This window comes from Budorcas taxicolor, chromosome 2 (assembly GCF_023091745.1).
Source record: "Budorcas taxicolor isolate Tak-1 chromosome 2, Takin1.1, whole genome shotgun sequence".
NCBI classification, from domain to species: Eukaryota; Metazoa; Chordata; class Mammalia; order Artiodactyla; family Bovidae; genus Budorcas; species Budorcas taxicolor.
This window is the reverse complement of record NC_068911.1, coordinates 122,292,938-122,365,026: the sequence shown is the minus strand read 5'-3', so window position 1 is coordinate 122,365,026 and position 72,089 is coordinate 122,292,938. Positions and strand designations below refer to the sequence as shown.

Sequence of the window (72,089 nt, the reverse complement as noted above, 5' to 3'; positions counted from 1 at the left end):
TAAAAGTGTAGTGAACTGGTAGGACCAATTCTATAATATTGATTAACATCAAAGCAATATTCAGTTGCTGACAATAAAGTTTATTTGCCCAGAATATTTGTTGCTTATTATAGCTGTTATAAAGCTAAATTTCTAATATCTATTCTCAGAAAGTTTCTGATGGCTAGACAGCTTTATGTGCCCACATATATATTTAAAGTTAAATTTGAATGAAAATGCCACAGCAGAAATAATTTCTGATTCCATACCTTTCTCTTTCCATTTGTAACCTGATATTTAAGTACAATTAAACCTAACGGAGTAAATATATATTACAGAAAATCCACAGGGGAACAAAATGGGTTTTTGTCAGACTGAGCATGGAGAATGGGGTTCTCCTCATAGTGGAACTCAAGTGAGTTTCCTGTATATATGGTGGCTGTTTAGCAGTAGCTTTGGAGCTAAAATAGTCACTCCTTTGGAATGGACAGCATATAGATTGTCCTTTTCTGAGAAGCCTACATTATAGGTCTTCTTTGCTGTTGGCAAAACATCAACAAGTAAGATCACAATATGAAAGCCTGTTCATATTTCAAAATATGAGAGCTTTCAGAATTCAGAGCAGTTTTCTCCTAGAGTCTCTGGAGTCTCCTATAAGTCTCTTGGAGCCCTCTCTCTCTCTCTCTCTCTCTCTCTCTCTCTATATATATATATATATATATATATATATATATATAACGTGTGTGTGTGTGTGTGTGAGTGTGCACTTGTGCACATGCTCAGTCACTTGGTCATGTCTAAGTCTTTGTGACCCCATGGACTATAATCTTCCAGGGTCCTCTGTTCATGGAATTTTTCAGGGAGGAATACTTGAGTGGGTTGATATTTCCTCCTCCAGGGGATCCCACCCAGGGATTGAACCTACTTCTTATCTCTTCTGCATTGGCAGGCAGAAACTTCACCACTGTACCACCTGGAAAGCCCTATTTATCTATCTATATCTATTTATCTTCTATATAGTTAGTTTTACTGGCTGTTTTGTAGCTTTCTTGTTCAATTTTTCCTCTCTTGCTGTCTTCCTTCCTTATTTATCATTGTTTCAAATTTACATGGTTTACATTTCCTCATCAAAAGACTATATATGTGTTTGTGTGTGTGTATATATATATATATATATATACACACACACAAACACACACAGAGGAAAAACAGAGAGAGAGTTTCTGCAGTTCTACAGTAGAGATAGTATTCTTGATAATAACTATTAAAAAGATTTTCTTCCTGGAGCTAAAAACTTGTTGATTTATGATGATATATTTGTTCATTCAGTGGCAGGTGTGGCTTCCTACACACATCCCTTTTTTGGCTTTAATTCACAGTATGAAGGTGGGGATAGAACTAGAGAGCAGTATAGCAGTTAAAAGATATATCAAAAATTATTTAATTCCCCTAAAGTTAGAAACTCAGATAATCCTTTTGTTTTATATTATAAATAATGTTGTGGTTAATATATCTGTATCTAAAGATAGCATCACTGACTTGATGGACGCGAGTCTGAGTGAACTCCAGGAGTGGGTGATGGACAGGGAGGCCTGGCGTGCTGCAGTTCATGGGGTCACAGAGTCGGACACGACTGAGCGACTGAACTGAACTGAACTGAACTGAAAGCTTGGCCCACATGTCTTGTTATAACCTAGAATAGTATTTAAAACTAGATGTTCATTTAAAAGTGAGCATCTAATCCAGAAGATCTTAACACATTTATGTCCAAATCACTTCCAGAAATCCATTTCAATTTGCACAGTCAACAGCACTGTGTAAAGCAGCAGTGTATTAATGTGTGTAATTCCCCAAATTTTTCTTAGTCTTCATGGCTAAAATGACTTAAAAACTCTAAAAAAATCAGATTTAATGGTGGACTTTTAAAAACATTATAGATTATCAGAGACCTCATATAACACTCATAGGAGTATCTTTCAAATGAAATTAAATGAAACTAATATTTTGATACTTTGTATATATTGTAGCAGGTGCTTCATAAAAGCTTTTTAATGTAATCTTCACAAAACTCCATCAGATTAGTGCCTTATCCCTGTTATTACATATTTAGAAACTATCTCAGAGAGGTTAATTAACTTGCCCTTGATCAAACAGCTTGGGTAATATGGGACTTCATACTAATACATGTCAAACACTAAAACAAAAGCAGACCACACCTCCTCTCAAATCATATGGTACAAAGGGACAGTAATTCAATTTATCTGACACTCTTCTCTGTGGTCCTTCATTTTATGTTTAATTAAAATGTGGAGAAACAAATCCCATTTCACCATATTCATTATTCATATAAAATCACATGAGTCACACAGGAATGACAGTACTATATTGAAAATTTATATAAAGCTATCTATCACCAACCTTTTTATGCATTTATTGTCATTTAATAAACAATAGATTACCATCTCTTGGCATGATAAGGAAAGCATACACAAAGAAAAAAAATAATTTAACAACATTTAATTAATGGCAAGGCTAGCTGTTATTTATGTGGGCTCATTTAAAGCTGCTGGTTTTAATAATCAATCTATATTTTTGAAATGATAGTAAATGGTACTATTGCAACTACAGTATAAATTTGGTTAAAAGATCACATTCACATATGGAAGCAGATGAAACTATCTCCCCCTAACAAATGAGAAACTGTACATCAACTGTTAGAAACAACTACTCCCATTATATGCAATCACTTCTTGTTACTGGCTTCATATCTTGGGTGACTTGAAGATGAGGGAATGCCTATTATATATAATTACTTTCCACAGCAAAGAACCACAGCTAAATAAAGTCAATTACTTCATGGAGGCAGCCTCTTACATGAGATATGGTCTATAGTAATTAATAGTTACTGAAACGACTATGTTGAAAAAAATACCTAGAGATTATCAGTATCTGTTTCTATCTAATCCTTTTGGCTTCTGTGTACATAAACTTGAAAACCTTCTTTAAGAAAATGATGATAGATTTATTAAGATATAATCCACATACCATACAATTCACTCATTATATAGTTATAAATATATAACTCAAAAGCCTTTAGTAATATAGAGTTGTGTAGACCTTACTATAATATTATAATTTTAAAACATTTTCACCCTCAGAAGAACCCCCACATACATTATCAATAACTGACATTTCTCCCTACTTACATTCCCCAGCCCTAAATATCCCCTGTATTGTTTTCAGGGTCACCACAGCACTTTATAACTTTCAAAATTCCCTCTAAACAACGAAAACTCAGACTTCTGATTATTGAACAGTTTGACAACCTGTGTCACAAATTAAACTTATTTTACTCCTATATCTTTTGTAATTCTTATTTACTTGCTTGACTGTATAGGGCTTCCTTCATAGCTCAGTTGGTAAAGAATTTGCCTGCAATGCAAGAGACCCTGGTTTGATTCCTGGGTCAGGAAAATCCACTGAAGAAGGGAAAGGCTACCCGCTGCAATATTCTGGCCTGGAAAATTTCATGGCCTATACAGTCCATGGAGTCGCAAAGAGTTGGACATGACTGAGCGGCCTTCACTTTCTTAACTGTATGCTTATTTTTCTTTTATTTTCTAGACTATTTCAAGGAATAAAGCCACATTTATAAAATAGTGATAATCTAGCTTAGTTAGCCAGTAAGAAAAAGGTGAAAGAAAATGCATTTTCTATGACTATTAGAGAAAACAATTCAGACTACAGAGAAAAGGGAGAAAACTTTCTTTAAATATTTGACCCAAACATGGTTGACAAAACTAGGGCACACTTTAAACAAGTTAAAATGCATTTTAATCCTTTAGCCTCCCTTGAACATTCCAGATCCCTGGCATCATTTTGAATTTACTAACACTCTTTCTTTTGACATTATTGGCCCACTATCAAATGTAACTTTTGCAGCTTTCTTCTTCAATAAAGACTCCTTTTTGGACAAAACTGTTTCTTATTCAGATGGGAATACGGAATGCTGGTGACCTACTTAATGAGAGAATATTAGCACCATGGAACCGGTTCTTCATCTCTACAAGAATGGGGTTGCTTTGATGGTCCCAAAGATTGCTTTCAACTTATCTCTAAATATGCAACTCTACATTGACTGTATTGCTCAGTTTTCATTATCACTAGCCCTGAAGAGAATGCTCTTGGGAACTTGGAATGCACTATCATTGCAGAATCAGGAGTAGAATTTTTCAGTGGTAAAACAAAAACACCACTAAGCTACTGAGAAGCTGCATTATTTACGTTTTAAACTAACATACAGATTTTGAAATCAGCAATTGTCAGATTAAAGAATTTATTTACCAAATGATATATGTCATTTCCATTAGATCAACTGGTGGAAAATCAATCATCTCCTGAGACAGGCTTTTCACCTTCAACTATCAGTGCCTTTCACTGACCATTCTCTCTCTCTCTTTCTCTGTAACATGCATGCACAAACACACACACACACGTCTCCACCTTTGAATTTCTGTTTAAACGGTCATATCCTATTATGCACTTAGACCATCCAGGACAGCGTTTTCCAAGATCAAGAACTGGCCAAGATGTTCACTATATATTAAAAATATCATGGCTTCCAGACAACTAACCTAAGACCAGACAGAGAGCAAGTTGAGGGGCAGAATGAGAAAGGCTTTAAAGCAGAGGGAGAAACAACTTATAAGATTTTATGCCTCAGAGGGTATATGTGGTTCTGAAAAAGTTTAGAGGTTCTGTGTGTTTATAAAGAGGAGGATTATGGTCAAACCATTACCTTTTACTAGAGAGGTAAATTGGTTTTTGGAGGGTCAGATTTTATTTTGTTTCTTTTTATAACTTTTTTTTTTTTTCTTTTAGATGGAAGTATAGTGTGGCTCAAACAGTAAAGAATCTACCTGCAATGTAGGAGACCTAGGTTTGATCCTTGGATCAGGAAGATCACACAGAGAAGGGAATGGCACCCTACTCCAGTATTCTTGCCTGGAGACGCCTATGGACTGAGGAGCACGAAAGGCCACAGTCCAGTTAAGTTCAGTCACTCACTCATGTCTGAACCTTTGCGACCCCGTGAACCGCAGCACACCAGGCCTCCCTGTCCATCACCAACTCCCAGAGTCCACACAAACCCATGTGCATTGAGTCATTGACGCCATCCAATCATCTCATTTTCTGTCATCCCCTTCTCCTCGTGCCCCCAATCCTTCCCAGTATCAGGGTATTTTCCAGTGAGTCAGCTCTTCACATCAGGTGGCCAAAGTACTGGAGTTTCAGATTCAACATCAGTCCTTCCAATGAACACCCAGGACTGATCTCCTTTAGGATGATCTCCTAAAGAGATCTCCTTGCAGTCCAAGGGATTCTCAAGAGTCTTCTCCAACACCACAGTTCAAAAGCATCAATTCTTCAGTGTTTATCTTTCTTCACAGTCCACTCTCACATTCATACATGACCACTGGTAAAACAATAACCTTGACTAGACAGACCTTTGTTGGCAAAGTAATGTCTCTGCTTTTGAATATGCTGTCTAGGTTGGTCATAACTTTTCTTCCAAGTGTCTTTTAATTTCATGGTTGCAATCACCATCTGCAGTGATTTTGGAGCCCAGAAAAATAAAGTCAGCCACTATTTCCACTGTTTCCCCATTTATTAGCCATGAAGTGATGGGACCAGATGCTATGATCGTAGTTTTCTGAATGTTGAGCTATAAGCCAACTTTTTTCACTCTCCTCTTTCACTGTCATCAAGAGGCTTTTCAGTTCCTCTTCACTTTCTGCCATAAGGGTGGTGTCATCTGCATATCTGACGTTATTGATATTTCTCCCAGCAATCTTGATTCCAGCTTGTACTTCCTCCAGCCCAGTGTTTCTCATGATGTACTCTGCATATAAGCTAAATAAGCAGGGTGACAATATGCAGCCTTGACATGCTACTTTTCCGGTTTGGAATCAGTCTGTTTTTCCATGTCCAGTTCTAACTGTTGCTTCCTGACCTGCATATACGTTTCTCAAGACACAGGTCAGGTGGTCTGGTACTCCTATCTCTTTCAGAATTGCCTACAGTTTATTGTGATACACACAGTCAAAAGCTTTGGCATAGTCAATAAAGCAGAAATAGATGTTTTTCTTGAACTCTCTTCCTTTTTCGATGATCCAGTGGATGTTGGCAATTTGACCTCTGGTTCCTCTGCCTTTTCTAAAACCAGCTTGAACATCTGGGAGTTCATGGTTCACGTATTGCTGAAGACTGTCTTGGAGAATTTTGAGCATTAATTTATTAGTGTGTGAGACGAGTGCAATTGTGCAGTATTTTGAGCATTCTTTGACATTGCCTTTCTTTGGGATTGGAATGAAATCTGACCTTTTCCAGTCCTGTGGCCACTGCTGAGTTTTCCAAATTTGCTGGCATATTGAGTGCAGCACTTTCACAGCATCATCTTTCAGGATTTGAAATAGCTCACCTGGAATTCCATCACCTCCGCTAGCTTTGTTCGTAGTGATGCTTTCTAAGGCCCACTTGACTTCACATTCCAGGATGTCTGGCTCTAGGTGAGTGATCATACCATTGTGACTATCTGGGTCATGAAGATCATTTTTGTACAGTTCTTCTGTGTATTCTTGCCACTTCTTCTTAATATCTTCTGCTACTGTTAGGTCCCTACCATTTCTGTCTTTTATTGAGCCCATATTTACATAAAATTTTCCCTTGGTATCTCTAATTTACTTGAAGAGATCTCTTCCCATTCTGTTGTTTTCCTCTATTTCTTTAAATTGATCACTGAGTAAGGTTTTCTTATCTCTCCTTGCTATTCCTTGGAACTCTGCATTCAAATGGGGATATCTTTCCTTTGTCCTTTGCTTTTTACTTTCCTTCTTTTCACAGCTACTTTTAAGGCCTCCTCAGACAGTCATTTTGCTTTTTTGCATTTCTTTTTCTTAGGCATGGTATTGATCCCTGTCTCCTGTATGATGTTTCACACCTCCGTCCACAGTTCATCAGGCACTGTGTCTGTCAGAACTAGTAACTTAAATCTATTTCTCAGTTCCACTGTATAGTCATAAGTGACTTGATTTAGATCATACCTGAATGGAATGATCAATATCAAAGTAATCCAAATCTATGCCCCAAGCAGTAATGCTGAAGAAGCTGAAGTTGAACGGTTCTATATAGACCTATAAGACCTTTTAGAACTAACACCCCCAAAAGATGTCCTTTTCATTATAGGGGACTGGAATGCAAAAGTAGAAATTCAAGAAACACCTGGAGTAACAGGCACATTTGGCCTTGGAATGTGGAATGAAGCAGGGCAAAGACTAATACAGTTTTGCTAAGAAAGTGTACTGGACATAGCAAACACCCTCTTCCAACAACACAAGAGAAGACTCTACACATGGACATCACCAGATGGTCAACACCAAAATCAGACTGATTATATTCTTTGCAGCCAAAGATGGAGAAGCTCTATACAGTCAACAAAAACAAGAACATGAGCTGACTCTGGCTCAGATCATGAACTCCTTATTACTAAATTCAGACTTAAATTGGAGAAAACCACTAGACCATTCAGGTATGACCTAAATAAAATCCCTTATGATTATACAGTGGAAGTGAGAAATAGATTTAAGGGACTAGATCTGATAGAGTGCGTGATGAACTATTTATGGAGGTTCGTGACATTGTACAGGAGACAGGGATGAAGACAATCCCCATGGGAAAAAATGCAAAAAAGCAAATGGCTGTCTGAGGAGACCTTACAAACAACTGTGAAAAAAGAGAAACAAAAAGCAAGGGAGAAAAGGAAAGATATAAGCATCTGAATGCAAAGTTCCAAAGAATAGCAAGAAGAGATAAGAAAGCCTTCCTCAGCGATCAATGCAAAGAAGTAGAGGGAAAGAGCAGAATGGGAAAGACTAGAGATCTCTTCAAGAAAATTCAAGATGCCAAGGAAACATTTGATGCAAAGATGGGCTCGATAAAGGACAGAAATGGTATGGACATAACAGAAGCAGAAGATATTAAGACGTGGCAAGAATACACAGAAGAACTATACAAAAAAGGTTTTCATGACCCACATAATCACAATGGTATGATCACTCACCTAGAGCCAGACATCCTGGAATGTGAAGTCAAGTGGGCCTTAGGAAGCATCACTACAAACAAAGCTAGAGGAGGTGATGGCATTCCAGTTGAGCTATTTCAAATCCTGAAAGATGATGCTGTGAAAGTGCTACAGTTAATATGCCAGCAAGTTTGGAAAACTCAGCAGTGGCCACAGGACTGGAAAAGGTCAGATTTCATTCCAATCCCAAAGAAAGGCAATGCCAAAAATGCTCAAACTACCACACAATTGCACTTATCTCACATGCTAGTAAAGTAATGCTCAAAATTCTCCAAGCCAGGCTTCAGCAATACGTGAACTGTTATCTCCCAGATGTTCAAGCAGACTTTAGAAAAGGCAGAGGAACCAGAGATCAAATTGCCAACATCTGCTGGATGATGGAAAAACCAAGAGAGTTCCAGAAAAACATCTATTTCTGCTTTATTGACTATGCCAAAGCCTTTGACTGTGTGGATCACAATAAACTGTGGAAAATTCTGAAAGAGATGGGAATACCAGACCACCTGACTTGCCTCTTGAGAAACGTATATGCAGGTCAGGAAACAACAGTTAGAACTGGACATAAAACAACAGACTGGTTCCAAATAGGAAAAGGAGTACGTCAAAGCTGTATATTGTCACTCTGCTTATTTAACTTATATGCAGAGTACATCATGAGAAACGTTGGGCTGGAAGAAGCACAAGATTGAATCAAGATTGCTGGGAGAAATATCAATAACCTCAGATATGCAGAAGACACCACCCTTATGTCAGAAAGTGAAGAGGAACTAAAAAGCCTCTTGATGACAGTGAAAGAGAGTGGAAAAGTTGGCTTGAAGCTCAACATTCTGAAAATGAAGATCATGGCATCTGGTCCCATCACTTCATGGGAAATAGATGGGGAAACAAAGGAACCATTGCCAGACCTTTTTTTTTTTTTTTTTTTTTTTTTTTAGGGCTCCGAAATCACTGCAGATGGTGACTGCAGCCATGAAATTAAAAGACGCTTACTCCTTGGAAGAAAAGTTATGACCAACCTAGATAGCATATTGAAAAGCAGAGACATTACTTTGCCAACAGAGTTCTGTCTGGTCAAGGCTATGGTTTTTTCTGTAGTCATGTATGGATGTGAGAGTTGGACTGTGAGGAAAGCTGAGCGCCAAAGAATTGATGCTTTTTAACTGTGGTGTTGGAGAAGACACTTGAGAGTCCCTTGGACTGCAGGAGATCCAACCAGTCCATTCTGAAGGAGATCAGCCCTGGCATTTCTTTGGAAGGAATGATGGTAAAGCTGAAACTCCAGTACTTTGGCCACCTCATGCGTAGAGCTGACTCATTGGAAAAACTCTGATGCTGGGAGGGATTGGGGGCAGGAGGAGAAGGGGACGACAGAGGATGGGATGGCTGGATGGCATCACTGACTCGATGGACGTGAATCTGAGTGAATCCGGGTGTTGTTGATGGACAATGAGGGTGGTGTGCTGAGATTCATGGGGTTGCAAAGAGTCGGACATGTCTGAGCAATTGAACTGAACTGAACTGAACTGAATGGTCTAGTGGTTTTCTCCACTTTCTTCAATTTCAGTCTGAATTTGGCAATAAGAAGTTAATGATCTGAGCCACAGTCAGCTCCCATTCTTGTTTTTGCTGACTGGATAGAGCTTCTCTATCTTTGGCTGCAAAGAATATAATAAGTCTGATTTCAGTGTTGACCATCTGGTGATGTCCATGTGTAGAGTCTTCTATTGTGCTGTTTGAAGAGTGTGTTTCGTATAAGCAGTGCCTTCTCTTGGCAGAACTCTATTAGCCTTTGCCCTGCTTCATTCTGTACCCCAAGGCCAAATGTGCCTGTTACTCCAGGTGTTTCTTGAATTCCTACTTTTGCATTCCAGTCCCCTATAGAGAAAAGAACATCTTTTTTGGGTGTTAGTTCTAGAAGGTCTTGTAGGTCTTCATAGCACCGCTAAAGTTCAGTTTCTTCAGTGTTACTGGTTGGGGCATAGACTTGGATTACTGTGATATTGAATGGTTTCCCTTGGAAAAGAACCGAGATCATTCTGTCTTTTTTGAGTCTGCATCCAAGTACTGCATTTTGGACTCTTTTATTGACTATGATGGCTACTCCATTTCTTCTAAGCAGCTCCTGCCCACGGTAATGTTCATCTGAGTTAAATGCACCCATTCCAGTTCATCTTAGTTTGATGATTCCTAGAATGTCGATGTTCACTCTTGCCATCTCCTGTTTGACCACTTCCAATTTACCTTGATCCATGGACCTAACATTCCAGGTTCCTATGGAATATTGCTCTTTACAGCATCGAACGTTACTTCTATCACAAGTCTCATCCAAAACTGGGTTTTGTTTTTGCCTTGGCTCCATCCCTACTGTCCATGGTGTTGCAAAGAATTCGACACAACTGAGGGACTAACACTTTCACTTTCACATAGTTAATTTACAATGTTATGTTAGTTTTAGGTGTACAGCAAAGTGATTTTTATAGCAACATGGATGGACCTAAAGATTATCATAGTAAGTGAAATAAGTCAGCAGAGAAAGACAAATACCCTATGATATCACTTTTATGTGGAATCTAAAACATGATACAGATGAACTTATTTACAAAGTGAAAAGAAACTCACAAGCATAGAAAACAAACTTATGACTACCAAAGGGGAAGAGAGAGAAGGATAAATTAGGAGTTTTGGGTTAATAGATACAAACTGTTTAATAAAGTAGATAGCTAACAAGGAAGGACCTACTCTATACCACAGGGAGTAATACTCAATATTTTATTATAACCTGTAAGTGAAAAATCTGAAAAAGTATACACACACACACACACACACATAAGGCTTCCCAGATGTTGCAGTGGTAAAGAATCCCCCTGCTAGTGCAGGAGACGCAGGAGAAGTGGGTTTAATTTCTAGGTTGGGAAGATCCCCTCGAGCAGGAAATGGCAACCCACTCTTGTGAGCACATATGTGTGTGTGTGTGTGTGTGTGTGTGTATCTGGAGATCAGATTTTATATTTACTGGATTCTAGATCCCCAAGTTGCTTTACACACAACTCTTCTCTTTTAATCCTCACAACCATAATACCTGAGGACAGGACAAGTCAATCTACCTAAGGGTAAGGAGGAGTTTCTGATTGCTTCAAGAAAGGTAATCTATTCTCAGATCTAAATTTAAAAGAAATCATAAAGGGGCAATGAGTCTCAAAGAAGATTAAGCACAATTATTCATATGTAAAGCACAAGAGTGTCTGAAATATTAAAAGCAAAAGTAAAATAAAAGGTAACTATTCTACTGCCGATTATTTCAACAATGACAATATGATAATTAGCTAGTAAGCATCAAAGAAGTGGGGTCACATCGGAAAAGTTATGACCCACACAACGTAAAATATCTACCAGGGTTTTTGACCTCATTGTTCTGGTTCTCTAAGGCAGTGTTCCTCAGTCCTGAGTGTACCTTAGCATACCTTACAGATCTTTCAAAAATACTATACCAAAAGCAATTCAGTTAGAATGTTGAGTGTGAGGAATAGGCATTGGAATTTTTAGAAAGATCATAAAGGAATTTTAATATGCAGGTAGGTTTGATAACTGCTTCCCAAGTTATAAACTTTTATTTCACCTTCATTTAGGGCATCTGTTGTAAATGTAGATTGCTGGGACTAACCTCGGATATGCTGAATCAGATTGCCTGGAGGATGTTGATAGTGAAAAATCTCCATGTTTCCAAAAACCTCAGTAGGATTTTTATGAGCATTAAAGCATAAATCACTGCTTTAGAGGTATGGGTAGCATATGAGTAATATTCTATCATCTTTTCTTACTTCCAGGAAAGGACCTCTGCCTTACTTGTTCTTGAATAAATTATCTATAGCTTTTATTATAATGATTGACACACAGGGCCATCAAATATTTGTCCATTGGTAGGTAATCTTGCAATGTGTTTAAAGTTTTTTATATTTAGTAGAACACAAAATATTCACATAGGTTCTAAAACTAAATATCACTACTGAGTGTTTTACCTAAAAACAGCAGATTTCTAGCTAATTTTGGTGTATTACTTTTTATTCAGTTTTTCCCTTCCTTCAGTGAAAGTGGAGAGGAGAAGGGTATTCAATTTACAGGGTGTCCAATACTTTCTAGGCACTGGTGCTCTGGTCATCACTGACGGTCTGCCTCATTGCCATCAAGTCATAATAAATTTGAAATGTAGTATTTCCCATGGTATAGCTAAGTATAAACATTTTAATGTTTCCTGATGATTGATTTACTGCCTTTTATGCATGCATGCAATGCTTGCATGCTTAGTCACTTCAGGCCTGTCTGACTCTTTGTAACCCTATAGAGTATAGCTTGCCAGTCTCCTCTGTCTGTGAGATTCTCCAGGCAAGGATATTAGAGTGGGTTGCCATTCCGTCCTCCAGGGGATCTTCTCAACAAAGGAATCAAAATCTGTCTCCAACAATAAGCTTTCTATTTATCTTTTCCATGCTATGTGGCTTCATTTATCTTTTCCACTTTGAAGTAGAAACTCTCAACAGCACACGAGCAGAAACCCATTGATTTGATAAAGGTTAACTTTTTTTGCAATCATGTTTACTTCATCTCTTTGCATAGAGGTGACGTTGCCCAGATCTAGCCACTTCTTTGTAGTACTATTTGGAGAGTGTTTGGATATTTTTTACCCCTCAACTGTGAGGTGAGATAATCAGACTTGTTGTTAAAATGTGTACATTTTTATTATCCCAAAAGTGGTTGATCAAAATAAATACTAGGTTTTTCTTCAGTTAAAGTTTATAGTTCTAGTAGTCCTATCAGTGATGTTAAAGAAAATAAATGATTTAACCAGTGAAAGGAAGGGACTGTCAGAAAACACAGAATGGTAATCCTGATATACTCAAGACAGATTCTTTTCAGACTGTGAATATATTTGTATAAATATATAAATTTTCAGTACTAAATCTGATAAACTCCTTTTTTATGTTTTACTTGATGGTGCTTTTTGGGAGTTTGATGATCCATTCTGTCATATTTTGCACAAAAATCAGGAAACCATAAACAATTTGGGACATAAAAGAAATGTTTTAAACAGCTTGATATATAACACTTCTTGAAAATTAACCACTTTTAAAAGCATGGAGTTTATGATACAGTTTTTCTTTAGAGCTTCTGCTCATATTTTGTCAGCATATTTAATGCCTGTGAAGAACAAATATTTTAAAATTTCATCACAGGATTTATGATGTCATCTTATAAAGCTTTATTCATACCTACAGTAGATAGAGAAACCAGAGAAAGAACTCGAATATTCTGCCTCTAAGTTAACTATTGCCACCATAAGAATAGGGCTTAGCGACCATGATCATGACTGCTCCAGGCAGGACAAAGGAGTGCAGGGCAGTGGCTCCAGTTAGCAAAACACTTCACTCAGCTGACAGGATCATTCTAACGTTCCCCCACAACCCCTGCCAGAGGCTGACCACAGAGCTCCAGATTATTCAAATCCCAGGGAAATGTGGATTTTAGAAGTTGACCTTTCTGTTGCAGTCTTTGCAGGGGTTGAGGGGGTAGATTCTTGGCTCTGCCTCTGGATCTCCATGTATTTCTTCCCCTTCACCCCTGCAAGGAAATTCACCTGCCTCTATTTGTCTCTCTTAATTCTACTATATATTCTGCTCATTCCATATCCCATAGAAATATTTCCTCCTCCTCATTTTCCACGTATATTATTCCAGTTGTCAAATGGTTATCCACTCTGCCTTACTTCAGCTTTTAAAATTGTTTGTTTCTCTCTGTGTTATGTCTCATCCATGCTTTTTGCCTCACTGCTGCCTTTTAACCATTCCAGTTGTGTCTATTACACTGTCAGAAAAACACCTGTGTAGGTAAGACTGCTTTCTCAATCAGTTTCCAAATCCCTGCTGTCCTTTCTTTTGTGCACTTTCTGAAAAACTTCTGTGTGTGAGGGCTGGGTACTAGCAGCTGAAGTGATGAACTCTGATCTTCAGGAGCTCAGAACTGAGCAGGAGAAAATTTCCTCTAGAGACAGGGTTAGCATAATGGATCCACAGAAGATCAGAAGGCCAAGGAAGACAAGGCTGTCAGAGACAATCACTCTGGAGTATTTAGCCAAGTGGTCCCAGTCTCCCCTGTGAATTTTATTCTTCTCAATAAAATTAGGAGTAAAAATTGATAGCCAAGATATGGAATCACCCTAAATGTCCATCAACAGATGATAGATTTTTAAAAATGGTATATTTGTATTCCCGCACAATGGAATGCTACTCAGCCACAAAATGTCATTTGCAGCAACATGAATGGGCCTTATCATACTAAATGAAGTCAGACAGAAAAAGATGAACATCACATAATATCACTTATATGTGGAATCGAAAAAAAAATATACAAATGATTTTATTTGTAAAACATAAACAGCTTCACAGGTAGAGAAAACAAGCTTATGGTTACCAAAGGGAAAAGGGAGTGGAGGGGATAAATAAGGAGTTTGGGATTAATATATGCATATTACTATGTATAAAACTGATGACCAAAAGGAACTACTGTATCAAGGAACTATATTCAGTATTTTGAAATAACCTATCAAGGAAATCTGAAATATATATATATATATATATGTACATATAACTGAATCACTTTACTGCACACTTGAATCTAATACAACATTGTAAACTATTTCAATTTTAGAAATTCAAAAGAAGTAAAAAAAATTGGACCCAGTATGAACATACTGAAAGCTTCTTGGTGCAGATTAAAAAGTATCCTCTTTCTCCTACAGTCTTTTTCTGATTCCTCTGCTCCAAGAGATCAGATTTCCATTCTGTTTCCCTACCATTTCACTCTTTCTTCTTCATTCCTACTTTTCTCACAGGAGAACCTCAGAGGCTTATGAAGACAGTTTCTCTCATAGCTCAGGCAATAAAGAATCTGCCTGACGTGCAGGAGACTCGAGTTCTATCCCTGGGTCGGGAAGATTTCCTGGAGAAGGAAATGGCAACACACTCCAACATCCTTGCCTGGAAAATCCCATGGACGGAGGAGCCTGGTGGGCTGAAGTCCATGGGGTTGCAAAGAGTCAGGCACGACTGAACAGCTAACATATTACTATGAAGACAGAGAATTCAAAAGTTGGCTGTGTTGACTTGTATCCCTCACCAAGCTCCCATGTCTCATCTGCTTCTCACTGATGCACATGTGGTACTCTAACCGTCTCTAGACTAGTTTTCCAATTAAGCAAAGTACCTTTTGAAGTTTTCTCATACTCTATATAGTCTCTACTTGACATGACTTCTTGGCTATGCTTATTATAATTTGAAACTCAGCTAAGACATCATGTCCTTTGTACAAGAATCTTCTGATTACCTCTCCTTTTCTCACAACCCTGTCTAACCAACTTCCCCACTCATCAGGAAAGTCTGTCTCTCCCCATGTCTCTGAACCCAGACTTCTCTGTTGCTGCTGCTGCTGCTGTCGCTTCAGTCATGTCCGACTCTGTGCGATCCCATAGACGGCAGCCCTTTGGGGGACAAGAACACTGAAGTGGGTTGGTATTTCCTTCTCCAATGCATGAAAGTGAAAAGTGAGAGTGAAGTCAGTCAGTTGTGTCCAACTCTTCGCAACCCCATGGACTGCAGCCTACCCGGCTCCTCCATCCATGGCATTTTCCAGGCAAGTGTACTAGAGTGGGTGGCCATTGCCTTCTCCAGACTTCTCTGTTTAGCTCCACCCAACTCTCCCAGGTGACTCCCATTGTTCCATAATTGCTTACCTGTACACCCCCTTCCTCAGGGCAGACTCCAGGCCTTCCACCTCTGCAGCTCCATAGCTCAGGCTGGCATCTCATACAGAGGAGCAGAAAAAAATCTGGTGACTTATAGTATGTATGTATGTATGTATGCGTTGAAGATTCTTTTTTTTTTTAAATTTTATTGGGGTTACTTTTATTGAAGTGCACTTGATTTACAATGTTGTGTTAGTTTTGTGGGTACAGTATATTGATTCATATATATATATATATATATATATATATATGCATACATGTATTTAGATTTTTTTCCATTATAGATTATTACAAGATATTGAGTATAATTTCCTGTGTTACACTGGAGGTCCTGGTTAGTTACCTATTTTATATATAGTAGAGTGTATATTAATCCCAAGCTCCTAATTTATCTCTCTTCCCCACCTTTTCCTCTTTGGTAACCATTAGCTTGTTTTCTGTGTCTGTGAGTCTGTTTCTGTTTTGTAAATGCGTTTCCTTGTATCATTTTTTTTTTTTAAGATTTCACAAATAAGTAATATTATATGATATTTGCTTTTCTTTGTCTGACTTACTTCACTTAGTGTGATAATCTCCAGCTCCATCCATGTTACTGCAAATGATACTATTTCATTCTTTTTGTGTATGAATAATATTCTACTATATATATGTACCACATCTTTTATCCATTCATCCATTGATGGACAATTAAGTTGTTTCAATGTCTTGGCCATTACATGAGAAGAAATATCCAAAGAGTGAATAGTGTCTCCAAAGAAGCAAAAGCACAAGAATACTAGTACTTAATGGGGTGAATCTAAGATAAAAGGGAGCCTCTACATGGACAGCAAATATGACATGCAACAAAAGCTGCATTTAGGCTTCGTTGTCTCAATATAATCCAGGAATTTTTAGAGGTAAAACAAAGCACTACAAAACAACAACAACAAAAACTGAATTTTTACTTGAAATAGTGATAATTGATCATTGTCCACAAGTTTCACAGATGTGTGTACCACATCTATTAAATTTCTCCCTAAAATCAAACTACATTTGCTTTGCATTCAAATTGAAGAATCTAAAACATAACTTCTCTACTTCATTGATAAGCAATATTTTCTGAGAACTTTATAGAAAAAAGAATGGATATTTTATTTACTCATTGGGAAGGATATTTGGTATTCATCACAGACACTTTTACATTAAAAGAATAGTCAATTCCACATTAAAAAAAAGCATGGTAGAGTATATCAGAATTACCTTCGAATTTTTTTTTGAAAAATGCAAATGTCCAGATATTGTTATTTTTATCCAAAGCTCCAGATGTGTTTCTTATGAGCATCCATGAATCGCTAATCTATGTCTGACGCAGGATACAGCATGCTTGGGGATGGTGCATGGGGATGACCCACAGAGATGTTATGGGGAGGGAGGTGGGAGGGGAGTTCATGTTTGGGAACACATGTAAGAATTAAAGATTTTAAAATTAAAAATAAATAAATAAATAAATAAAAATAAAAACAAATGAACTATATGAAGATATTTTACTTTTATCTGGTTTATTTCACTACTTTTATCTGGTTTGTTTCACTTTTTCTATTTCATATTCAGTGCTCCCATTTCATTTAGCTTATGTTCTGCAATTTCTCTGTCTCTTTTTTGTTGTTGTTGTTCTTTCTCAAGCCTTTATCAAGTGTAGTAGAAAAGCTTTTGTACACACAAACACATTTTATGTATATATATATATATATATAGTATGTGTAATATAAATATATATATAGTATGTGCAATATAATATACATATTTGAGAAAACTTACTAATTTTTGCATAGATAAAAAAAATGCATGACATTCTGATTCCACTTGATGACTTTTGGATTCTGCTTGTTTGATTTAGTTAGAATAGAATGCTAGATGGATTTCAAATTTATATTCATTCAAAACTTTGATATGGTTCCAAACTTTGATTAGTTTGGCATCTAATATTATGGCTAAAAGACTAGAATGTTTATTATCTTAGTGATTTAAAAAAAAATTTGATGTTTGAAACTTCTAATCCAATTCTGAGGATGTAAAGAAATACTATGTTGTATGAAAAACAAAACAGGAAATTAACATGTGATACAATATTATTAAATAAAATTTAGATTTTATTCAAATTTCAAAGAATTTTATGCTAGTGTCCATTATTTATTTTTATAACTTATTCAAGATTCCACATTACATTTATCTGCATTGAGCAGTTTCAGCTACATGCAACAAATTCTGGTAAGTTCCCTTTTCATTTTTTTTCTGTTAACAAATATTTCCTAATCTTCCTTGTTATGGCTTCTTAGATACATCCCTCATTTATTAATAAAAATGGACGTTTAATTTACAATGTATTTTTTAAGTATCTCTGATATTAATTTCTCATTAATAATTTCCATAATCACCCTCTGTGTTTTTTCAGTCTTCTAAGTTTATTGAGGCTTTCAATGGCTAAGTCAAATATCTTGCTTGGTAAATGTCACACTGCACTGGAAAATACATGTGTTACTTTCAAATATCTTTTGATATTCATTTCTAACATAATTCCACAGTGACAAGAGAACAGGCTCTGTATGATTTTAATATCTTTAGGCCATGAAATTTCTGCACCTGGTTTTATGCCCCTGGATATATTCTAGTGTCTCCTAGTTTATAATCTATTGGAGTGTGAATAGAATTTGTATCTTACTGTTGTGTGAATATTGTAAAATTCTTAATAATATTGAAGGTCTACTATATGCTTCTGCTTTTCTGTATATTCATTGCATTAATTCTTGAGAGTTTAATATTGAAATTCCAACTAAAAATCTTAATTTATCTACTTAAATATAATTATAATATATAGTAGAACTATGTTTAACTTTGTTTTGTATTTTCCAAGTCTCTTGGAAATATTATCATGCATTCATAATTTAAAAAATAAAACAGGAAGAGAAAAAATAGCCAAAATAACATGGTGGAATAATGAACTTCTCATAACAAAGTGGCGTATTTGTCAATCACAGATAAAACTAACACGCATAACCTACTGTTTAATCCAAATAAATCATAATTGCTTACCCATAAGTTTATATCCACAGAAGTGAGGTAAAATGATGTCCAGTATTAAATTTATTCACTGAGATATCAGCAAACGGAAATAGAAATATCACAAGGTAATGGAGAAGAAAGGGACTATGAAACTCATTTGTTTCTTTGAGAAAACATGCTACTAATAAGTCCCTAACACACCATTTGCCAAGAAATAATCAGCATAACAGTCACATTTGATGCCCTTTGTTCATTGCAGTTGGTTAGTTTCTTTTTCTTAATACAATTTATTTGTTTTAATTGGAGGTTAATTACTTTACAATATTGTATTGGTTTTGCTGTACATCAGCATGAATCCACCACATGTATACACGTGTTCCCCATCCTGAATACCCCTCCTTCCTCCCTCCCCATACAATCCCTCTGCGTCATCTCAGTGCACCAGCCCCAAGCATCTTAATTTTTGCTGAAAGAGGAAAAATCAGGATTAGAACACTACTATCATGAGTATTTGCAATTCTGTAGGACTCTAGGATTGCAGAATTTGGAAGAATTTTTTTTCATCATGGAGTTCAAATACTTATGCATTCTTATTTATCCTCAGATGTTACTGACTGTATTCCTACGCAGGCACTTCCCTATATTATGGAGACACAACAAAAGTGCATATCATGGTATATCTGTGGTGGAACTAGATATGCTTGGTGCTTTTACAGTGACTGACCAGAAGAGTAAAGGATTCTGTAAGTTAGTAGCAAAGAAAACAATAAAATAGAAAAGTTAAACTCTCAGTTTATTTATTTTTAAAATATATAACAAATACAGTATTAACATTTTAGGATTCATAAGAAAGAAGTATGAACAAGTGTTATGTACAGATAACATAATTCTAAAAGACACTACAGAACTCTGTTGTCTAAAGGTCACCAACATTAGTTCATAGTGATTGAATTCCAGATTTACTACTCAACTTCTGTCAATCTTCAAAAAAAGTTAAGCATCCAATAGCCGCTTTGTTTAGTGAAAAGAACTTTCTGTGACAGTCAAGAGCACGTGGTCTGGTTGCTAGGCCTATTAGCTATGTGGTCTTAGCTGTAGTCCTTACATTCTGAGACTTAAGTACTTAGACAACAGTAACGGTTCCACCTATCCCTAGAGCACTGGCCAGACCAACAAAAGATTGGGTATTCTTCGGCTTTCTATATGACTGCTAGAGGTTAGTATCCCAATCCCTTCACACCTCAGTGGGCTGGGTTCTGGTCAGGTTCAATTGATCCTTGCAACTCCTATCAATGTTTTTTCTCTTGTTACAAATGGGACTTTTACAATGCTTTAGTGAGGGATGAAAGTGTAGGAAAATTATAGAACAATCTGAAGAATGCAATGAACACATCTATCCTTAGCCCCAGGCAATAGGCCCTTCTGGGTTCTCCAAACCTCATCCACTTTGACATGTTCTACTCTTTTATTCATCATCCTCATTCCCACGTGATGTTGCTGTCCTCTAAGATTATATTTTGTCTTGTTCATTTTAGTGATCCCTATTCCTCTATCCAGAAACCTTCTCCTGTCCCCGACCCAAATACTCTTCCCGCCTGAATCCTACTCACCTCAAAATTGATCTACAGTTCTCCACTTTGGGGATCTCAAGACCATTCAACTTCCAAAGGCTCTCTCCTCTGATCACTCAGGTCACTTAAATTCTCTGTGGTTTTGCAAGATGCTTTTCCATCACTATGAAATCCAGGTTATCCATTATATGTATGTTTTACTCCTAGCTCAGCATTAATTATTTTCTTGAAGGAAGGAACTGTGCCTTAAATATTGTTTCCTCACTCATGGCACCTCATGCAGTGTCTTGATGATCGACTTATAGGAAACAGATATCATTCACTGACAGTGTACTAGGTACAAATCTCAGAAACTTGTGTGTGTGTGGTTTATCTTTCAAACTTACAGTTACAGATGAGACTATTTTTTGATCACAATGAGGAAAGTAAAATAATTATAAAATGGAATTTGTCAAAATGACTGTCCTTTCATTGAAATAGAATTATATTTATCCTACGCTGGCTGATTCCTCTTAGCAGTATGTGAAAGGCATATGTATTCCTTTTGTTAAAATATCACTATATAGGTTTTACTCAGCAAAGAAAACCACTGATACAATGAAAAGACAATCTACTGAATGGGTGAAATATTTGCATGTGTTATGGCTACTAAGTGGTTAATATCTAAAATATATAAACAACTTAGATAAATCAATGTAAGAAAAAACAAACAACCCAATTAAGACATGGGTGGAAGACCTGAATAGATATTTTTTTCCCACAGAAGACACATAGGCACATAAAAAGATGCTCGACATTACTAATTATCAAAGAAATGTAAATCAAAACTACAAGATATCACCTCACACCAGTCAGAATGGATTTCATTCAAAGGATCACGATCAACAGAGGTTGGTGAGGATGTGGATAACAGAAAATTCTTTATACACTGTGGAGATGTAAATTGGAGCAACTAATGTGAAAAACAGTATGGAGTTTCCTTAAAATACTAAAAATAGTACTACCAAGTGATCCTGCAATTTCACTCCTGAGTATGTATCTGAAAAGACAAAACAAAAAGAACAAAAGAACAAAAACACTTATTTGAAAAGATACATGTGTCCCAATGTTCACAGCAGCATTGTTTACAATAACCATGATATGGAAGTAATCTAAGTGTTCATAAACAGATGAATGGATAAAGATGTTGTACACACGCACACACACACACAGAGTATCACTCACCCATGGAAAAGAATGTCATTTTGTCATTTGCAATAACATGGATGGAGCTGGAGGGTGTTATGCTTAGTGAAATAAGTCCAACAGAGAAAGACAAATACTTAATGTTAACACTTACATGTGAAATCTAAAAAATAAAGCAAACTACTGAATAAAACAAAAAGAAACAAACTCACAGATGTAGAGAACAAACAAGTTGCTACCAGTGGGGAGAGGAAGACATGGAACAGTAAGATATAAATAGAAGATTAAGACATGCAAACTGTTATATATAAAATAAATAAACTGCAAGGCTATATTGTTCATCACAAGGAATATAGCCAATATTTTACAATACTATAAATGAATATAACCTTTAAAATTTGGTAATCACATTTTGCATACCTGAAATTTTTATAATATTATAGACTGACTGTATCTCAAAAATATTGCTTTCTAAAAACTCTATCAGCTCTTGAAGGTATATATTGTCTTCCTTTCAATTAAGAGATTAAAAAAGAAAATCTTATGTCTTTCTCATAGTTGTATTGTTTAAATTGGATGTGAAGCCAGTGTGTGGGTTTGCAGAGGCTTTTGAGACCTTTCAAAGTATAAAGCCACTGAGGAAGCTGCCTCATCAAACATAAATTTTTAGAATTGATGCTTCTTACAGGATTTTAAAGCTAGAGTGCTTCTTTTACACTTCCGAAACTGAAAATTACAAATGCTATGGAGAAAATGTTCTTCCTTTAAAAACTAATGAATTACTAATCATCATTTTGTTGTAATCTTCTTTCAGTTGTGCAATAATACATTGCTTCCTCTATTACTACCTGAGTAACATAATTAGCATCTGCAAATGGAATGACTGCCTTTGTTAGAAATAAATCAATTTCCATAAGGACCATTTTAAAGACCATTTTAATAATTTAATTTTGTAGATGAAATTAATTAGATAACTATATATAAAAACTATCTAGCTCATTGATTATTGTCACTTGTGTCACTAGTTACAAAATTTACATTCAAAAATATACAAAATGAAAAGAATCATACTAAGAAAAATATATACTGTATGATTTCACTTATGTAAATTAATCTATATCTTAGAAAACATGATTGGCCCTATGGATAGAGGCTGGGGTGAGGAATTACTAAGGAACATAGGAAAACTCTGGGAATTTACATGGATATGTTTATTAACTTAACAATGGTGATGATTTCACAGGTATTATACATATGTTAAAAGCATAAAGTTATATATTTTATGTGTGTACAAATATATTGTATTCCATTATATTTCAATGAAGTTGTTAAAATGATGTTCTTAAAGTACTTTCATTATACTAGGTAAAATTATCAGTTCGAGACCATCTACTTCACAGTCCCTAACCCTGTTGCCCTAGCAGTGCTTCTGGTCCAGCTTGAAAAGACATCAGCTTATACTCATTGCTCAAATTAATCTATGACCTGTTGTAGACAATAACGTCTCCTTCTCATTTTATACTTCAACGTCATCATAACCAAGCAGGACTTTATAAGAACTTCCCAGAATAGGCTACTACCCATGTTCTCTGCCTGCCTTTTTTCTGTAGAAAAACTTTAGTCAAAGAATAAATATAATTAGAGAAGTGATGAAATGCAGAAAGAAAGGAAAACAGTTGAGCAAGACAAAGTAATGAAACTTTATCCAATAAATAAGTCAAGGACATTTAGCTGTTCCTCAGGAACTATGGATAATATTCTGAGTCAAATCCTTTGAGCTGTTTTGCAGATACTGAAACAACTATGAGGTGGGAGAAGTTAAATGTATGCTGCCCGTAAGCATGTGGACCCCAGGTTGGAATCAGAAGGTTGATAATGCTGACTCTAAACTACCTCATCACCAACCAATCAGAAAAATGTCCATAAACTGAGCATGCCCTGCTCCTTGAGTACTATAAGACTCCTCAATACTCACTCCAGGATGAGACACACAGCTTTGAGGGCATTAGTGCACTGTACCTGGCAAAGAAATAAAGCTATTCTTTTCTCCTTCACCCAAAACTGTCTCTCTGTGTTTCTATTAGGCATTGGTGGACAGGGGCTGAGTTTTGGAAACATCTTCAGATTTTTTTCTACTCAATATGTTCTAAAAAGGCACCAACATTATATTCATCACAAAAAGTATTTAGAATCCCAAATACATTCATACACACACGTACACATTTCTTTGTTTCAGCAATTACCAAAATACTCAAACAAAAGGATAAAATTATCTTACTGAATTGGCAGGCAGCAGGATGAATGAAAAGCAGGTTCGGTTCAGTTCAGTTCCGTTCAGTTCAATCACTCAGTCATGTCCAACTCTTTGCCACCCCATGAATTGCCAGGCCTCCCTGTCCATCATCAACTCCCGGAGTTCACTCAAACTCACGTTCATCGAGTCGGTGATGCCATCAAGCCATCTCATCCTCTGTCGTCCCCTTCTCCTCCTGCCCCCAATCCCTCCCAGCATCAGAGTCTTTTCCAATGAGTCAACTCTTCGCATGAGGTGGCCAAAGTACTGGAGTTTCAGCTTTAGCATTAGTCCTTCCAAAGTACACTCAAGACTGATCTCCTTCAGAATGGACTGGTTGGATCTCCTTGCAGTCCAAGGGACTCTCAAGAGTCTTCTCCATCACCACAGTTCAAAAGCATCAATTCTTCAGTGCTCAGGTTTCTTCAAAGTCCAACTCTCACATCCATACATGACTACTGAAAAAACCATAGTCTTGACTAGATGGACCTTAGTCAGCAAAGTAATGTCTGCTTTTGAATATGCTATCTAGGTTGGTCAGAACTTTCCTTCCAAGGGGTAAGCGTCTTTTAATTTCATGGCTGCAATCCCAAACAGGTTAGAGTGAGATATATTACACTCAGGTTCAGCCTTGCTCAAATAATTGTCATGCGTTTATTCACACATTCAGTCACTCTCTTACTCAATCATGTGATAAATGTTTTTGAACACATACAATATGTGAGGCTTGGAGTTCAGTCTTGACAGTTCAGAGAAAAATATTATAATCTCCTTTTCCTTCTAATCTCATAAAAGAAAGGGAGTAACAAATGAATACATATTTACAGTATAATGTGAATTATTAACAAATATCTAGTAAAGGTCTTATTCTCATACAAATATGCTGCTTTCCTGTTTTTCTAAATATTATGTAAAATGCCTTATATTTTTAAAATTTATAGTCAAAGAATAATTTCTGGAAAAAGAAAATCAAGTACTCAGTTCTTCAGAGAAGTCATAAAGGCTTTCTGGAGAAGGTGATCTTGAATTTGAGTCTGGAATGTTGAATATTCAGTGTTAGTATTGTTAACCTGTATTTGTGATGGTATTAAAATTTCTTCCTCACAAGAGAAAGCTTCCTAAATAAATGTCTCCATATCACTCATAAAGATGCCCATATCACTAAATTATTTAGTATTGATTTACATTTTCTTACTCACAAACTGTAAGACTGCCAGAATACTCTACTGAGCTTTAATGAAATAGATACAAGAAACAAAACCAGCACTTTGCTTCCCACCCTGGGTGAGAACTTTAAGTCTGCATGGAGTTCAGATAATATGGAGAAATAAGAATCAGAAATAAGCATGCATAATCTTTAATTTAGGTTCTACCAGTCATTTTTCCATTTGACCAGAAAGTATTAAAACAATTTTCCTATAGCTTGGCTAACTAGGTGTAAAAAGCCCTTTTTTTTTTTTTTTTTTTGAACATGCATGGAGAAATATGATGATACTCCAAGCTTCTTCCTCAAGAATTTAAGTAACTGGGCTTTACTGTGAAGAAAATGAATCAAAAACAATCTTAAAAATCTAACCAAAAGTATAACATTGAATGCAAATATTAAAAAAAAGAAAAAAATTATCTAAAGAAAATAACCTAAGTTTCCACTTTAGGAAACTAGAAAAATTTCTAAAGTAAGAAGAAACATAATAAAAGGGATTAAAACACAAATGAATAAAATTGAAAAAATAAAACCAAAGAGATAACAAACAAAAGCAAAAGTTCCTTGAAAATATCTATAAAATCAATAAGCCTCTAGTTAGATTTAATAAGAAAAAATGATAACACAAATTGCTAGAAACAGAAACGAAAAAGGGATATTACTACATATCACATGATAATTAAAAGGAGAAGCAAGGAATAAGTGGACAAGATTTAATAACCTAGATAAAATAGACCAATTCCTTGAAAGGCAAAACTGCCAAAACACACACAAAAATGAAACAAACAATCTGAAAAGGCCTATGTCTATTATATAAATTGAATCAATAATTAACAATCTTTCATAACAGAACATTAAGCTCAGATGAGTACAATGGTGGATTTCTCCAAACATTTATGAATAAAATTATGCCAATTATCTACAACTTTTTCCAGAAGAAAGAAGCAAAGGAAATACTTTCTAGCTCATTTTACTGCTAAGCCGCTTTAGTCATGTCCCACTCTTTGAAACCCCAGGGACTGCAGCCCACCAGGCTCCTCTGTTCATGGGATTTTCCAGGCAAGAATACTGGAGTGTGTTGCCATGCCCTCTTCCAGGAGATTTTCCTCATGCAGGGATCGAATGGGCATCTTTTACATCTCCTATATTGACAAATGGGTTCTTTACCACTAGTGCCACCTGGGAAGCCAAAGTTATTCTAAGGCCAGCAATATTTTAACAACAAAACGAGACAAAGACATCCCAAAGGGGGGGTTGGGCGGGGGGACTACTAATACAAGTCAATATCTCTTATGAACATAGATGCAAAAATGTCAGCAAAATATTAGTAAACCATCCAAAAATGATAATAATGAATTGTATACCATCGTTAAGTGGAATTTATGCCAGGTATGCAAGTCTCATTCAATATTTGAAAATTAATTAAGGTAATTCATCACATCAGCAGTCTGAAAATTAAAAACCTCAGGATTATATCAATTAACACACACACACACAAAGCATTTGAAAAAATCCAATAGCTACTCATGAGAAAAACTCTCAGCAAACTATGAATAGAGAATTTTCTCAACTGGATAGACTATCTCTAAAAAGCTTCAGCTAATACCATACTTGGGCTTCCCAGTTGACTCAGTAATAAAGAATCTACCTGCTCAGCAGGAGGCATAAATTCAATCCCTGAGTCAAGAAGATCCCTGGAGAAGGAAATGGCAACTCACTACAGTATTCTTGGCTGGGAAATCCCAGGCAAGACAGGAATCTAGCAGGCTGCAGTCCATGGGGTCACAAAAGAGTCAAACATGTCTTAGTGACTAAGCAACAACAGCAACAACACCATGCTTATTGGTGACAAACTCAAAACTTTCAAATTCTGATAAGGTAGAAGGTAAGGATGTCTCCTCTTACATCACATCTTTTTAACATCATACTGAAAGTCCTTGCAAATACAAAAAGGCAAGAAAACAAAAGATATACAGACTGTGAAGAAACAACATAAAGTTGCCTTTTTTTCTTTTCTTTTTTTGGCAGATGATGCAATCATCTATGTAGAAAATCTGAAAGAATAAAGCAAAAAAAGTCCTGAGACAAATTATTATAGCAAGATCACAGAATACATGGTTAAAATACGAACGTCAATTTCTTTCCCATATAGCAGCAATAACCAAGAAGTATTTGAAATTAACATCACTGTATCATATTTATTAACACCCCCTACCCTGAAAAATGAAATGCTTAGGTGAATCTAACAAAATAAATATAAAATGTATATAAATCAAAAGCAGAATTGTTATAAATGAAATCAAAGAACTAAATAAATAGAGAGATATATCATGTTCATGGAAAAGATGACTCTATATTATCAAGGTGACAGTTCTTTCTAACTTAATTTATAGATTCAATGTAATCTTAATCATAATCCTAGCAAGGCATTTTAGAGAAGAAATTTGAGGACTGACAATACTTAACTTTAAGAATTAATTTGCTGTTGTTTAGTTGCTAAGTCATGTCCAACTCAAGACTTATTTTAAAGCTACAATAATTAATAATTTGATATTGAAACAAGTTTAGACTAACAGATCAATGGAACAAAGCAGACAGCACAGAAATAGACACATGTAAATATAGGCAATGGATCTTGACAAAGGAGCAAAAGCAATACAAAATTATAAAGATAGTCTTTTCAACAAATGATGCTGAAAAAACTGGACATCCATTTGCAAAAAGTGAATCTAGACACAGACTTTATACTCTTCACAAAAATTAACTCAAAATGGAGCACAGACCTAACTGTAAAATTCAAAATGGGTCACAGACCTAATTGCATTATTCTAGAGGATAATAACAGGAGAAGGCAATGGCAACCCACTCCAGTAATCTTGCCTGGAAAATCCCATGGATGGAGGAACCTGGGTGGCTGCAGTTCATGGGGTTGCACAGAGTCGGACATGACTGAAGTGACTTAGCAGTAGAGGATAATAGGAGAAAACCTACATGATCTTTAGAATCGTAATATCTTTTTAGATAGAACATCAAAAACATGATCTATGAAAGAAGTAATTTATAAGCTGAAGTCAGTTAACATTTTTAAAACTTCTCTTTGAACAACAATATCAGGAGAATTAGAAGATAAACAAATGTGAAAGTATAATTTCAAAAGACACATTCAGTATGAAAAGTGTTATCCAAAATACACAATGCTCAACATCAAAAACAACAAAACAATCCAATTAAATGATAGACATAAGACCTTAACCAACACTCTCGTAGATGTACAGATGGCAAAGAAGCATATGAAAAGGTGCTCAACATCATATGTTATTAGGGGAATTCAAATTAATCAACATGGAACTATTACTTATTAGTAATATCTCATTTATTATTTATTATCTAATAAATAACACTTAGTAGAATAATCTAAATTTGGCACACTGATAACACCAAATATCCATGAAGATGTGGAACAATAAGAACTCTCATACATTGCTGATGGGAATGTAGACTAGTACACATACTTTTGAAAATAGTTTGACATTTCTTACAAAACCAATTATCTTCTTACCATGTAATACAACAATTGTATTCTTTGGTGTTTACTCAAGGAGTTGAAATTTTATGTTTGTACAAAACTCAAGGCAAAAATGTTGATAACAGCTATACTTATAATTGCCAAAATTGGAAGCAACCAAGATGCCTTTCAGTAGTTGAATGGATAAATATATGTTGTGGTACAACTAGAAAATGAAGTAATCTTCAGGGCTAAAACAAAATGAGCTATTAAGCTCTGAAAAGACACTGAGAAATCTTACATGTGTATTTTAAAGTGAAATAAGCCAATCTGAAAAGGCTAACATACTGTTAACTTCAAGTATATGAAATTCTGGGAAAAGCAACACAATGGATACAGTAAAAAGGTCAATGACTGACAGGGAGAAGAAGGATGATAAATAAGCACAGCCCAGGGTATTTTTCCAGTTCAGTTCAGTTCAGTCATTCAGTCGTGTCCGATTCTTTGTGACCCTATGAACTGCAGCACGTCAGGTCTCCCTGTCCATTGCCAACTCCCAGATTTTACTCAAACTCATGTCCATTGAGTCAGGGATGTGATCCAACCACCTCGTCTTCTGTCATCCCCTTCTTCTGCCTTCAGTCTTTCCCAGCATCAAGGTATTTTCTAATGAGTCAGTTCTTTGCATTAGGTGGTCAAAGTATTGCAGTTTCAGGGTCAGCATCAGTCCTCCCAATGAATATTCAGGACTGATTTTGTCTAGGACAAACTGGTTGGATCCCCTTTCAGTCCAACGGACTCTCAAAAGTCTTCAGCACCACAATTCAAAAGCATCAATTCATATGTGCTCAGGTTTCTTTATCGTCCAACTCTCACATCCATACATGACTACTGGAAAAACCACAGATTTGACTGGATGGGACCTTACACAGGATATTTTTAGGGCAGGAAGTATACTGTATATGAGATTATATTGATGTATATATGTTATTGTACATTTGTCCTAACTCATATAATGTTCAACACTAACAGTGAACTTTAATATGAAGTCTGGACTTTGGATGATCATGATACATCAGTGTTGATAGACAATTGTAATAAATGCACCTCTCTAGTGTGGAATGTTAATAACATATTAGGGGAAGCTACGCATGTGTTGAAGTAGGGGCTATATGGGAAATCTCTGGATCTTCCTCTCAATTTTATTTTAAACCTAAACCTTGAGTTTTAAAAAAAGAAGGCAGCTGACTATTTCCTAGATCCTTCAGAATATCTGAAATGTTTAGCTGTGGCACATTTTATGTGTGTATATAGGCCTTTATTCATACTCTTTAGAGGGAATAAAGTTTGTTCTCATTGGCATTGCTGAAAGTCTTTTAAGGACACAATGTGAAACTCATTCCTTTTCCTCCTCCATGCTTCTGAGGCATATTTTCTTCTAATAAAGAGTGTTGTGAAGTATTTGTTGATTTTATTTTCTTCTCCTCTCATGACTGCTGTGGGCAAAAGTACTGACATTGATCTCATTTCAGAGATGCCTTGTCCTAAGGCTTCTAATCAGCACAAAGCTGTCAGTTTAAATTCCCCAAGAAACTCTCTTGTGTTAGGGCTTGATGTAAGAAATGGCAGCAGGAAATGGAGAGCACAGAAAAAGACATATCCTGTATTCCAGACTCATCAAGGATTCATTTTCCAACCAAAATCTCTCATCAGGTGGCCTGGTAATTTCTCATGGGGTTTTGCAGTGGCCTTTACTAAGTGACGTCTTATTTAAGTTTCAATTTCAATTTGCTTTTCTAGATAAAACAACAAAGAAAGTTGTGGTACAATCAGATTAAGTGTAAATACAGTCCTGAAGGGGCAAAATATGACTTTATATGTATTTTCCTTTCACTTTGCCTTAATATTTCATTTATTGCCTATCTATTTACAATGAAGTAGTTAAATAAGTACTTTTTGAGAGCTAACTGTAAACAGTGGGTAAAATTCAAACAGTTTCTGCTTTTCTCCTTTTGATGTGTTTAAGGTCTACTGAGGAGGATGTATAGAGACTGCTATAGGAAAGTCAAAGTTGTGAAAAGTCCTCAGCATTCTATTCAGTATAAAAACTTCTAATTAATTCAATGAAATGACCTCTTTTAGAATCTCCCATCTTCCACTTCAGTAATAAAAAGTCTAGAAAACACTAATGTTAACACCGCACATATTTTCAGTAATGTGGTTTTGGGGAAATACACGCTAGTATAAGTAATGTACTAGGTGTACAAATTAGCATGATCATTATAAAGGAAAATCTGGAAAGACATAAGAGAATGAAAGAAAAATTAGCTTCATTTTCATGTCTCTGAAGGTACACCATGAAAATTATAAATCTACATGCACACAAGATTATTTACTGCTTCACTTTCCCTCATAATAAAATATTGGAAATGATTTTAATACTCATTTAAAGAGATTGGCTAAATAAACTGGCCCATCCACCTGTTATGAAATAAAATTACAAAGAAAAACTGCAAATTAAAAATGTATGTTATTTGTGTAAGAAAATATTGTAAGTGAAATGTGTGGTGAACTTATTTTTGCTGAAAGAAACACTAAAAATAAATCACAATTTAATGAGATTGATGAATTATAAAGGGTGGATATGAATGGGGTAGAAATACTGAGATTGGAGGAAAGATATCTCTTTGATTATATATTTTTGTATAGTTTTAACTTAGGAAACTGGCTCAGTTCAGTTCAGTCGCTCAGTCTTGTCTGACTCTTTGTGACCCCATGAACCACAGCATGCCAGGCCTCCCTGTCCATCCCCAACTCCTGGAGTCCACCCAAACCCATGTTCATTGAGTCGGTGATGCCATCCAACCGTGTCATCCTCTGTCATCCCCTTCTCCTCCTGCCCTCAATCTTTCCCAGCATTGGGGTCATTTCAACTGAGTCAGCTCTTCGCATTAGGTGGCCAAAGTATTGGAGTTTCAGCTTCAACATCAGTCCTTCCAGTGAAGACCCAGGACTGATCTGCTTTAGAATGGACTGGTTGGATCTCCTTGCAGTCCAAGGGACTCTCAAGAGTCTTCTCCAACACCACAGTTCAAAAGCATCAGTTCTTCGGCACTCAGCTTTCTTTATAGTCCAACTCTCACATCCATACATGCGCTGGAATACCATAGCCTTGACTAGATGGACCTTTGTTGGCAAAGCACTGTCTCTGCTTTTTAATATGCTGTCTAGGTTGGTCATAATTTTCCTTCCAAAGAGTAAGCATCTTTTAATTTCATGGCTGCAGTCACCATCTGCAGTGATTTTGGAGTCCCCCAAAATAAAGTCTGCCACTGCTTCCACTGTTTCCCCATCTATTTCCCATGGAACCAGATGCCATGATCTTAGTTTCCTGAATGTTGAACTTTAAGCCAACTTTTTCACTCTCCTCTTTCACTTTCATCAAGAGGCTGTTCAGTTCCTCTTCACTTTCTGCCATAAGGGTGGTGTCATCTGCATATCTGAGGTTATTGATATTTCTCCCGCCAATCTTGATTCCAGCTTGTGCTTGTTCCAGCCCAGCATTTCTCATGATGTACTATGCATATAACTTAAAGCAGCAGGGTGACAATATACAGCCTTGATGTACTCATTTTCCTATTTGGAACCAGTCTCTTGTTTCATGTCCAGTTCTAACTGTTGCTTCCTGACCTGCATACAGGTTTCTCAGGAGGCAGGTCAGGTGGTCTGGTATTCCCATCTCTTTCAGAATTTTCCACAGTTTATTGTGATACACACAGTCAAAGCCTTTGGCATAGTTGTTAAAGCAGAAATAGATGTTTCTCTGGAACTCTCTTGCTTTTTTGATGATCCAGCAGATGTTGGCAATTTGATCTGTGGTTCCTCTGCCTTTTCTAAAACCAGCTTGAACATCTGGAATTTCATGGTTGACATATTGCTGAATGTTGGCTTGGAAAATGGGAAACTGGTTAAAATGTCTCATAATTTCAAATATAAGATGAAATTGACAAAGATGGGAAGACAAAAAACCTAAAATTTAACTCAAACAAAACTAAATGATATAACTATGTTTCAAGTAATCATTGTAACTACCCTGAAGGAAAGGAGTAGCACTTTCCTCACAATTAACTTCTGTGGTTACATTTTAATTTTCATTTATGATTATTTCTTACAGATTACTAAATGAAATCTCCAAACTATTTGAAAGGTGTTTTTTTTTTTCTTTTTAATGCACAATGCATAATGGTTTTCCAGAAAAGATTTACTCAATTTACTAGCTTTCTGTGTTCCACACCTACTATTGCATTCATTGTCCTGAGGCTAAATAAATTTAATGTTATAGAATTTCTTTATCTCTGAGGTCAGACTAAAAGGTGAAGACATTCAACTCCTCCTCTAATGGAAATATGCAAACAGATAGACACCAATACTTCTCCCCTCAAATGGATTCAGCCCTTGTTTTATATTTTCCAGGAAATAAAAGATATCTTGTCTTTAAGAAATTTTGGCTGTTTTTGCCTTAAAATATAAGCTCAGGATTTGGTATGCTGGAATCCTCCACGCCGCATGTTCTCCAATAATAAGAGAAGTATGTAGAAAATACTGTGTGTCCAGAAGTACACTAACATCTTTAACAAGCCTAGTAATAAAATAATGGTAAAGAGCATGCTCCATTATCTGTGACTCTCCAGGAGTCACCTAAAGGCAAGTGGGATTAGCATTTTCCCTGCAGTCCCCTGTCAGGTAAGCAGCAGAGAAGGAGAAAAGAAGAGTTTATGATCTCTTTCTTCCAGATCTTCACTCACTCTTTCCCTCAAAGCAGTTGCCCTAACATGCCCTTTCTTGTTACAATTATTGATCGGATACATAAAAAAATGTTTGAATGATGGCAGGCATTTCATACTGTTATTCAATACAGGGAAAGATTTCCTTCCTGAAACTAATTGGTTATGACCAAAGGAAGGGGATCTTATCAGAGTCAAGAAGATATAATACTAGCTTTCAGATGAGACACTTGAAGGACATATGTTTGGTTCATTAAATTGTGTATGACTGTCTTTAGGAATCACATTCTTCAAAAACACTACACAACAAAGTTCGAATTTGATTGGGCTATTATGCCCACTGGATCTCATCAAATAGTACAACTTTTCTCTCTTCCAATGTTCTTGGTAACATCTTTCAAAGGAGCATGAGGATACTTAGAGAAATACTTTTTGTCTAGTGGGATGTGAACTGGGAGGTTTTTTCATAGAATAACCTCCACAAGAGTTGTTTTTATTTTTCTCTGATCTTTGTCTATGACTGGAGAATTACACATGATTGACTAGCATTCTCCTGCCTAATTAAGGAAATATACATTTATAATCTCTATTTCTATTCATAATCATCAGAGAGGGAAATAGTCTGATTTTCCATATCAGGAATTATTTGTGTCAGACTCAACCATGAGCATCTACCCCTCTCTTCTTCCCTTTTCATATTGATTGCAACTTTTTGAAATGCATTTCTCTGAAATTTTGGCTTGGGTAACTTTTTCCTCCTTCTCATAACCAGGTATACCTTTCTGCTGGCCATCTATTTATTTAGGGATCCTTTTCTGCTTCGTGCAGTATCCAGATTGTGAGTCAATCAAAAGAGTTGTCAGGCTGTTTAAGCAGACCATGTCCTCTTCATTGATATATCTTAATCTACCCATAAACCTGGAATCTAAAAATCAATGTACATAAAATCACTTATTTAAAGACCATCAATCAATCAAAATAGATGATAGATGCCCACAGCGTAATCCTTGGGTAGTCAGAGTTTTACGCGTTGAATGAAACCCAAATAATCAAGTGTCTGTAATTTCTGAGGCATCACACAAAATGTGCTGAATGATCAAATTGGAACAATTTCAGGAGGCACATTACAGGTATAGGTGGAATAGTTGATAATGGCTGGTGAAGGTGAAGTCGTTCCATCATGTCAGACTCTTTGTGACACCATGGATTGTACCTACCAGGCTCTTCCATCCATGGGATTCTCCAGGCAAGAGTACTGGAGTGGGTTGCCATTTCCTTCTCCAGGGCATCTTCCTGACCCAGGGATTGAACCCGGTCTCCCGTATTGCAGACGCTTTTACCGACTGAGCCACCAGGGAAGTCTAAGTACAAAGTATGGTCCCAACCTGCGTATCATAAATACCAGTAGGATATTGAATTGGACATAACCTGAATCTGCCAAATAATTGTTTAAAACAGTGTTTGTAAAGCTTGTGCTTGTTAAACATGTAGCTGACTTAAGTGGAAATCTAACACACCCTGTGGGTTCATTGCTTAATGGTTTAATGTGTGGATTTTGCCATAAGAATGACTTCCCTGGTGGCTCAGACGGTAAAGCATCTGTTTACAATGTGGGACACCCAGGTTCAATCTCTCGTCAGGAAGATCTCCTGGAGAAGGAAATGGCAACTCACTCCAGTATTCTTGCCTGGAAAATCCCATGGGAGGAACATGGTGGTCTACAGTCCATGGGGTCACAAAGAGTTGATAGGACTGAGTGACTTCACTTTCACTTTTTGCCATAACAGTGGATAGCAGAGGCAGGAAAAATAATCTAAAGACAGAGAAAGAAAGAAAATAGGAATTTCAGCTTATTTTACCTATATATCTATGAATTTATTTATCCATGGACATATAAGATGATATTTCTGTTTCAACTGGTAGCAGTTATATGGCAGAAAATGATGGACCTAAACAGACATTTCTCCAAAGAAGACATGCAGATGGCCAAGAGGCACATAAAAAGATGCTCAACATTGCTGATTATTAGACAACTGCAAATCAAAACTACAATGACTTACTACTTTGCATGAGTTAGGCTGCTGCTGCTGCTGCTGCTAAGTCACTTCAGTCGTGTCTGACTCTGTGCAACCCCATAGACAGCAGCCCACCAGGCCCCGCTGTCCCTGGGATTCTCCAGGCAAGAACACTGGAGTGGGTTGCCATTTCCTTCTCCAATGCATGAAAGTGAAAAGTGAAAATGAAGTCACTCAGTCATATCCGACTCCTAGCGACCCCATGGACTGCAGCCTACCAGGCTCCTCTGTCCATGGGATTTTCCAGGCAAGAGTACTGGAATGGGTTGCCGTTGCCTTCTCCACACGAGTCAGGATAGTTATCAAAATTCTACAAACAATAAATGTTGGAGAGAGTGTGGAATAAAGGAAGCTCGCCTACACTTTCTGTGGGAATGTAAATTAGCACAGTCACTACAGAAAACTAGGTAGGTTCCTTAAGAAACTAAAAATAGAGCTACCTTATGATTCAACAATTTCACTTCTGGGCATATATCTGGAGAAAATGTTGGTTCCAAAGGATACATGTACCCCAGTGTTTGTTGTAGCACTGTTTACAAATACACAGGGAAATACATGCATAATGGTATTTTTTACAGATATTAAAGTAGAACCTAAAAAAATCATTGAAGAAATGTTAAATCCGAGTAATACAAAGGTAAGGTGTATAAAAAGCTATGTGGATATTGAGGAATCATCCTCCATTTCCAGCTTGCTAATTTGTGGTTTTTTGTTTGTTTGTTTGTTCATTGTTTGGGGATTTTATTTATTTATTGTGTTTGTTTCCCTAACCACTTGGTTATCTTCCAACCGAACTTAAAAAAGAAAGGCTGTGAAACAGGTTTGAAGAAACTGCAAGCACATTTTTCAGCTAATTTACTAAAATAGCAAATCCATAACTGAGAGAAAATGGTTAGAGGCAAAAAGGGAGCTGTATTTCCATTGACCTCTGAGCATTTAAGCCTGTGTGTAATCAGTTTACGTTCAAAAGAAATCAGTGTTGAGCTATTTAGGCGACACTCTATGTCTTGAAAATTTTGGTTATTTCGCATTTTTTTTTAAACATAGACTTCAGGCTGTCCTAATTAAATAAGAGAAGTTTTATTATCAGCAAAGATGGCACTAGAACCAAGGTAACTTTAGATACTAGAATTGTTTTCTTAGCTTGGGAAAAGTAAGAGTAGCGCTAGAAGGAAGGGGTTCACATTGTTTGTAATGACATCAAGGAGACTTAAAAAGCACTAAAACCACTAGGGCTCCCGAGAACAAAGTGAAGTGGTCGATTTCTGTGTTTACTTTGGCTTATCACCTAATTTCTCAAACGCCCTAAATTCACTTGTGTAGGAAATCAGCTCATCAACTACATTGCAATCAATGGTTGTCATGGTGAGGATATTTCTGGAATTATCCTCAGAACTTTTCTTGGTCACTACAGCAAAATTGCTCACAGACAACAGCTAACTCTATCAGTATTGGCAGACTTGTAGCACCTGTGATTCAAAAAATCTTAGATTTGGAGGGAATTTTAGAGATTAGCTAATTATCTCTCCATATAACCTGTTAAAGATAGGCAAATGGAGAGCAAGGGAGAGACTTATTTCGAGTCCCAGGAAGACTTGTCCCTAGTGACTCCATTATTGGAGTCAACATTAACAAGAGCCCAATATGTGGTAGGACTAGGACTATTCATATTTCCTAAACTTCACAGCCCCTGCTTTCAGAATGACTTAAAAGAGGAATACAAATGAGAATAGAAGAAGGAGCTTTCTGTCATTGAAGCTGTGCTCCTTGGAGGTAGATCACCTTTTAGATCTAAAAGATGATTACTTTCTTTTTGTATTTCACAGACCTGCAGCCAATCAGAAGTTCTGATCTGTGTGGTACACTGTTTTATCTCCTGATACACAGTTATCCCCTATTCCTTGAGGACTGGTTCTATACAGTAATATTTTGTATAATGCACTGAATTTTGACTTTTATAGAGGTCTGTCTTGAAGAAGAATGACAGACAGTATGAGGCATGATCAGATAAATAAATAAATATCTGAGAAGTGATTCTCAATCTCACTCCCAACATCTATTTAAACATTTTTGACTTATTTCTCTTTCATTGCGGACAGCAATGTGCACATTATCCTGTTTTCTCTCTACCACTTTCTCAAATATCATCCTAGTATGGTTCAGGATAAAGTGACAGAAAGATTTGGAATTGACTTATGAAAAACATCTTTTAGAAAATGTATTCCAAAAACTATATGACTTCTAGTCTCTACAACTATGAAAAAATAAAATTCTGTAATTTAAGCCACCCAGACTGCAGTATTCTGTTATAGAAGCCCTAGAAGATTAATATACTATCTATATGTGGAAGATACCCAAATGCATGTTTCTAAACCAGGTTCTTCTCTGAGCTCTTGATCTAGTTATACAAGATATCTCTCCTTGGGTGTTTCAAAACCACATCTGCAGAACCAAACTAATGCTCTCTTCCATTCACAATGGATTTCCCTGGTAGCTCAGTTGGTAAAGAATCCACCTGCAATGCAGGAGATCCCAGTTGGATTCTTGGGTTGGGAAGATCGCCTGGAGAAGGGAAAGGCTACCCACTCCAGTATTCTTGGGCTTCTTTTGTGGCTCAGCTAGAAGAGAATCTGCCTGCAATGCGGGAGACCTGGGTTTGATCACTGGGTTGGGAAGATCCCCTGGAGAAAGGAATAGTAACTCACTCCAGTATTCTGGCCTGGAGAATACCATGGACTGTAGAGTCCATGGGGTCACAAAGAGTTAGACACCACTGAGTGACTTTCACTTTCCATTCACATAAATTTATACTTCCACTGTTTTCTCTATTCATCCATCTAGCTACACCCAATGTAAATTTACATCTAGCTTTACACATCTGTGTTACTCTCACATCTCATACATGATTAACTCTGTCAATTTTGCCACCTAAATGTTTATTGAATCAATCCACTTCTCTCCATTTCTTCCAAGTTGGTGTAAACTAGCATTGTTTCTCATCCATGCTATTAATAATATTGGAAAATCAGTTTACCAAAAAGCCTTTTGCTGAATTATGAGCATTTCTTTTGTATTTTTTCCTTCACCCCAGCTCCTGTTCTTGTATCTGACCTTGGATCTGTCCCTACTTTATTTATTTATTTTTTTAATTGAAGGATAATTGCTTTACATAATTTTATTATTTTCTGTTAAACTTCAACATGAATCAGGCATAGGTATACATATATCTCCTCCCTTTTGAACTTCCCTCCCATCTCCCTCCCAACCCCATCTCTCTAGGTTGATACAGAGCCCCTTTGTAATGTTACTCTTTCAATACATCTCACCCTCTCTTCCCCTCTCCCCACATCCACAAATTTATTCTCCAAGTCTGTTTCTCCACTGCTGCCCTGTAAATAAATTTTTCAGTACTATTTTTCTAGATTCCATATATATTCATTAGGATATGATATTTCTATTTCTCTTTCTGACTTACTTCACTCTGTATAATAGGTTCTAGGTTCATCCACCTCATTAAAATTCACTCAAAGGTGTTCCTTTTTATGGCTGAATAATATTCCACTGTGTATATGTACCACACTTCTTTATCCATTCATCTGTTGATGGACATCTAGTTTGTTTCCATGTTCCAGCTATTGTAAATAGTGCTGCAATGAACAATGGGATACCTGTGTCTTTTTCAATTTTGGTTTCCTCAGGGTATATGCCTAGGGGTGAGATTGCTTGTGGTTCTATTCTTAGTGTTTTAAGAAATCTCCATATCATCTTCTATAATGGCTGTATCAATTTACATTCCCACGTGACTCAGCATATCTCCTTGCTTCCACGACCACCCGGCTTTTCCCCACAGGCACTTCTCACCATGATCTCCTCTCTCACATCCCCTCAATCTGTCTCTCTGCAGTCAAAAGCAGCCCTCATCCTGGGATTGATCCACAATCCCTAAATTCCAGCTTTTAGCTACTATGCCTTCCAGGGAACCTGCCTCCCTGTCTGGGGTATATATGGCTGTGGCAAGGACTGTCTGATTTTCATTTCACTTAGGCTACCACAGAATAGCTGCTTCACTCTCAGCCTTAAATCTTTCTCCTTTGACTCAGATAGTTGCTCTGATGTGGGGATTGGATTCCTGCTTCAGTTCCCCCACCTGCTGAGGACAGGTCCAGTCCTATGAACAGGCCCATTTCCCTCCCTAGTTCCTTCATCCCACCGAGTTTTGTATGGTTCTATATACTTTTGTCCTTTGGTCAGGTACTCCTGTCCACTCTGAACTTGCGTTCTGCATGCATTTCTGTGTCTGAAGGTGTATTCCTGATGTATCTGTGGTGAGAGATGTACTCCACATATACCTACTCCTCCTCCATCTTTGTCTCTACTTTTTTGTAAGCTGTTGTTTATAGCCACAAAATTAACTGTTTCACAGTTCTGCAGAACTGTTCTGTGGGAAAACCCACAGATGTAAAGACACAATGAAGGACAAACATAAAGATGGGGTGAGACTAAATATTCAAAAGATGAATGACCACTCAGCACATCGATTTGTGAGAATTCACTCTGGGAATCAATTTCTAGGGGTTGTTTTTTACCTCTTTCCCCCAGAGGTTGAAAGCTATGGCATTACCATGGTTTTCAAGCTCACTTGATATCAATGTCTACTCCACAGACCTGTCAATTGCATTTAAACAAAGGAGGCTTTTTAAATTACTATGGGGCTTTAGAGGGAGATGTTGAGCTGCCTTGAAGATGATTCTAAATGTGGAGGAGTATTTGGCTATCATGGTAGGTTTGAGCCTTGGATTCAGGCCTTTAGTGTATGAAGACCAGAAATGCCAAATATTGCTCATTGCAGGCAACAATTTTGCACAATAAAAGCTGTGTTGATAAACATTTGAAGTGCATGAGCCATATCACCACAGGCCTCCTATTTGGCGCTCCAATGTTGTTGCATTCTCTGTCTCTTTTTAACAAGGTAGTTTCTATTTAAACTTTAGACCTCAGATAAGTTGCTACTATACAGGAAACTCTTAATCTCTCTAAATACATCAGATTATACACATAGCCCTACGTGCTCACAATTCCATAGTTAAATATTTATTCATGTGACTATGAATAAATGTCTTTCTTCCCAAGAAGACCGCACAGGTACCAGTAGCCAAGAACTGCCTATGGTTTAGTGATAACTGCATCCCCGGCAACTGATAGAATATCAGGCATTGAGAACACTTTGCGAGTGTTTGTTGAATGCAAAATTGAATGAATGAATGGATGGCACAGACCCTGATCTTTAGGGACTTGCTTTATGTCAGGAAATAGTGAATAGAGCCTGTGATGAAACAACATGGAGTTGTCTGTGGGCAAAGAAAGGGCACCAAAACAGTTTTGGCACAGTGAATCCACTCTGTGCTGAGAAATGGCTATCATTAAGATTTCACACAGACATTTATTTTAGTCCCTGCAGTCTCCCTGGATGGAAATTTTGCATTGGAAAGGTAACACTTAAGGTGAACCACTTCAAAGAAGATGACTACTTCAACTCTCTCTGGAAGGGCTCCCAAGTCAGCTAAGTGTCAAGCACATGCACCTTCTCTCTGCAGGACTTGGAACAACTATGGACTATAGAATTTCATTTTTTATTTGCTTTCACTACAAAGGATCAGTGCTCTTACTGAACAAGAGAAGAAGAAAGCAACGAGTCAGATGGTCGTCAGAGTAGGCTGCAGAGCTGTGGAGTGAAAGAGCAGAGGATGAGGAAGAAGGAAAATGGAAGCTACTGGAGAGGAAGAAGAGCAGGGAATAAAAGCAAAAGCAGCATTGCAGTTATTCCCCATGGTTAAGAAGAAAAGCCTAATTCTCTCATTTGCAAAGAAATCTAGGGCAGACAGACATTTCAAGATATTCATTATTTCTTTAAAACTTTAATTGAGCACTTCAGAAGATCACAATTAAGCTTTTTAAAAATATAAAGTTTAAGTTGAAAGGAATCCATGGAGACCGATCCTATTGAATCTTTTGGTCCAAATCAATGGCCTTATTAAAAACCGGAGGGTGTGATGCTACAAAGACACATTCCTGAGTCATTGGTTAAAGGAAGCACTCAGACATTCTTCCCTCTGTCAATGGGCTAAGAATGAAGAAGAAATGCAGGGAGAGACAGGAGATTATTCTCTGTTCCACTGATTTTGACGGAGTGGCAAAATCAGTCTGAAGGCTTGTGAAAATAAAATTCGGGGAAACTATTGTCCAGGCCTTGAAATCTGCCTCTGTGTTTGCACCCTCTAGTCCTGTTACAAATTAAAACTCTGTGAATCAGTTCATTATTCTTACTTTCAAGTGTTAGATAACTCATACTTACTACTGGATGTGCCCTGCTGAGGCCTCAGCTCTCGATAGCATGTTCAGTGCTGCTCTGAATGGCAGCGTGTCTTGCTCCTGATGCTGTCCTTTTGGTCTCAGCTCTCTGCTCTCTAACTTATGATTGCCTTTATAATACCCATCCTTTTTTTCCCTGCCCTGGAGTCACACTCACTCTAACTACCAGGGTATTCATTGTCCTCGTTGGGTGCAAAGTTCTGCCCAGCTTCTGCAAGGCACAAAGGAAGGGAAAAAAGTCCAGCAACTTGGAATTTTACCACTGTCTTCCTTGCTATCCACTGGGTTTTCTTGTTCTTTTAACCTCATCTTTTTGTTTTGCTTTTGGTCCTTTTCAATGTAACCAAACCCCAAGAAGGGTATTTTAGAGCTCATCTTTCCACAAGTTCTTTGGGTCGGCTATGATAGAGGCTCTGGGTTGTTCTAGAAATTCTGTTTGTGGGTTTTTTAGGTTCAAAGTCTTCATTCTGAACTCCACACAAAAGAGCTGAAGAGTTATCACTTTATCAGAAAATTATTGAATCTTTGTTGGCACTTCTAATTTTTTATGGGTCAGAATGACCTGACACCAAGCTCCACATGGCCAGTCCATACTACCTGATGTTGAGGTCCCATTACACTGAATTACAGTTTTCCTGTATGTTCACTCTCAAGAGGCTCCATAGGCCTCTTCTACCTCCTGCTCACATATCTAGTGCTCCCATTGGGTGACTTTCAATGTGCCTGATGTAACTTGCACATCTTGCTGATTTCTGAAATTTGATAACTTGTGGCATTTCCTGGGTTTTTGATGGATATTTTTTGACTCTATCCCAGCATCATTTCTTCAGTTGTCAGCCTTCTTTATAGTCCAACTCTCATATCCATACATGACTACTGGAAAAGCCATAGCTTTGAATATATAGACCTTTGTAGGCAAAGCAATGTCTCTGCTTTTTAATAAGCTGTCTAGGTTTGTCATAGCTGTTCTTCCAAGGAGGAAGCATCTTTTAATTTCCTGGCTCCGGTCATCATCCAGTGATTTTGTAGCTGCAAAAAGTAGTCTATCACTGTTTCCATTGTTTCCCCATCTATATGCCATGAAGTGATGGGACCAGATGTCATGATCTTTGTTTTCTGAATGTTGAGTTTTAAGCCAGCATTTTCACTATCATTTTTCACTCCAATCAAAAGGCTCTTTATTTCCTTTTTATTTTCCACCCTTAGAATGTTACCATCTGCATATCTGAGGTTGTTGAAATTTCTCCCAGCAATCTTGATCCAAGCTTTGATTTCTCCAGCCCAGTTCAGCATTTCACATCCACCCTGGCATTAGTTAATGGGATCACATAAATCTATCCCTGAAAAGTATATCAAAGGTGAAAATAGTATGTGAAATCTTTATGATTTGGAGAAAGATGTTTAATTTCTGGGAATGTTAAGGGTCAGTTTTAAACATTATATATGACAATGTAATCTTGAAAGATCTTTGTTTAGTTCTTTTAAAGAGATTGTGTGAATTTTTCTTATATGGAGACAGTAGTAGTGGCACATTGTTGATTCATTTCAGTGTAGGGAATTATAAGAACTAATGCCAATCACACTCACTGTCTTTATACACAGGGAAAACTGCCATTCAGGGTGGAAGAACATCTTCCCATTTACTGCCAAATTTGTACACTCTATAAAATTAAGACAGACTGGCATCTGAAACCTGAGGCCATTGCTGAAGTGCTTGCACCTGGATAGATGACTCTATGAGCAACAAATGACAGGGGGAAAAAAAAAAAAAAACTAAAAGGGACTAAAAATGACTGCATGCATGTGCAGTTGGGACAAAGCGGTAGGCTGTGACTGGCGCGCTAAGCACCGCCGAGTGGAGCTACCCCACGTCCGAGGTTAGGGGCAGAAGCTGGGAGGACCTCATGCCCAAAGAGTGGCGGCCAAGAGGAGTTACCCCACAAGCGAGGGCAGGGGCAGTGGCCAAGAGTGCCAGGCTGTGACGACGTAGGAATGGCCGAGAGGAGCTACCCTGCATCCGAGGTCAGGAGCAGCGGCCGGGAGGAGCCACCCCATGTCCAAGGAGCAGTGACTGCACTGGCACAGGAGGGCTTAGAGGAGCTATCCCACGTTGAAGCTCAGGAAGGGCGGTGGTGAGGAGATACCCTTCCTCTAAGGTAAGGAGCAGCAGCTGAGCTTTGCTGGAGCAGCCATGAAGAGATACCCCACGCCCAAGGGAAGAGATACCCCACGCCCAAGGGAAGAGAAACCCAAGTAAGGTGGTAGGTGTTGCAAGAGGGCATCAGAGGGCAGACACATTGAAACCATACTCACAGAAAACTAGTCAATCTAATCGCACTAGTACCACAGCCTTGTCTAACTCAATGAAACCAAGCCATGCCCTTGGGGGCACCCAAGATGGGCGGGTCATGGTGGAGAGATCTGACAGAATGTGGTCCACTGGAGAAGGGAATGGCAAACCACTTCAGTATTCTTGCCTTGAGAAGCCCATGAACGGTATGAAAATGCAAAATGATAGGATAATGAAAGAGGAACTTTCCAGGTCAGTAGGTGCCCAACACGCTACCAGAGGTCAGTGGAGAAATAACTCCAGAAAGAATGAAGTAATGGAGCCAAAGCAAAAACAATACCCAGCTGTAGATGTGACGGGTGATAGAAGCAAGCTCTGATGCTGCAAGAGCAATATGGCATAGGGACCTGGAATGTCAGGTCCATGAATCAAGGCAAATTGGAAGTGGTCAAACAAGAGATGGCAAGAGTGAACATCGACATTCTAGGAATCACTGAACTGAAATGCACTGGAATGGGTGAATTTAACTCAGATGACCATTATATCTACTACTGCAGGCAGGAATCCCTCAGAGGAAATGGAGTAGCCATCATGGTCAACAAAAGAGTCTGAAGAGAAGTACTTGGATCCAATCTCAAAAACGACAGAATGATCTCTGTTCATCTCCAAGGCAAACCTCTCAATATCACAGTTATCCAAGTCTATGCCCCAATCAGTAACACTGAAGAAACTGAAGTTGAACAGTTCTATGAAGACCTACAAGACCTTTTAGAACTAACACCCAAAAAAGATGTCCTTTTCATTATAGGGGACTGGAATGCAAAACTAGGAAGTCAAGAAACACCTGGAGTAACAGGCAAATTTGGCCTTGGAATGCGGAATGAAGCAGGGCAAAGACTAATAGAGTTTTGCCAAGAAAATGCACTGGTCATAGCAAACACCCTCTTCCAACAACACAAGAGAAGACTCTACACATGGACATCACCAGATGGTCAACACCAAAATCAGATTGATTATATTCTTTGCAGCCAAAGATGGAGAAGCTCTATACAGTCAACAAAAACAAGACCAGGAGCTGACTGTGGCTCTGAATATGAACTACTTATTGCCAAATTCAGACTTAAATTGAAGAAAGCAGGGAAAACCACTAGACCATTCAGGTATGACCTAAATCAAATTCCTTATGATTATACAGTGGAAGTGAGAAATAGATTTCAGGGCGTAGATCTGGTAGATAGAGTGCCTGATGAACTACGGAATGAGGTTCGTTACATTGTGCAGGAAACAGGGATCAAGACCATCCCCATGGAAAAAAAAATGCAAAACAGCAAAATGGCTGGCTGAGGAGGCCTTACAAATAGCCATGAAAAGAACAGAAGTGAAAAGAAAGGGAGAAAAGGAAAGATAAGCATCTGAATGCAGAGTTCCAAAGAATAGCAAGTAGAGATAAGAAAGCCTTCTTCAGTGATCAATGCAAAGAAATAGAGGAAAACAACAGAACGGGAAAGACTAGAGATCTCTTCAAGAAAATTAGAGATAACAAGGGAACATTTCATGCAAAGATGGGCTCGATAAATGACAGAAATGGTATGGACCTAACAGAAGCAGAAGATATTAAGAAGAAGTGACAAGAATACACAGGAGAACTGTACAAAAAAGATCTTCATGACCCACATAATCACAATGGTGTGATCACTCATCTAGAACCAGACATCCTGGAATGTGAAGTCAAGTGGGCCTTAGAAAGCATCACTACGAACAAAGCTAGTGGAGGTGATGGAATTCCAGTTGAGCTATTTCAAATCCTGTAAAATGATGCTTTCAAAGTGCTTCACTCAATATGCCAGCAATTTTGGAAAACTCAGCAGTGACCACAGAACCTGAAAAGCTCAGTTTTCATTCCAATCCCAAAGAAAGGCAATGCCAAAGAATGCTCAAACTACCACACAATTGCACTCATCTCATATGCTAGTAAAGTAATGCTCAAAATTCTCCAGGCCAGGCTTCAGCAATATGTGAACCGTGAACTCCCAGATGGTCAAGCTGGTTTTAGAAAAGGCAGAGGAACCAGAGATCAAATTGCCAACATCCACTGGATCATGGAAAAAGCAAGAGAGTTCCAGAAATACATCTATTTCTGCTTTCTTGACTGTGCCAAAGCCTTTGACTGTGTGGATCACAATAAACTGTGGAAAATTCTGAAAGAGATGGGAATAACAGACCACCTGACCTGCCTCTTAAGAAATCTGTATGCAGGTCAGGAAGCAACAGTTAGAACTGGACATGGAACAAGAGACTGATTCCAAATAGGAAAAGGAGTATGTCAAGGCTGTATATTGTCACCCTGCTTCTTTAACTTATATGCAGAGTACATCATGAGAAACCCTGGACTGGAAGAAACCAAGCTGGAATCATGATTGGCAGGAGAAATATCAATAATCTCAGATATGCAGATGACGCCACCCTTATGGCAGGAAATGAAGAAGAACTAAAAAGCCTCTTGATGAAAGTGAAAGAGGAGAGTGAAAAATCTGGCTTAAAGCTCAACATTCTGAAAATGAAGATCATGGCATCCGGTCCCATCACTTCATGGGAAATAGATGGGGAAACAGTGGAAACAGTGTCAGATTTCATTTCTCTGGGTTCCCAAATCACTGCAGATGGTGACCGCAGCCATGAAATTAAAAGACACTCACTCCTTGGGAGAAAAGTTATGACCAACCTAGTTAGCATATTCAAAAGCAGAGACATTACTTTGCCGACTAATTTCTGTCTAGTCATGGCTATGGTTTTTCCTGTGGCCATGTATGGATGTGAGATTTGGATTGTGAAGAAGGCTGAGTGCCGAAGAATTGATGCTTTTGAACTGTGGTGTTGGAGAAGACTGTTGAGAGTCTCTTGGACTGCAAGGAGATCCAACCAATCCATTCTGAAGGAGATCAGCCCCGGGATTTCTTTGGAAGGAATGATCCTGAAGCTGAAACTCCAGTACTTTGGCCATCTCATGCGAAGAGTTGACTCATTGGAAAAGACTCATGCTGGGAGGAATTGGGGGCAGTAGGAGAAGGGGCCAACCGAGGATGAGATGGCTGGATGGCATCACGGACTCTATGGACGTGAGTGAATGTGAACTCCGGGAGTTGGTAATGGACAGGGAATCCTGGCATGCTGCGATTCATGGGGTCGCAGAGTCGAATACAACTGAGCGACTGAACTGAACTGAACTGATGGACAACAAAATATAAAGGGAATAAAAGTTCAACTGTCAATTCTGAGAAGCCAGGAACAAAAATAGTGCACTGTGCATGCATCCTGCTCTCAGCACCACCTAAGGGTGCAAATCACTTAAACAACCCCTTCAGCTTCACCCCTGAATCTGCCTCTGTGCTTATCCTATATAAGGAACTGGCTGTCCCCTCCAGCCGCCTAGTGAACAAGGGAAATTCTTACTTTTTTTTTGCTTTCTCCTACTGTAGCAGGGACCCCAGTAATGCCCTGACTGAATTTCTTGCCTGGCCTCTTACCAATTTCTAATGATTAAGAAGGTCAAGAACTCAGGTCAGTAATGGTCAGTAATGAATCTACAATGGGCCTGCAAAGACATGTAATTCATGTTACTCCTCTAGGGAAGAAGAAACCAAGGGCTATTGAGATCATGTCATATAAATATAACCTGGAGTCAGAACACGTAGGACATGATTCTGACCCTACAATTCACAATCTCTTTGATCATAGTCTTTATTTGTTATATTTGAGCCTCAATTTCCCTCTTATAAGAAGGGAAGTGTATATTAAACCTCAGACACCTTTTGTGAGAAGGAAATAAAATGATAAGAATGTGAATTATCTCTGGTAAGATTTCCAGCATATACAAGGTGCCTTTGTATCTACTTCATCCCAGGATGTGAAAGCTTATCCTTGAACTTTTCAGGAACCAGCTCATTTTTGTCAGACTTTCATAATGTCTAGTCCCACTGCTCACTGAAAAGGCATTAAATCAGGTCCATTACTTCCCACATTTACTTGTTCTGATTTCTAAACAGTGGTGTTTCATTTTACACTTGACCCCAGTATTAGTTCCCTGTGGCTGCCATAACAAAATGCCTCAAATTTGGCTTAACACATGGACTATTATTCTCTCACAGTTCATGAGGCCAGACATCTGGAATTGAGGTATCAGCAGGACTGCTCTGTCTTTAGTGTCCAGAAGAATATGCTCTCCAGTTCCTGATGTAATCTCATTAACTGCTACTTGATGATCAAGTGACAAAATTATCTAGAAGAGTATTTGAAATACAAGCTTGCATTCACTGTTATGAAGAACAAAGTGTGCTTTGGGTATATTTTGTGCCTGAAACAATTAGCAAATGATAATAGAAAGTAAAAATGACTGGCAAAATTTTAATATATGTGTTGTTAATTTAATATTTAGTTCAAATTTAAACCATTCTGATTTTATGTGTTTTATAATGCAGATAATATAACTTACTTGACAGTAGTACATATTTGGTGGAGATGCTTGCATTTGTCTTTCTAAGATGTACAGTCAAAAAGACTCAGTGATCATTTGTCTGCTTCCTGTGACTATAGTTCTGATTATTTACTCTACCTTTATATTTTCAATCTAACTTCAGTTCAATCCCTCTTAGATTTGCAACTTTGCTAACTTCAGTTACTTTGACTGTCTTTGTGTCTTTCCATTTTGATTTGAAATAGTCTAAAATTACCCAGACTAAACCCCTTCAGGACAGATTCAAACCTGTTCCTGAAATACACTGATAGAGAGTATTCAAACACAACATAATTGTAACAGAAATAAATGATTTAAATATTAAAACACTTAAGTCAAATAGAGAGTTATCATATGATTCAGCAATCTCACTCCTGAGCATATATCCAGAGAAAAACATGGATTAAAAGGATACATGGACCCCACTGTTAATTGCAGCACTGTTTACAATAGCCAGGACATGGAAATAACTTAAATGTCCATCAAGGGAGAAATGGATAAAGATGATATAATACATAGATTCAGTGGAATATTACTCAGCCATTTAAAAGAATGAGGTAATGCTATTTGGAGCAATGTAGATGGATTTGGAGATTATGGATTTCAAACTAAGTGGAGTAAGACATAGAAAGATATATATTATATGATATCACCTATATGTGGGATCTAAAAATAATGATACAAATGAACTTATTTACAAAGCAGAAACAGACTTAGAGAATGAACTTATGGTTACCAGGGGAAAGGGAAGGGGAGAGATAGATTGGGAGTTTGGGAATGCCATGTACACACTGTACAATAGATAACCAACTAAGACCTACTTCAAAAAAAGAAAAAATAAATAAAATTTATCTGTAGAATAAGAAGAAAAAAATGTAGGAAGGTGTCCCTATCTCCAAAAATAGAATATAAATTCTTTAATTATGATTAATAAGGCTTTCTGCTGTAAAAAAGTTTGAAAATTTATACACATCATCCACAGTCACCTACTAAAATGCTAGAGTTTCACTGTGAGAAAGCATGACTATGTGAGAATGGAAAGCCCATTGGACTCTACATGATATAGAGTGATGTATATAATTAGGTAGTCAAGAGATGAGAGACTTTACATATGATGTTAGGCTAATAAGAGCTTTCTGTTTGAGTCTTAGTTCAGTTTCTTACTATATGACTCACCTTTATATGAGTCTCAGTTTTAACATTTATAAAACTAAAACAAAATTTTATCAATTCAATGATAGCAGGAAATAATGAGGAAACCCCCAAGAAAAATGCCTATCCATGAGTTTCCCTTTTACTTTCATATCCACTTCCTTCTTATTAGATCTTCAAGTGTTAATGGTGAAGAATTGTTTTGAGTATGGTATATATTTTATTTAAGACTGTTTTCTCCAATATTTGAATCCATTCAACTTCGGGCTAAACTTCCTTGCATTTTTCATGAAACAGTTAACAAGAGTCTCTTGAGAACATTCTTGTATAACTGTATTTGAGGAAGTAATGATATTAATTAAAATAACAATTGTTTATTAAGACCTTACTATCTGCAAATATTGAGCTGCTTTACCTAATATCCTATTTAATTTTGATAATCTTGATGATTGACATCTAAAGCATTTAGTGTAATATTTTCAGTATGTTAAAATCTATGATATGTTGAGTAGCAATGTAAAATGTACAGTGCTTACTAAGAAATAAAATATTGGTGAAATAGAGAAAATAAATAAATAAAGCTATAGTTTTATTGATACTGATGTGAAACTGGCTTGACTAACTTCTTATATGAATACTGAGATGATTTTGTTGTAATATTAGTTAAATATATTTGTATTGAAAATATTGGATCGTTCAGAAGATTGTTTTCAGAATAAACATTTGTAAATTCTGGATGCCTTTATAAGAGGCAAGTTGCAAATTGCATTGGTTGATAAAATAACCAATGAAATGCAAATTATGATTTTAACATTGAATCAAGACTAGCGTGTCCTGAGCTTAAAATTAAAAAAAAATAAAATAAAAGAGGGAGAGAGAAGGTACTGAAAATGCTGGAAAGAAGAGGCATAATGGAATGAATAAACACCTAGTAATTGTCCAAGCTATAGAATTTGGTATACAGAAGACAGTAGAAGATGCATCTATCCTAGCTTGTTTAATTGTTTTGATCATACGTCAAAGGATTTAGAATTTGACATATGACATATGATGGAGATTCAGGTACATTTGAAGTACCTTGAAAATGTCTACTCATGGAAAATTCCATTCCATGTTTCACTCCTATACTGGGATAAAAGAGTAGAAATTGATAGAAGGCATTAACTCTTAACACACTAGTCCCAGTTACAAATTGAAGGAGAATTTCTCAACTGCTGATTTAGATACATGGAAAACAAAAGATTGAACATTTAACATTGAAATGTTAAAACATCTATAGTTGCTATCATCTATTTAATGAATAAATAGGATTTCTAGAAACCCTGGATTCAAAGAATTATCACTGATTTTTCTAAGCTTGGCAATATCTCAAAGGGTTGAAGACAGAGTGGGTCAACCTTTGAACCACTCCTGTCCCAGAGGTCAATTAGAGAAACTTCCTCTCAGTGCTGCTGGGTTAGACTATAAACTTGTGTTTGCTTATCATTTCCCTGCTCACCTCATCACATGACACTCCCCCATTTGTACTGCCTCTTCTAGCCACTAGGGTCTTTGGAAAGATCTTGAAATTTGTCAGGCTCTTTCCTGACTCAGAAGACTTGCATATGCTCTTGCTTTTTAAATGATTTTTTTTGAAGTATAGATGATATACAATGTTATGTTAATTTTATTGTACAACAAAGTGATCCTGTTTTATACATATGCATATATTTTTTTAGATTCTTATCCCATATAAATTATTACAAAATATTGAGCATAGCTTTCTGTCCTATACAGAGGACTTCCCTGGTGGCTCAGACGATAAAGCATCTGCCTACAATGCAGAAAACTTGGGTTTGATCCCTGGGTCAGGAAAATCCCCTGGAGAAGAAAATGGCAATCCACTCCAGTACTCTTACCTGAAAAATCCCATGGATGGAGGAGCCTGGTAGGCTACAGTCCATGCACAAAGAGTCAGACATGACTGAGCGACTTCACTTCACTTCTCTCCTATAGCAGTAGGTCCTTGTTGTGTATCTATTGTATTATATGGTAGTGTGTATAGTGATATTTTTAGTAACATGGATGGACCTAGAGAGTATCAGGCTAAGCGGAGTAAGACAGAGAAAGAAAAACATCATATGATACCCCTTATATGTGGAACCTAAAAAATTAACCTATACAAAACAGAAACAAATACACAGACATAGAAAACAAACGTTTGGTTACCAAAGGGGATAGATGCAGGGAGGAGGCATAATTTAGAAATTTTGGATAGCATCTGCATATGCTGTTTATTCTTTTCTGCTAAGTCTGAAGCTCCAGACTGATGCACACTGAGCTGCGGAGGTGCAAAGTCTGGCACTAGAAGCTGCAGCTCTTGGTGAAATTTGACATTGCCAGTCCCGCATCATTTCATTGATTATCAGTAGCAGATCATTTTGCCAAGTGCTGGGAGGAACAAAGGAATTGAGAAAGAGACAGTCAGCTCCTGGTCATCTTGCTCTGAGTGGCTTTTTCTGCCAGAGAATCTGGACTTGTAATCATCGCTGGATTGAAAAGAAGCAATTATGGTTGATTTTAGAAAAGAACACAGCAAGGGCAAAGAAATTGGGCAATAGCACCTTTGTATTATGTTTCCAAACCAACTGCTGCATTTGGAGATGGTAGAATAGAAGGATGTGCACTCATCTTTTCCTGAAAGAACTCCAAAATTACAACTCACTGCTGAATAACCTTCCATAGGAGAATGTTGTATCCCACCAAAAAGAGATACTCCATGTCCAAGGACAATGAGAAGTCACAGAAAGATGGGAAGGGGTGTGAAAGAATCAAACCCCATGCCCTCCAGAGATGCTTGGAGGGCTCAAACAAAACCTTGTGTGCACCAGGAGACCCCACAGAGACTGTGCCAGACCTACCCTTGAATGCTTCAGTGTCTCCTGCAGAGGTAAGGGTTGGCAGTGGCCTGCTGCAGGGGCAGGGGATCTGGGTGTGGTAGACCAGGTTGTGGCATTAGCCCTATTGGAGGAGGTCACCATTAACCCCAAAATACAGCTGCCAGAACTTACACAGGACTGGGGAAACAGACTCTTTGAGGGCACAAACAAAACCTTATGCACACCAGGACCCAGGAGAAAGGAGAAGTGACCCCACAAGAGACTGTCCCAGACTTAGCCATGAGTGTCCATGAGTCTCCGGCAACCTGCTGCAGGGTTGGGGGCATTGAGTGCAGCAGTGCCTGCATGTGACTTTTTGAAGGAGGTCACCATTATGTTCAGTAACTCCACCATAGTTTGGACTCAGGTCAAACAACAGAGAGGGAACACAGCCCTGCCCATCAACAAAAAATTAGACTAAAGTTTTACTAAGAATGGCCCCACCTATCAGAACAAGACTGAGTTTCCTCCTCAGTCAGTCTCTCCCATCAGGAAGCTTCCATAAGCCTTTTATCCTTATCCATCAGAGGGCAGATAGAATGAAAACCACAATCACAGAAAACTAACCATACTGATCACATGGACCATGCTGCTGCTAAGTCACTTCAGTCGTGTCTGACTCTGTGTGACCCCATAGACGGCAGCCCACCAGGCTCCCCAATCCCTGGGATTCTCTAGGCAAGAATACTGGAGTGAGTTGCCATTTTTTTCTCCAATGTATGAAAGGGAAAAGTCAAAGTGAAGCCACTCAGTCGTGTCCGACTCTTAGCGACCCCATGGACTGCAGCCTACCAGGCTCCTCCGTTCAATGGATTTTCCAGGCAAGAGTACTGGAGTGGGGTGTCATTGCCTTCTCCATAGCCTTGTCTAACTCAATGAAAATACGAGCCATGCCATGTAGGGCCACCAAAGACAGATGGGTTGTGGTGGAGAGTTCTGACAAAACATGGTCAACTGGAGAAGGGAATGGAAAACCACTTCAGTATTCTTGCCTTGAGAACCCCATGAACAGTATGAAAAGGCAAAAAGATAGGACACTGAAAGATGAACTCCCCAGGTTAGTAGGTGCCCAATATGGTAAAGGAGAAGAGTAGGGAAATAACTCCAGAAAGAATGAAGAGACAAAGCCAAAGAAAAAAACAATACCTAATTGTGGATGTGAATGGTGATGGAAATAAAGTCTGATGCTGTAAAGAACAATATTGCATAGGAACCTGGAATGTTAGGTCCATGAATCAAGGCAAATTGGAATGGGTTCAAAAGGAGATGGCAAGAGTGAACATCGACAGCTTAGGAATCAGTGAACTAAAATGGACTGGAATGGGTGAATTTATTTCAGATGACAATTATATATACTACTGTGGGCAAGAAGCCCTTAGAAGAAATAGAGTCATCCTTAAGTCAAAAAAAGAGTCGGAAATACAGTTCTTGGGTGCAATCTCAAAAAATGATCTCTGCTCATTTCCAAGCAAACCAGTCAATATCACAGTAATCCAAGTTTATGCACCAACCAAAAATGCTGAAGAAGCTGAAGTTGAATATTTCTATGAATATCTGCAAGACTTTCTAGAATTAACACCAAAAAAAAAAAACATGTCCTTTTCATTATAAGGGAATGAAATGCAAAAGTAGGAAGTTTTGGCCTTGGACTACAGAATGACTACAAAAGCTAACAGGGTTTTCCCAAGAGAAGGCACCAGTCATAACAAACAGCATCTTCCAACAACACAAGAGAAGACACTATACATGGACATCACCAGATGGTCAATATTGAAATCAGATTTATTATATTATTTGCAGCCAAAGATGGAGAAGCTCTGTACAGTCAGCAAAAACAAGGCCAGGAACTGACTCTGACTTAGATTGCGAACCCTTATTGCAAAATTCAGACTTAAATTGAAGAAAACAAAGAAATCCACTAGACCATTCAGGTAGGACCTAAATCAAATCCCATTCAAATATACAGTGGAAGTGACAAACAGATTCAAGGGACTAGATCTGATAGAGTTCCTAAAGGACTAGGGAGGGAGGATCATAACATTGCACAGGAGGCAGTGATTAAGACCATCCCCAAGAAAGAGAAATGCGAAAAGGCAAAATGGTTGTCTGAGGAGGTCTTACAAATAGTGGAGGGGAAAACAGAAGCTAAAGGCAAAGGAGAAAAGGAAAAATACACCCATTTCAATGCAGAGTTCCAAAGAATAGCAAGGAGAGATAAGAAAGCCTTCCTCATATCAATGCAAAGAAGTAGAGGAAAACAATAGAATGGGAAAGACTAGAGATAGTTTCAAGAAAATTAGAGTAACCAAGGAAATATTTCATGGAAAGATGGGCACAATAAAGGACAGAAATGTTATGGATCTAACAGAACCAGAAGATATTAAAAAGAGGTGGCAAGAATACACAGAACCACTATGCAGAAAAGACATTCATGACACAGACAACCACGATGGTGTGATCACTCACCTAGAGCCAGACATTATGTAATGCAAAGTCAAGTGAGCCTTAGGAAGCATCACTATGAGCAAGCTGGATTGGAGGTGATGGGATTCCAGTTGATCTATTTCAAATCCTAAAAGATGATGCTTTGAAAGGGCTACTCAGTATGCCAGCATATTTGGAAAACTCAGCAGTGGCCACAGGGCTGGAAAAGGTCAGTTTTCATTCCAATCCCAAAGAAAGGTAACATCAAAGAATGTTCAAACTACCACACAATTGCACTCCTCTCACATGCTAGCAAAGTAATGCTCAAAATTCTCCAAGCCAGGCTTCAACAGTATGTAAACTGCAAAATTCCAGATGTTCAAGCTGGACTTAGAAAAGGCAGAGGAACCAGAGATCAAATTGTCAACATCCATTGGATCATGGAAAAAGCAAGAGAGTTTCAGAAAACATCTACTTCTGCTTTATTGACTATGCCAAGCCCTTTGACTGTGTGGATCACAACTGTGGAAAATTCCTAACGCGATGGGAATACTAGACCACCTTAAATTCCTCCTGAGAAATCTATATGCAAGTCAAAAAGCAATAGTTAGAATGGACATGGAACAACAGACTTGTTCCAAACTGGGAAAGGAGTACGTTAAGGTTGTATACTGTTACCCAGCTTATTTAACTTATATGCAGAATACATCTTGCAAAATGCTGGGCTATATGAAGCACAAGCTGGAATCAAGATTGCTAGGAAAAATATCAGTAATCTCATATATGCACATGACACCAACCTTATGGCAGGAAGCAAGGGAGAACAAAAGAGCCTCTTGATGAAAGTGAGAGAGGAGAGTGAAAAAGTCAGCTTAAAACTCAACATTCAGAAAACTAAGATCATGGCATTCAGTTGCATCACTTCATGTCAAATAGATGGGGAAACAATGAAAACAGTAACAGACTATTTTTGGGCTCCAAAATCACTGCAGATGGTGACTGAAGCCATGAATTTAAAAGATGCTTGTTCCTTGGACGAAAAGCTTGTGACCAACCTAGACTACATATTAAAAAGCAGAGACATTGCTTTGCCAACAAATGTCTGTCTATTCAAGGCTATGGTTTTTCCAGTAGTCATGTATAGATGTGAGAGATGGACTATAAAGAAAGGTAAGCACCGAAGAATTTATGTTTTACACTGTGGTGTTGGAAAAGACTCTTTGAGAATCCCTTGGACTGCCAGGAGAGCAAACCCATCAATCCTAAAGGAAATCAGTCCTGAATATTCCTTGGAAGTACTGATGCTGAAGCAAAACTTTAATGCTTTGGCCACCTGATGTGAAGAAATGACTCCTTGGAAAAGACCCTGACGCTGGCAAAGATTGAAAGTGGGGGGAGAAGGGGACAACAAAGGATGAGATGCTAGGATGACATCACCGACTCTATGGACATAAGTTTGACCAAGCTGGGAGAGTTGGTGACGGACAGGGAAGCCTGGCCTTCTGTAGTCCATGGGGTCACCAAGAGTCAGACACAACTGAGAGACTGAACTGACTGATGCTACTTATTGCTGTTGTTCAATTCCTAAATTATGTCTAACCCTTTGAGACCTTATGAACTTCAGGCTTACCTTTCCTTCATGCCAGACTTTTCTGTTCTTCACTACATTCTGGAGCTTGCTCTAAGTCATCTCCATTGAGTCATAATGCCATCCAACTATTTCATCCTGTCATCCCCTCCTCCTCATGCCCTCCAACTTTCACAGCATCTGAGTCTTTTCTAATGGGTCGGCTCTACACATCAAGTGGCCAAAGTATTGTAGTTTCAACTTCAGCATCAGTCCTTCCAATGAATTTTCAGGGTTGATTTCCTTTAGGATTTATTCAATTGAAATCCTTGCTGTCCAAGGGACTCTCAAGAGTCTTCAGCACCACAGTTTGAAAGCATCATTTCTCACTGCTGCCCAGTATTCTTTATGTATGCTCTTAACTTTGCTAAAGGAAAAAAAAAATGAAAAAACTCTTCTGCTAATCCCATAGTTGATGCAATTATGCCCGTCAAGTCTGAGCTTACAAGTAGATCTTCCCCTGTTGTTTTTGTTCAGTCACTCAGTCCTGTCCGACTCTCTTCAGCCCCACAGACTGCAGCAGTGCCAGTTCTCCTGTCCTTCCCCATCTGTTGGAGCTGCTCTAACTCATGTCCATTGAGTCAGTGATGCCATCCTACCATCTTCTCTGTCATCCCCTTCTCCTCCTACCTTCAATCTTTCCCCCTCATCAGATCTACCCCTTTGATTGCCAAATTGATGCCTTGATTATACTTTTCTTGGCATTTATCTCACTGTGTAAGGATGAGTTTAACATGTTTTTATATTATTAGACTGTGAGCTTTAAGAGTTCAAGAACATCCCTGCTTCCTTCACTCATACAGCCACAGCCTCTGCCATAATAAATGGCCAGTTGTTCAATAATGTTGCATCATAAATAAATGATGGATACAAAAGGAAAACACACAGTCACTTTTTAATATATATGCCAATTGTTGATTATCAGAGTCACTCAGAAAATTTCTGCTGCTGCTAAGTCGCTTCAGTCATGTCCGACTCTATGCGACCCCATAGACAGCAGCCCAACAGGCTCCCCCGTCCCTGGGATTTTCCAGGCAAGAACACTGGAGTGGGTTGCCATTTCCTTTTCCAGTGCATGAAAGTGAAAAGTGAAAGGGAATTCGTTCAGTCATGTCCAACCCTCAGTGACCCCATGGACTGCAGCCCACCAGGCTCCTCCATCCATGGGATTTTCCAGGCAAGAGTACTGGAGTGGGGTGCCATTGCCTTCTCCGCAGAAAATTTCTAGAAGTGTCTAATTCCTGGGGTAGATTCTGAGAGATTCTGATTCAGGAGTTCAGGGCTCACTATGCAGTGTGATCCTGAGTCAGCAACATGCCCATTTCCTGGGAGCTCACCTGATAAACAATGTCTCAGGCCCCACCTTAGATCTAATGAATCAGAATTTGTAATTTATCCAGATTCCTATGTGATTCTTATGCAAATCAACATCTGAGAAACAGTGGTCAAAGTTATTTACTAAATAATCTCCAGGGATTTCGAACTGTGGCCCTATTTGAGGACCGTCAGTCAAGAATATGGCCAAATCAATGGAAATAAAATTAAAAATCACCACTGGCTTCCCATCATGGGCAGAACTGACATTACAATGCACATTTGTCCATATAACACAGCATTTGTGGGAGAGGAGAAAAAAAACCCACAAAAAGCAGCATTCATAATAGGACCTACTATAGTCAGGCAACACTGTAACCCAGATAATAAAAAAAGCAAAATCAAACACATTTCCTCCTCTTAAGAGGATTTAGGTTTATGAGAGATAGGCTCACCAACAGTTGACAACACCTTCCATAGATATGAAATCTTGACAGAACAAAGGAAAAAAGTATACCTGGAGCCCCTTAGGTACATGAACCTGGTAACACATCTTTACTCATAAGGAAGCATTTGTATATCATGCAGAGGTGTGGAGATCCAGAGAAGCTTGGCAGGACGAGAATTTTCAACGCAGATCTAGTGAGAGGCACATGTGAGCCTGAAGGACCCCTGGGGTCCTACTATGCAGGTCAGAGCTTCCCTCTGCCAGGTACAGCATCTGCCTTCAGGAAGCCCAAGGCCCCAAAGTGGAGAATGAATAAAATGGCAATTAAATCACAGAATCTCAAATGCACAGACAGGAAACCCCAGCTGTGTTCCCAATAACACCTAGATGTCAAGACAGTGGAGGAAAACGAGAAATATTCTAGACAGAGATTATATTGCACTTGAAGGCTTAGAGATGAAGCAAGTCTTCATATATTTTAAGGAAACACTAACATTTTCAGTGTTTCTAGTGCATATGAGCTTCTAGTGAGGCAGGTATACATCTGCAAGCTAGAAAGGAGACAGAGCTTGTAGGACCTTAAATGTCATGCAGAGAGTTTGGATTTCATTGTTCCTCAGTGGAAAGCCTCCAGAGGTTTTTATGTAGGAAAGCACTAGGATCATATTTGAATTATCAGCTTTGTTAGGAAAGAATTGCTGAGAAGAAAGTGAGATGGAGATATTAGCTGGGAGGCGGTCTCAGCTGTCCAGGTGGGAGACAGTGGGAACTGAATCACAAAGATGAGTATAAGAAGGAAACAGCTATTATTCAAAATAAACAAATAAAAATAAAATAATTCTCAAGCCTTTACACAGAGACTTTTTTTCCCCTCTCTGTTGTAACTCACAGGAGGTGGTTGCTGAATTTCCCACCTTATGGAATAATTTATTAGAAGCACAAGTTAAAATGCAGTGGGGATGTATGTGGGGTAAACAGGACTGCTTAGCAGCCCAGATATAAGAGCAAAATAGTGAAGCTAAAAGAAAAAATCTAATAAGCAGAGAGATTAAATAAACAAATAAAAAGCAGACCCAGGGACTCTAAATCAATAGTATACCATTTAGTTTGAGGCAAACAAGGCTGGATAGCTGAGTCCATCAACAGACTCAGACAGACAAGAGTCAGAGATATTTCTGGGGACAACAAGTCTCTTCAGGAAAAGAGTGAAATATGTTCATGAAGGTGGGGATATTTATTTACTTTAAGCACTTTTTTATTTCTATTTCTATTCAAAATCATTCAAATGAAAGAAAGCATTTCCAGGTACATATGGAAAGCAATGCAGTTCTGTTGACCATTAATCCCTGGCCCAGTTCACTTTTTCATTATCCTTGTCATCTGAAAAAAAAAAAAAAAAAAAAGCACAATATGGGAGTTGTGAGTTTGATTTTATTTGAAACTTACTGAGAACAATAGTCTGGGAGCCAGCCTCTCAGAAACCTCTGAGGATCTTCTCCAAAGAAGCAGGGGGAGAGGTCAATGGATATATTATTTTGATAAAAGGGGGATACATGCACTCAAGTACACATCTTGGTAGAAAGTCACGAGGAGCAGACATCATTAATGATTGCAGTGCTTTTCTGAAAATAAAAGCAAGAAACTGGGTTCATACAATTTTCTTTTTCCAAAAATATTTAACTTTCTGAAGGTCTGCTCTGCTAGTTTTTCCCAGAGCACAGAATGCCTCATTCCTGATCTCTGCCCTGAACTTCTTTCAAGAGGTATTGAAGGCCAGCAACTGCAGAGGCCAGTGACTTCATCCTTGTAGAGCTGGGAGATAAGCAGCATTCTTTAGTTGGCAACCCTAATTCTGGAAGAGAACATACAATTTGCAAGGCAACTGCCCAGAGAATTCTGCTCATTGTCCTACTTTCAGGTTAGAGCAGAGCAAGTGGAAGTTGAGATGTCACAACAGAAACAATATTCCTGCAGACCTGATGTGATTTCTGGTTATGGTAATCTGGAATGGCAGGGTGAAAATAGCAAAGAGGGCTGTTGCAAATACTGTGCCTCTGATACAGAGAAATAGTCAAATTGCAGTTTTTGGCTTTAGGGTTTGAAATTAAAGATTGTGTTATAGTTATTGTGCTTTGTCACAAGCCTTAGGGGTATTACCACTGAGTTAGTTTCCTAAACTAGCAGATTTTTGAAGCTCTGAGATAAAGGAGATAGTAATTTGACAAAATGTGTGCCCATAGCAGAAGGGAGAGATATTGAGATAAAGGAAAGCAAAACACCACAAAAATATTTAAATTACAATTTAAAAATTTGTAAAGCTTAGTAATTGTGATCTTTCTGGGAATTTATCTCTCTCTCTTTTTTTTTTTTAATTGGGGTGTAATTATCTTACAATGTTGTTAGTTTCTGCTGCATGTTGAAATAAATCAAAAATATGCATATATATATCTCTTTCCTCTTGGACCTTCCTTCTGCCCTCATCCTACCTTTCTAAGTCATCACAGAACACTAAGCTAAGCTCCCTGTGTTATACAGCAGCTTCTCAGTAGTTACCTATTTTACACATGGTAGTGTACATATGGGGCTTCCCAGGTGGGGCCAGTGGTAAAGAACCCACCTGCCAGGGCAGGAGACATAAGAGATGCAGGTTCAATTCCTGGGTTAGGAAGATCCCTAGAGGAGCTCATGGAAATCTTCTCCAGTATTCTGCCTGGAGACTCCTGGCAGAGACAGAGGAGGACAGAGGAGCCTGGCTGGCTACAGTCCATAGGGTCACAAAGAGTCAGACAGAACTAAAGTGATTTAGCATGCACACATGCACAGTGTATGTATGACAATCCCATTCTCCCAATTTATTCAACCTTCCCTTCCCTTCCCTCTCTGTGTCAACACATTAATTCTATGCATCATCATCTCTGTTCCTGCCCTGGAAATAGGTTCACCTGCACCATTTTTCTAGATTCTGCATATGGGAATGTATCTCCTTTTAAAATAGCAACTATGAGAACAAGGGCATAGAGATAAATTTCAAATCCAAGAGACTATAATCAACCCTTTGTATCCATGGGAATAGCTCTCTCTCCAATTGATTAAGTCTGCAGATGCAGAGGAGCCTGGTAGGCTGCGGTCCATGGGGTCGCTAAGAGTCGGACACGACTGAGCGTCTTCGCTTTCACTTTTCACTTTCATGCATTGGAGAAGGAAATGGTAACCCACTCCAGTGTTCTTGCCTGGAGAATCCCTGGGACGGGGGAGCCTGGTGAGCTGCTGTCTATGGGGTCACACAAAGTCAGATGTGACTGAAGTGACTTAGCAGCAGCAGCAGCAGATGTAGGACCTGTGGATACAGATAATCCTGTACTTCTTTGTTTCATAAAATAAATTTGAGCATCTGCAGTCTTTGGAATGTGTAGGGGGTGGGGTCCTGGAACCAATCTCCAGTGAATATTAAGGGACAATTATATTTGGAAGATAAATCTTCGCAAGAGGAAGTCTTGTGGAAATATGACAGGTTGAATAGAAATATTTCAGGATTGCAATAATAGTTATACACATTCCAGCTAACTATTTTGAGCATTTACCTTTTTGCCAAGCACTCTGCCTCTGTTAGCTAATTTTACCTTCCCTTAAAAGGGAAGAAGCAACATCCTATTTTACTGATGAAAAAAATTTATGTGAGGGTTAACTAACTTAAATAAGGCCAAATAACTAGTGAGTGGCAGGCTGGTAACCTAGCTCCAGGGTACAGTGCTCTGAACACTAACTTAGGTTAGTTTGTTTCTAAAAGAAAATTGCAGAATGTGCCAAATGCTAAGGGGAAGAAAAACTCCTGAATTTAGCTGGGAAGCATATCTAGTTAATCTGATCAAAGGTCACCTACAAACAACCATCATCAGATTCAGTCTTCAAAAGAAAATCACTCCCATATTGTTTTCATCTAGTTCAGAATCACTTAATAGCTATGACTTCTCTGAAAGAGTAAGTGCACATTCCTGAACCTGGCTTCTACTGTCTTCACAATCTGGTTACAATCTATCCAGATTCAATACTCTGTGTTCTTCTTACATCCATATCTCTTCCCACACTCTCCCTCAAAATCTCTACTGAAGCCACAGTGAATTACTACTGTCCCAAATGTACTGAGTATGCGGGCTTCTCATCCACTGTCAAAATTGGGATTGTTCTGGTCACAAAATAAACATGCATTTTTGTTTTTCTAAAACACCATAGTGGGCTGAAACAATTGTGAACAAAATAATTCATAGGATTCTTCTAAGGATTTTATGAGAAGGTGTATTTAATAAATTACCTAGCCAACAAAGACTGGTAGGGTTTTCATAGCAGTTAAAAGATTTTGTCAACACTGACTGTATATTGAAACTGACCAGAGAATTCAGACTAAACATCTTCTTCCTGAACCTAAAACGTTTGGTTTTGTTTTTCACATTGATGACATTCAGCATCTAATCACTCTGTTGAGAAGACATTTATAAAGTTTTGTTATTTTTCCCAGGCCAAAACTGATTCTAGAATGTCTTTAGTTCCATTTATTGAAACTTAATTGCCTATAATCCACTCATTGAAGACACAGCAAAGAACTTCAAGAGTATTACCTTGTTTAACATACTTAAGTATCATAATCTCTATATGTTATTAATTCCACATTTTTATAGACATTAAAAAAATAAAGTTGAAAAGAATGTATAAATTTCCCTTTGCCAAAACAATCAGTATGTAGGAAAGCTAGTATTCAAATAAAGTATTTTTAATTTTAAAACTGTGTTTTTTCAGTAACTCAGATTGTCTTTCTGGGCCACCTGACTTGTTCTTCAAAATCTAAAGCAACTGTAAATTTCAGTTCACCGACATGGGACAATAAGGCTCTATTGACAGGTTTCCTGTTATGATGTTTCACAGACAAATTGGTTTACTTCTGGATTAAACAAAGCAGTTTTGGGAATATTATTTCAGTCCCTAATTTAGCATCTCTAGTTTCTTTCCTATAAGCATCCAAATCTGAATTGGTGAATAGCCAAGCCCCGAAAGCAGTGACTTGAGAATAATGTCATGCAGAGAACAAGGCAAATGCAAGCTGGATTTTTTCTAATCCTCTTCTCATTCATATTTCTTTCTGGTTTAGGTCCTTCTGTCAACTCCATTCAATAAATGTCTCTGGAGGATGTACTTTATGCCAGATTTTTAGAAACTGAAGCCACAAAAGTACACAATGTACTTTTTTTTTTTCTTTCTTTTTTAAAAAAAATTTGGTCTTGTTTGTTTATCATGGATTTTTTGAATCAATTTTTATGTATATTTTGGCTATGCCTTGTAGCATGTGAGACTTTAGATACCTGACCAGATCCCTGACCAGGCCCCCTGCAATGGAAGCTCAGAATCTCAACCACTGGACCACCAGAAAATTCCCCAGAATGTACTCTCTATATTAACCAGTGAGGTCCTTATTGCAGAGACCAACCTGTTGCAAAATAGGAATTTATGAACAATAAATCTGCAGATGTTTCTTTGCAGGGGATTGCCACAGTCATATCAGTTTGGGGCATGCTTCATGTCATTAGCTCTTCCTTGATATTTGTGTATCTATTAGCTTATTAGATATCCTGTAGTGAGGAAATACATTTTACTTTATTTAGGTCTGGTTTTCCACAAGAGAATTGTAGCTACAGAAATGTTACTTTTTCCTTTTGCAAAATGTAGTAAAAAATCTATGAAATTAGATTTCCTTCAAACACATTTTTAAGGAAATAGTTACTAACCTACTAGGCTTCTCCATCCATGGGATTCTCCATGCCAGAATACTGGAGTGGATTGCCATTTCCTTCTCCAGGGGATCTTCCCGACCCAGGGTTCGAACCCGGGTCTCCTGCATTGGAGGCAGACGCTTTAACCTCTGAGCCACCAGGGAAGATAAAATATTTTACTAGGCTCATAACCAGTATTTCTATCTCTCTTCTCCCTTATCTAATCATTCTTTTACACAATTGTCAAGATTATCTTCCTCAGAGAATTATCAGATGATGCAGGCTCTGTTTATTGTTGGAGTATCAAATAAAGCATTTTCAAACAAACAACTCAGCCTATAATTTTACAATGAATTTTAACACATTATTAGAGCCTTTTCATTTAGTTTTATTTTCTGTCAAAGTTGCTTCCACAGCTTTGTGTCCTTCTGTTTTTATTGTTTGTTTATTTGTTTGTTTTTAGTCTCTCAAGCTGAGTAAAATGGTACCCTGTGTGGGGGTGTGTGCTCAGCCATGTATGACTCTTTGTGAACCATGGACTGTAGCTCACCAGACTCCTCTATCCATCGGATTTCCCAGGCATGAATCCTATGGATTCATTTCCCAGGGAATCCCATGGATGTCCCAGGCAAGAATACTGGAGCGAGTTGCCATTTCCTTCTCCAGGGAATCCTTTCCCTCAAAGTCACCATAGGGCACATATCCTTAATATCGGTGTCTAGAATATCCCTTTTCTCTTTCTCTGCCTCCATGTTTATTGAAAGTTAAAAGGAGAAAAAAGTGATGCTTCAGAGTAAGCTGGTGGCTTAATTTAATCTGAGGAGACTTTTGGAAACAAATGAAATAAGATATTATTTTCTTAAAAGTTGGCTAAATGGAGTTTTTACTGGGTGATTTAGTGAGACACAGGATTTTGCTTGAATTGTTGTACATTATACTGCCAAAAAATAGATTGGAAATGTCAGTGGCTTGTTTTAATGTAAAGTCTCCATGTGTTTGGTAAAACATATTGGCTTCAAAGTAATAGTGTACTTTTGACTTGATATATATCGACCCATACCTAGTAGGGACTTATTGATTGTTTTCAGTAAATACTCTGTGAAATGTTTTCTCATTTAGCTAAAAATAAAGCTCAGCTTTCAGCAAGATTTTTTTTTCCCCTGTTCAAGTAGAAAAATTTGTTGGTCATAGTGCCTGTTCTTAAAGTAGATCTGAAACTATTAGTTTAATGGGTGCAAAATCCAGAGACCTGAGTGAAAAAACACTTTTTTAAAGATAATAATGCTAATTTAGAAAATATCATTTTCCTACCATGTTTATACACATAAAATGTGGTTAGTATTATTCCAACTATATAAAATTTGAAAATAAAAATGATGTAAAAAGATTAGAAAATATGCATAAAATTAATATTAATCAGGAATGTTCTCTAATTAGTTTCCAATTTATAAATAAATAAACATTTAACCAAGATCATGTTTTAGTACAAAAGATGTGTTTGTATTGAGAAATTTCATTTCATTGTTTCTCCTCATGCAGCTTGAAAACATTCTTTAACTTTCATTCATGTTATATCACTTACTAAAAGGTTACATTTTCTACAATGAGATAAAGCTTAACTTTTTTCAAATTTATGTAGCTATACTTACACTGTTTCTGACATTAAATAGGCAAAAAAAAAAAAAAAATAAGTTACCATATTTAGATAAGCATGTTGGAGACTTGTCCAGTGTTTTTGACAAACAAAAATGTATTTTCGTATATGAGGGTGTAACTCAAATTCAGGTCCCAAGAAAAATCACAATTATTAAATCAGGATACTTTTATTATTACATCCAAATAGCTAAAACTATGTAACTTGGCAAATTTCAGGGGTTTTCTCTATATCAGTTTGTAACTATCAATAATAAATAATGCATACAGAGTTTTCGTCTTCTATTTTTCTGGGCTTTCCAAATTTTCCTTAATTATTATAAGTGAGATGATAATTAGAGCTATTTTTAAAATATTTGCAAGTGAAACTAAGGCTTTTTTTTAAATATTGAAGTATAATTAATTTACAATGTTGTGTTAATTCAGGTGTACAGCAAAGTGATCCAGTTATACATATGTATATATCTATTCTTTTTCATAATACTTTGAGCTGTGGTGTTGGAGAAGACTTTTGAGAGTTCCTTGGACATCAAGGAGATTAAAAAAGTCAATTCTGAAGGAAATCAGTCCTGAATATTCATTGGAAGGACTGATGCTGAAGCTCCAATGCTTTGGCCACCTAATGCGATTAACTGACTCATTGGAAAAGACCTTGATAGTAGGAAAGATTGAAGGCCAGATGAGAAGGGGATGACAGAGGATGAGATGGTTGGATGGCATCACAAACTCCATGGACATGAGTTTGAGCAAGCTCCAGGAGTTGGAGATGGACAGGGAGGTCTGGCGTGCTGCAGTCCATGAGGTCACAAAGAGTCGGACATGACTGAGCAACTGAACTGAAATGATTCTTTTTCAGATTATTTTCCCACATCAGTTCAGCTCAGTTCAGTTTCCCAGTCATGTTCAACTCTTTGTGACCCCATGGACTGCAGCATACCAGACCTCCCTGGCCATAACCAACTCCCAGAATTTACTCAAACTTATGTCCATTGAGTCAATGATGCCATCCCGCCATCTCATCCTCTGTCGTTCCCTTTTCCTCCCGCCTTCGATCTTTCCCAGCATCAGGGTCTTTTCCAATAAGTCACTTCTTCGCATCAAGTGGTCAAAGTATTGGAGTTTCAGCTTCAACACCAGTCTTTCCAATGAACATTCAGGACTGATCTCCTTTAGGATGGACTGGTTAGATCTCCTTGCAGTCCAAGGGATCCTTAAGAGTCTTCTCAAACAACACCACAGTTCAAAAGCATCAATTCTTTGGCACTCAGCTTTCTTTATAATCCAACTCTCACATCCATACATGACTACTGGAAAAGACATAGCCTTTACTAGATGGACCTTTGTTGGCAAAGTAATGTCTCTGCTTTTCAATATGCTATCTAGGTTGGTCATAACTTTTCTTCCAAGGAACAAGAATATTTTAATTTCATGGCTGAGGTCAACATCTGCAGTGATTTTGGAGCCACTGAAAATAAAGTCTGCCACTGTTTCCACTGTTTGTCCATCTATTTCCCATGAAGTGATGGGACCAGATGCCATGATCTTAGTTTTCTGAATGTTGAGCTTTAAGCCGACTTTTTCACTCTCCTCTCTCACTTTCATCAAAAGGCTCTTTAGTTTCTCTTCACTTTCTTCCATATAGGTGGTGTCATCTGCATATATGAGGTTATTGATATTTCTCCTAGCAATCTTGATTCCAGCTTGTGCTTCATCCAGTCTCACATTTCTCATGATGTACTCTGTATATAAGTTAAATAAGCAGGGTGACAATATACAGCCTTGTTGTACTCCTTTCCCTATTTGGAACCAGTCTATTTTTCCATGTACAGTTCTAACTGTATTTTCCCACATAGGTTATTACAAAATATTGAGTATAGTTCCTCATGCTATACAGCAGGTCATTTTTGGTTATATATTGTATATATTTTGTTATGCATATGAAACAGAATTTTAATTTATCCCTTCCTCCCAAGGCCTTTTGAAGCTAAAGGGAGAAAGGGGCAGCAGAGGATGAGATGTTTAGATAGCACATGAATTGGAGCAAACTCTGAGAGATGGTGAAGGACAGGGAAGCCTGGCAAGCTGCAGTACCTAGGTTTGCAGAGTCAGATGTGACTTAGGACTGAATAATAACAAGAGGTTTTTCAGTATAATTTGTTAACACAGACATGCAGAAACACACACACACACATATAAAAAATATATATAGCATAGAGTAGAATACATATGTCATAGCATTAGAAACAGTAATAGAGAATGTCTTTTCATAACTGTTACAAAGATTGGGTTCTAGTGGTCAAATGTACTGGCAGCATCTAATGAGAAGGAGCTAGAATTAGCATCCATCTTACATTAGGAAAGGTTTTTTGTAGGGACTATCTGTCAGACTGCTCTCAGCTCTGTTTCCTTAATTTTGGCTATGCTGTTCTCTATCACAGAAAGCACATTTGCCTGGAGGCTTTGCCAACTTACTCTCCAGGGAGTTCAGCCAACGGGAGATGATGGAGGGTGATTGGAAGTGTGCCTCCAGCTGAGTGTGAGTCCGTTCTGCCAAAGAGACTACAAGTCCTCCACTATGGTTCCCAGACTTGCTAGATGACAAAGTTGTAGTCCAGTATGCCAGGTTTCAGAAAGCTATCTCCTCTCCTGTTGCCTCCATTTTTAGTGGTATTTATTTCCTCTCTTGTTAATAGTTAGGTTTGTCTCGGGTCTCCATCATCATGTAACTGATTTTCTGCATTAAATTTCTTCTGTTTGAAATATTTAGATGAGCTGTTCTTTTCCTGATCAACCACCCAGAAATCCACCCATCATTACTTTGTTTTGATTTTGTGAACCCTTGGTATCTTGAATATTTGTATTGTTTATTTTAATGCTCCTATTCATTGGACAGCCAAAATGTACCAGGCATTGTGAATTTCTGCCTGCTTACCTGTCTCTCTAGTCTCATATCAAGAGACAATTGCCTCAAAAGGTGTGGGGGAGGGATAGAGTGGGAGATTAGGACTGTTTTTCAGTCTCTAAGTTGTATATGATTATTTGTGACCCCATGGACTGCAGTATGCCAGGCTCTCCTGTCATTCACTATCTCCAAGAACTTGCTCAAATTTATGTCCGTTGAGTCAGCAATGTTGTCTGACCATCTCATCCTATGCCACCCCTTCTCCTTTTGCCTTCAGCTTTTCCTGCCACCAGGGTCTTTTGCAATGACTCGGCTCTTTGCCTCAGGTGGCCAAAATATTGGAGCTTCAGCTTCAGCATCAGTCCTTCCCATGAATATTCAGTGTTGATTTCCTTTAAGATGAGCTGGTTTGATCTCCTTGCAATCTAAGGAACTCTCAAGAGTCTTCTCCAGCACCACAGTTTGAAAGCACCAATTTTTTGTTGCTTAGCATTCCAACTCTCACATCTATACATGACTACTGGAAAAACCAAAGCTTTGATGATATGGATCTTTGTTGGTAAAGTGATGTCCTACTCATTTTCAGTCACAAGTCTTGGTGTGTAGCCAAGTCCATATCACCTCAGGCCTGTGCTCTATTTAACTCATTACAATTTCACATTCTCGCTTTTGGGACATAAATCCATTATAGCAAGTTTACCACAAGTTATGTCAACTTGAGCCATTTGGTCATAAGCAATGTATTCCTGCTCACCATCCTCCCCATATTTCACAGTAGAAGGAGCAGGTGCACACAGTATTAAGGATAGAATTCTGCTTTTGATTCTGGGCCATTTCAGCTCCAAAAGCTATAAGGTAGGCCTTTGTTAGCAGGGCAGTTAGGACACCAACAATGATAAGGCAAAATGGATACTGAGCTCTAGAAAGCCAGGGAATTCTGTATTATTTCAGAGCTGTGGTCAGTCTTTTACCATTGATTAGGAATGAGCAACAGGGTGTAGTGTTGTATCTACAGATGTCTACAATGTTGTGTGAAGAACTTCAGTTCATATGTCACCTTCATACACAGAGGCATTATTAGACCATCAAAATGATGTGTTTGAAGCGCTGACCAGTGAAAACCCTGTGTTTAGTTCTCTGTCTTTTAAGTTAACTGTGGTATTTCTTAAAATTCTTTTGATGTCTCAAGAGCCACTAATGAACACAGATGAATACAAAGCCTGCTGTAGGCACCAACTGTGAGAGCTTACATCAGACTGCTTAGCTGTAGAGTTCTTTCATTCCAAATATCTTAATACCAATCTGGGGCATGTCCTTTCCTCTGCTATCTTTGAGTCTCAAGATTAAAAGGAAATATCCAACTTAATTATAATGATGAGGTTGTGAGTGGGACAGTGAATTGAAACTGGTCAGGCTTGGATTTTTGATTCTAGCTCCAGCATGGACTAGTTATCAAAGTTTTATCCCTCTAGGCTTTGCCTGTTAAAATGCGGGCATTTGTAGCATTTAAATTTGAAAGTTATTTGAAGGGTCACATTGATAGTTCTTATTATATAAATAAATTCTATGGACATGTCTTAGATTTATGGTAAAGGGTGACTCTGATATACATATATTTACTGATAATAGTTATTACTGATAATATTTACTGAATAATATTCAGGATGGACAACTTGATATGGAAGAAAATCATATTGAAATCTCATTGCTGCATTTAAGATACTTGAGCTGAGAGAGCTAAATTGTCTTTACTATTCCAAGAAATAGCACTGTGCTTAGAGCAACATAGTGTAACCTACTGGACTAATTTATTTTGTCATTGGTTATTAGGAAGTGAAAGTGCAAGATTCCAAATTCCCTTTCAGATAAAAAACAAGCAAATGAAAAAAATACCATGATTCTCTAATTTATATCTGCTGTGTTTGTGTATTGCAGTCTATAACATTTATAGAAAATGCTGTCTGAAGCTCTTGAGAAATTCTGACATTCCAATCCAACACACAGTGGAATCAGCTTTCATTAAAAAGCATGTTCTGTCTGAGAAAGAGCATCATTTACAATTCCAAATAGCATTTGATGCAATCCATAATATTATCCAGATCCAGGCTTAAAAAATAAAGGTTAATAATACTCTTCAGATAACTCAGATTGCTTTTTTCTCTGATTTTGATAAAGCAAAAATAAAAATTTTATTAAATATTAAGGCCCATGAAATAAGAGCAATCACTTTTCAGAACCAATATTAAAAATATGATGGAGATTTGTCTTCCCAATTTTCACTCAAAATTTCTATCTAACTTTTAAAAACCCTGTCTGTATTAATGAGGTTAGAAACTTCGATGCTCTAATATCTATTTGCTGGAGAATAAATAGTGCTTTACCAGGGTGTTCTGTTTTTCTGTGTCGCTGTTATACAGGTCATTTGACAGACCTATAATACATTTGAGTATTTAAAGTATTCTCTAGTCTTACAAGCACTTTACTGCCTCTTCTGATTCACTATCTCCCCAAAATGATTTTCATTTATTCAAGAATCCCATAAAAATATAAACTTCTCTGCCTTTAGAATTTCCATTCTTTATTTGGCAGACTGCATCCCTTGTTTTATAAACTGAAGTAATGATACAGGGTAAGTATTTATGTTTGTACTTCTTCAGTTTTGAACTCTCAATTAGCTGGTATTCTGGAAAATGAGATTTCTTTAAGATTTTCTTTATGGTTTATCTTTCTTTGCTTCTAAGTAACATTAATGATAGAGACTTAAATATGGCAATGAAACTTCAATGTTTATTACTTATATCACTGACAAAAATTTAACTTGCCTAAGATAAAAATCTAATATTTTAAAAGAGAGAAGAATATGGTAAAAAAAAAAAAAAACTGTTAGATAGAAAATGGGTTAGAGATACAAGCATATATTTTATAGAAAAAGAAAGTTCAGTGTGCTTAATCACATAAAACAGTTTTTAAAATATGCTTTCAAACTGGGTAATGAGATAAATATTTTTTTTAATTCACTGATATATGATTTCTTATCCAACACATTGGCAAAGTGTAAAATTTGACCATGTGCTTTGTTGTTGAGACAATAGAGGAATAATGACCCTAGAAACACAACATGATCCTTTTCTTACTGTAGGGAATGTGCCATTGCTG

The 72,089-nt window shown here is 37.6% G+C and overlaps 1 non-coding gene across 1 annotated transcript; it reads right to left on the bottom strand.

Moving 5' to 3' along the window:
- Window positions 1–64,470: 64,470 nt before the first annotated feature.
- On the bottom strand, window positions 64,471–64,542 carry TRNAW-CCA (transfer RNA tryptophan (anticodon CCA)). Its single transcript has one exon. It is a non-coding gene; the product is annotated as a tRNA-Trp (tRNA).
- Window positions 64,543–72,089: the final 7,547 nt, after the last annotated feature.